We start from the raw sequence: 72089 nt of genomic DNA on the forward strand, positions 1-72089 counted from the left end.
ATAAAAACATTGATAGAAAAATTTATAGCTAATATCGATGACATGAAGCAAATTAAGCTACAGAGATTGCAAAACGAACTGGTGTTTTCAGGATTTGGGCTGCTGATTAACATGTTGCCATACACAGTCAGTTGCAATGGCCTAATCAAATGTGAGAATACATTATTTTTTAAAACAAAAAAAGTCAGAGAAAATCCAAACTTTGCTACCTATCCATAACAAAATAATGCATTAAACTTTGAGAATAATAGACCATTTTAATAGATGCATTTTCTTCCTGTATACCAGTTGAAATTAAAGAATGATATGTAAATTCAGTCTTGATGGTATTAGATAAAATACACCACATGCTAAAATACAAGCTGAAGCACATCTCCCAGCCTATTTCAACTACTAATGCTAAAGTTTGAATCGGAATCCCAAGACATCGATCACCTTTAAATGCTGATGGTGTTCTATAACCAATAAAGCATCTGTAGTACACTTAGCATTAGCAATGTCCAGGATGCTGATACTTCTCTTTTAAGACATTAAAATCAGAGAACTGAGGAAGACTGATCAGACAAAGAATAAGCAAGGCACCTTATTCAAGCTTACATTAGAGAGTTTGAATGGACTGAAAACAAACCAGGCTTCAGCTCAACCTGCATTAATTATAACTGTGAGGATGTGAAGATCAGTGCAGTAATCTCATATTATACATACCCTTCCCACACAGAGACAAAATCAACAGCAAACCCAGCAGTGACTAATGACTAACACCCACTTGCTTGGTCTAAATTACCTCGTAGCCACTTCAGTTTGGTGGATATGCTGCACTGATGCACCCTGATGTGCTATGCACTGAAAACATATGACACTGAAAAATATCTGTTAGGGCTCTCAGGCCAAATTTTATACAAATCAATTTAAAAAATTTATCAGGTAAATTTGAGGGAAATATCTATATTTGGTCAAACAGTAGTGGTAGCTTGCAGTTTTCTGATGTTTTTTTTGTTCATCATACCATTGATTTGGTTTGACAGATTTTTGTTGTTGTTCATAGCTACGTGCATGTTTTCCCCAAAACAGTCGCTGAGAGCCTTTTATGGTTCAGTGTCCAGTTCAAGGACGCTTCGCATTAAACTGGAGGGAGCCAATGATCTAACCACTAACCCTGCTGAAAAAAAGTATCCAACATGATCAACACCCTCTACACTATGCTACATTCACTTATTCCAGGGTTTTTCAACATCTGACAATGTGAGGCTCACTGAAAGACCATATAAAAACAGCAACTGTGTGCTATCCTGATGTTTACCCGTTATTATGTAAATTAGTCATTTTTTTCACACTTTCAAAACCTGCACTGAGCTTTACCACTAATATCTTCTTTTTCTATTTTCTATGTCCCTTTGCGTCCTCTGTGATGTTGATTCTTATAACTCTTACATGTGGATAATGAGTTACAGAGTAGTTCAGGAATGTCTTCATGGTAATGTAAACACATTCACAATTGCTTGCTTGGACTTAAATGTCTTTGTTTGATCGACAGTTTGATCCACAGATCTGTAATTTGGGTGGTGAAAGTAAAAAAATATATATTTTGCTATTTGCAATTAAACATTTAGAAACCTTGACTCTACAAGCCACAATTGTTTTTATATTTTACCCTGACCCTATTAATCATCATAAAGGAGCACTAGGGCAAAGCCCAGAACTGCTCCAGTGGAGCTTTTCAGTTGCCAGCAGATGTGTTTACTATGGGCATTATACAGGTGGATGTGAGTGTAATTGAGTGTGTCAAAGATGTAACTGCAAAAATAGCACCTGGCTTCTAGCTGGCTGCCCTTAATAAATAAGAGCTTAAACAGTTTGTTTTTTTTTAAAGTAAAATAACTATTCCAAAAATACTTTTATCGACCCAGAATTTAGTGCATGATTCCTCTCCTTTGACCGAGATCTGAAACTGACATCTCCCTACTCAAGACTCAAAAATGATCTATTTCCATTTCTCTGTTTGCCCCTTATCATTTAGTTAATTCAATGTTTTCTAAATGCAACACTGAAAATTGTACAGTAAACAAACATTAAAACCAACCTAAATAATGTTTCTTAATCATTACAAAAATCGACCTTTAAGTATTGTTATGAAATACAATATATTATGATTGGGTCAATAACTAACTCTTCAGAGCCTTAAACTGCCCATGAATGACCAGAAAAGCACACATGGGTGTCCATTCAGACTCATAGAGTAATTTAATTTGGGTATATCAGTTTTTTCAGCTTTTCATCAGCATTGAAATATTTTCTGTGCTTGACTTCTTTTTTTTCATAGATTCTTGTAAGGTACAATCTGTATTCTCTTTTAGTTACACATGCTTCTTTTAGAGAATGTGTTCTCCGACAGCCTGGCTGGTTAGTTTATCTGATAAAACGCCCTCGCACATGTGAACACAGAAGCATGTAGTATGAAATGCTTTCAAGAAAGCAATAATATTACACCACCTGGGATCAGGAAGGAGCCTTTAATTGGGTCTGAGTGTATTGACCATCCACTGCGTTATGGGCGGTCAATACAAGCGGGGGTAGCGGTCAAAGGCGAGAGAACTGAACCTCCTGCCTACATCCTTCTCTTCATGTTTCTACCCTGAGGTCGTGGGTGTGTCTGACTTTCATGAGCAAAATGTTCAGAAAAGAGTTCAATGAGTTTCCTTCCTTGTTGAGTAAACCCGCAAGTGACACCCTGCATGTTAAGTTCTGTAAGCTCAAGCAATTACCAACATTGCAACTTATAATGAGAATGAAAAACTATTCAGATATTCATGTTACTTCAAGTCCTGCTATAATGATAGATATATTCAACATAATAAATGTGGGAAACTAATTTATTCTTGCATCATGTTCTGTAAGATTTCATCATTGAGTTCATTGAGTGAAAACTGTAATTTGTCAAGAATATTTATGAGCAACTTATTCAAGGTTCAAGGTTCAAGGTAGGCTTTATTGTCAAATATGCTCCATGTTAAACATACAACATATTACATATTGTATTCCAGCTCTGGTTGAATTTTGTAAATATAACTTATTTGCATTTTTTTGTTTAAATTAAGTTCAAATGTGCACAAATCCTAACCAACAAGCTGTTGCATTGTTATGTCTGGATGTATTACAATAAATTAACATTGTATAAGGAAAAAAAATCATTCATTCATTATTTGTATAGTACCAATTCATAAAAGTGTTATTTCGAGAAGCTTTACAAAAGAGCATGGGATATATGCAGGCAGAATTTTTCTCCTTTGTATTCCTCACATTTCTGTTGTCCACACAAGCATAGCAACAAGAATGAGGAGTACTGTGAAACATAAAAAAGAAAATGGTACTGCAAAATAAACAATAGAAGCAGTAACTCAAGTCAAGCTGTAATGCAAAAAACCTACTTCAATTAAAATCAAAAAACTTTATTTGTCGCGGGGGGGCAATTCAAAGGCACAAGTCAGTGTCGTTATACTAAAAATTTAAGCAAAGATAAAGTGTCAACAAAAGTATAAAGTGTCAAAATGTAAGTACAAAGTTAAAATAGAAAATTACAAAGTGGCTCAGAAGACCTTTGAAGCAGGTTGGGAGTATAAGGGTGGGGGAGTTTGGCATTGTACTGGTATGTTAGACCATGTACAGTAGGGTTTTAAAAGTTAGCAAACGATTCTAAAATGGATGCAAAACTACCTCGCGTAATAGCACTGAATATTAATTCTCAAATGTGCAATCATGAATGACATTTCTAACAAGTTAAAAAGTACAGTACAAGTTTAAGAAACAGCAATTGCTAATCCTATAGTTATTACATGCTATTAATGAAAATATATGGGGTGTCAAATATTCTTTGACTCCCAATGTTACTGCTTCTGTGGCATACCTGTGAAAAATCTATGCATTTGTTAACATGCTTCTTCCTGTGATGCCATGGAAATGTTGTTTACTAGCCTTAGCAACTAGATGGAAATTCTCCTCCTTGTGTTCAAAGATGATGTGAGTCGCCATTTTGCATTGGATCAAACGTTGCTCAAATTATATCATGGTGAACCTTTAAAATGGGACAAGAACATGCTACTGAGTCACAGCTAAAGCATCACAGTATCATGTCAACTAACAGGCACATCTTACAGTACACTTCTTTGTTCTGCTCGTGTGAATCACGCCTGAAATAAGTTGTTTCATTATCACAGTGTAATTGCAGTCAACAACATTGCAAGATCAATCAAAGTGTTTTTCTTCCCCAAAGCGGCTGGAATTGCCTCTCTCTTACTTAAAGGAGCACATCCAATCATGACATCACAGGCACATCACAACAAATTAGACGGGGCCGTTTCCATCTAATGATGTTTATCACTTGATGTGTAGATCTAGGACCTTAATCACATTTCCTTCACTTGGTGTGAAAGTAAGTGTTTATCCTTGAGCTGGGCTAACACATTTGTGTCTGCTGATGCTGTAAGTGCATCATGACTGGAAAGTTATCTACAGAGGATGTTCAATTACGTCCTGACAAGTAGGCCGGTGTCAAACTCCACAAACAGGCCTTTTCTGCTGTAAGCCAATTAAGGGCTTTTGACAAAAAACACTTCTTTCATTATTCATCATAAAGCGTGTCAGCCTTGTCATGTAGGGATGCTCTCACCCTGATCTAAGTGCTGTTAAACACAACACCACCGTTAATATGTGTCAGAAACACAGACACTGGCTCTGGGTTTAGCCACCAGCCCAGCCAAGGATTTAGTCCTGTGAAGAAGGCCTGCTATGCTAACGGTAATTAAACTCCACATTTCCATTGATCCCCTTCATCTCTTCCTACTGTACATCCCTCCTGCCTCCCTCATTCCTATTCTCATACCAAGGATGGTTCCTGAATAAATAATGCAGGTTTCCAAATGTGGGTGTGTTAATTGGCCTGTCTTTATGAATCCAAAGGGTTCCTGCTGACCTTTTGCAGAGCGAATCCGTAGCCTGGGGCCAGGTGCCTGCAGAGACATAAAATGGGAGATGTTAGCCATGAGATTGTGTGAATGCAGCTTCCCAGAGTTTATCATGGCCGTTAAGCTCATCATGCCAGGTCTAATATCAATTTACCTGTGATCACACATTGTTCTTTGATCAGCTGGTGACTGATTGGTGGCCATTTATTAGAACCTTGATTTTTTAATTAATTTTAATTAAGCTTAAAAAGCAAGAAGCCTAAACAAATGACAGGACATTGCAAGCATGTAGATTCACAGCTTTCCACATAAGGCCTGTGGAAGCATCTCAGTAGGGGTTTTAATGTAGCACATAATAAACAAATTGCTAACTTGACATCACCTTTATTTTCCATGAACTAGTACAACCAACAGTGACAAGCTTTGCAATGAACCATTCAAGGTGCATCAACCTCTTTGCCTGTCACAAGACTAATTGATACCAAAAGTGACTATATGTGGACCAGTGTGGTGTGAAATGGTGGATATTTAGGTAAACGCTAGATGTCAGCTAATGCTGTCACAAATTTCATCTGTGATTTCCATAGAATAACATGGCTTAAAAAAAGGATGCAAGCTACCAATTAAATGCACAACCTAATTCTGAGATTCTCTAAAGTACAACTGTCAGATAACTGACATATGGTATGTTGTATGTTTCAAGTTGTGGCAGTAACATGTCAATCACAGGTATCCACTCCTAAAGCATACCATTCTGTATTGTCTTTAAAATTCTAAACGCAAAAATAATGAATTGAATGAACAGGTTAATTGTCTCACCTAATCTCATAAAATTGACTACTTTTTGCAATTACAGCACTGGTCCTCTGCTAACCATCACGGTGCACAGGTTAATTAAGGCACTTCCTGAGTGGGTAGAGTTGTCGTCTTTTAATCGGAAGGTCTAGGTTCAATCCCCAGCTCCTGCAAGCAACATGTTCAATGTGTCCTTGGGCAAGACACTTAACCGTTCCCCATTCAACCAGCTCAGTAGTGCCTGGTGGGGTCAGCTCCCTTATTCAGAGTGTAAACACCTAATTTGTCTTCGGGAATCAATAAAGTAAATCTTCTTCTTCTTTTAAAACCACGCTTAAAAATCTGCTCTGAATGGGAGGTATCCTTTGGTTAGGCTGCCTTGATTTGGATAGAATTATGCACTTGTACGAATTTTCCATTTTGTCAAAAGAACACGAGTCAAGATGCTACTCGAAATTCCCAACAGAGCCACAAATACAGCATGCTCACTCACAGTTCATCTTGCTGGGGTGTCGAGCTCAGCGGACTTCTGGCCCAAGAATCTGTGAGTGCAGGACAACTGACATGTGTCACAGGGTGACATGTGAGGCATCAATCTCTTGTGAATTTTTGGACGAGAAAAGGTGGTAATATAATTCTAGCTGACCCTTGAATTTGTTATCCATATGTCATTGTTCTCTCCACTGAAGTCGCACAGTCCATGCATCTGTCTATATAAGGTCCCCTGGAGCCTGTGGTGAGTAATGTAATAGAGTTAAACCCATTGTCCATAATTTTGTGAGCTAGGCGTATAAGTGCCTTTTGTTCAGATGACTGAATACCATGTTCTCCTTGAGAGATCATGCAGGCATGAATAGGGAGTCATTAGTTTACTTGAAGTGCATCTTTCATTTTTTATATGCAAATGTTGGCAGCCACTCGTGTCTTTGGATGGATGCCTATGCCCAATTGGAAAGAAGTTTGCTCTGCATGTTGTGAATTGCAAACTAGAGTCACTTAATGGTAACCTTTTGTCAACCAAAATGGATTTTGAATAGAAAAAAAAGACATTGGATGTTCTATAGCCTGGTTTCTTTTATATCTAAGAAAAGAATCCTCAGGCACAGACCACTTGTGGTTTTTGATCAATTTCATAGCCAAAGCAGGCAAATGCAGATGGGTCATGCAAGACTCAGGGCCACTCAGCTGCCTCTTCCAGCTCAGAGGTAGTCTGAAGATCCGTGTGCATGAGTGAGTTCCTGAAATCAAATGGTCTGGCTCGTTTGTATTTTGTTCAATACACAAAATAAACAAGAAGAATTTGCACTCTTTCTAGGAAGTGATGTATATTTCTATGTTCTGCTAAGAAGCTTTTGGTTTTTTGTCAAACAGGAAAGACTTAGGAAAAAAAAAAGAAATAAATACTTTGGCGTGAAAGACTACCAGATTACTGGTAATCTAAAAAATAAAGCAGTTTTAGAAAGGCTATGCAGGGGTCACTCTCTAAGTTAACACTGTCACACATTCTGTCTTGCCCATGTAGACTGTTAAAGCTTAAAGTAATAAAATAATCGTACTTTGTGTAAAATTGATTGTACATTTTCATAGAACTGGAAAATCTCACAGGAATAGCATTATTTGGATGGCTTTAATCGCAAAAAACATTCAAATTCAAACATGGACATGTCATCAGATTGTATCAATCTGGCTCTATCGCTTTGTAATACATGTGTGCCACACATTATTGATGCCTTGGTGTGATAGCATCTTTATATCAGGGCAGCAGGAAGATTCTATTATATGATTTCACATCACAAACTTCATATCTGTGGCCAGGGATTGCATTAACATTTCTATATTGGACTTTAGCATTGAAAGATCACCTTTCGATAAAGTTCTGCGACATAACTTTGTTGGGTGTCATGTTACATTAACTGAAAATGAAAAACTTTAGATAGTAATTGTCTTGAGAAAAACACTGAATCAGTTTGTGCCAAGAACAAAAAAAACTGAAGAACTGCACCATTGCACTCTTTGTGGCGCTTTCCCCGAGACTAACACAATGAAGGGACAAAAAAACATACACTAAGCTCATAATCCAATGTGATTCAGAACTACAATGAGCTCTGCCTTCACTCAGCGCATGAACAAAAGAAGACCTGAAATAGCTTGAAATCTAGTGGCAAATCCTGGACTTCCTCTCTAAGGTAATTTGGCAGAACTGAGGCAAATATTTAGTTTTTCCTTTTTTTTCTTTTAATGTGGTATATAGAAAGTGTGGCATGCAATGAGGAAGAAGAGACATTTCCCACTCCATCCACGAAGGTTATTAAATTGAAAGCAAGGAAAAAGATAAAGTCATGAGAGGTAACAGTTGCAGTGAGGTTGGCTGTTGAGATTACACTGAATGCAGTGAAGCAAATTACCTAATTCCGTTCAGAGACAGTGTGTAATCGGCTTTATCTACCATGGAGATGGTATAAGAGCCCTAAATAATCTGGAGTGGGAAGGACTAAGGTAACACAGGACTGAGACAGTATTGCCTCAACTATAGCTTGTCAGTTCACCTTATAGACCTTACACTCTGACCTGTATCGACCTGGAATCCAAGGGAGAGCAAAATTGGTTCCTTATTTCAAGACTCCATTGTTCTCACTTTTTTTCCTCGTTTGGGGCAAGTAAGGACAAATTGCACTGGTGTCTGGGTATTACAAAGTAAAACTTAGAAGACAAGTGTTTGAAACCAAGGGTGGCTTAGTTGCTTTTTTTGTGTGCTTTTTTTAAGAATACAACACTCGTAAAAAACAAACAAAAAAACAATAGAGCCTTGACCTATTTGAATAAATGATGTTGAAATGAAGAAACGTACAAATGACAACGTGCACAGAGAAAAGCATTTTGTGAATTGGAGAATTTCATATGAACAGATCCCATTCAAATGTTTGTTTTATTACTGCTATACTATTTGGAATGCCACTGTAAACTTATTTAAGGGGCAAACAACACATTGTATGAACTAAAAACTCTACTTTTTTTCTTTCAGTACAGTTCTCACCAAGGCCGACACTTTGTTGAATTTGTCCCCTAACCCCTGTCAGTTACTCATTTATTGATGAATTACATTGCGGGAGAATAGTGTCATTAAGCACACTTATTAACATGCAGGTTGTAACGTTTAAGTACACTTCATTTGGTCATCTGTCCAGTGTTGTACAGAAAAGATCTTCTGAGAATCAGTACCATTTTGTGATTGGCTGTTGTCATTGCACGAAACATATCTCATATACCATGCTGTGCTAAATGCACCCAAGGTAATAATCTGGGAGATGCTTTTCGGTCCTCGAACCTTTGCGAAAAAACCTAATATTTTTAGCCCTAAGGCAAGGCAAGAATAGAAAAAAATTATCAGTATGTTGTTCAACTGTCGAAGACATTCCCATAAACTGTAAAGAATATTTTAGCCTCTGGGAGCTGCTAGACTATAACCCCCTTTTTTTTATCTCATAAAACATGCCAACAGGTTTTTACAAGTTCCTTCAAACTTTGTGAAGTTGTTTGAAATTATTTTAATAACACAGATAATGGCTTACCAACTAAACCCAGACATTGCAGATAAATTCTAACTGTGACTTACTCTCAGACTTGCTGCTGGAGATTTGAAGTCCAAATAACTTGATATTAATTGAGCATAGTTTTTGGTTTGAGTAAATGGATTTAAGAGTTTGAGATTAGAGGTTAGTTTGAAATCTGTGGATGAAACAGACAGACAGACAGACAGACAGACATGCAGGTAGGCAGACAGACAGACAGACATGCAGGTAGGCAGACAACAACGCCACAAGAAATCCACTTGAGACAGATGCACAAAGCCTGTGTTCATCCAAGCATCACTCTTTCCTTTCTGTCTCTCTATCTGTCCTTCCTTTTTTCCTCTTCAGCTCTCCCTTGAAAATGAGGAGAAAATCAAGGTCAGGCCACTGAACATGTGAAGTTGCAGGAGAATAAATTTCCACATACTTGTCCTTTCCGACCCACTGACAGTCTCGAGGAATGTAGCCTTGTCAAGCCAGGTAATGTACGACTAGTGAAGATGTATGGCATGTTTACATGGAGCTCTCCGTTACTGTCCACCTTCCATTTCCTCTCATATTTCTCTTCTCATACGTTACTCACATCCATATAGGAAGTGATGGTTTCTTAATTCACAAGTCAAAAAGTCCACACTGTCAATGTTTGAACAGAGGGGAATCTAATTAAACTGGCAAATGGAAGGAGAAGAGAGAGAGTATGCGAGAGAGGGGGGAAGTGAGTGAATCAGCATAATTACAGTTTAATGCAAACAACTCCACATTGTCTTTATTCCAATGAGTTAATGAGGTTACAGAGTGGAAAAAAAAAACAATTCCATCACTGCTATTGTCTTCTACAGGCCACCAAGGAAAATGAGCTGTCACCCGATCTTAATGGCGACAGGGTTTTCACCCGGGTCGGAATTAATATCTGACTCCCCGGCCTAATGAGGAGGAGCTGGGAGAGCAGAGTGAACTCTTTGTCCTGCTACTTAGGAGAAGAAAAGACAGGAGAAGGAAAAAAAGGAAATTATTAAAAAATACGAAATGGATGGCACAGAGAGTAATAGAACGTGTGAGTGAATGTACTGCATTGATTGGATTCTGCTCCTCAAGGGCAACTTCAATGCAAAGACTGCATCAGTGTTATGATCAGAAATGTAACAATATAAATGTGTTTCACTCTATAATCCAAAACTACATACAAAAAAAATAATTACTAGTGGTAGTGAAGTTCAATCTAACTTCCCCATTGGTATCATGGACCTACTCGCTTAGTGTCATGTATTTCACTTGTAGGTTAAACCTGTATTTACAGGTAGCAAGGACCTCACGATATGATACATATCATGATACATGAGTATTGTTACAATACATATTGCGGCAGAAGAATACAGTGTGTTTCTATTTAATTCAAAATATAGTAGAGGCTCAAAAGTAGATCAAGTTAACAGACAACTGATGCAAAGTTAAGATGTCAATTTTAAGATAGTAACTATAAATGCAGGAGAGTAATGAAGCAACTGTCAAGCAGCCTGGAAATATAATGTGACATTGGATGATGTGAAAATGGTGTGACGAAGAAGACTGTTTTAAAATAAAAATCACACTGGTCCTCAAAGCAACTGCTTCCAAGAGATTGACAGGAGAGTATATTACTGACAAACAGAACAAAGGTGCGCTCAGACTTCAAGAGACTACTGTATACTGGCTTTTCAGCACCAGGTGGTTAACTTAAGAAAAGATAGGACATGCTGACCAAACTGTATTTTTGCATATGTCAAAATCTGTAACCTCAAACAAGAAAGGTTATGTAGTGTCCTTGAATTTTTTTTTTTTCAACACGCCTGCTTTACATCGTGATGTAATGAATTGGTTTGGAGGAGACCCCTGCTGTGTAACATTATTAAATACAGGGGATTTCATATTCACTACATCTATGATTGGTTTTGACAGTGTTTGTGCAGCTCCCCTTGTCACAATACTTAAGTATTTCCGGAACGTTGTTTTACAAAGCTGTCTAACAGAAAATAAAAATTCACTGGGGTCTCATATAACACTGGCATCCCTACGTTACAAATAAGGTTTATATATTTTATATGATCATGTTAATGCAATTGGATGTACATTATGTAACTGTAAGCTATTTCTTCCCCGGATGAAAAATGCTGTATGCCAGTAGCATAAAAGGCTACATCTGTCTTTTGTTATTGTCAGAAGGAAACAAAAACGTTTCAAGATTTCTACACGAGTTTGGTTTCAAAATTCAAATTGTGAGAATTAAAGTCACTTTACCTCAAGCACATGGAATTATTCACAGTACTAGTGTGCTTTATATCTGTACGTATGAGCCAACATGTCACTACTTGTGTCTTCATTTTGTTAACATATTCTTTAAATGTGGTTTGTTGCCCTTTATGGTCTGATGCATGTTGTACCGGGCAGTTGTAACCTATTTATTTGTTGCCACTTGAGACTAACCAACAATTTATTCATAATGTGTAGTTACAAGACCAACACAATAGAATCCTACCCAAAGATGATTTGCATTTGATCGTCCCCTCATTTTTTTAAATATTAACCAGTGACTTTTGATTTCTCTGCCTGTTACTGAATTCAAACTTGTTTGTTTTTTTTATTTGTGTCATCCATGCAAGTAGATTTGGGGTTGGAAGTTGTAAAAAAGAAGGGTGTTGCCTGGAGTGAAAAATGTACTATTGCTCAAATGTGACCCAGGAATGAAGCAGAGAAAGTGTTATGAAGTCAAATTCCTGCGTCTTGTGCACAAACCTGCAATATCTACTTATACTGCATTAGTCAAATATTGACGAATTTATAAAAAAAAAAATACTATTCAATGTTGACTTTAACCCTTAATGATCTTTGACATACACATGATATTCTGTCTTTTTAGTCTTTAATCTGCAACAACAACAAAAAAAGCTTTACATTGAGCTTTTATTTACAAACTGTAATTAAGACTTTTCCTTTACAATAGCTCATGTGGCAGTGAGACACCACTAACTTTCCCATCACCAAAGAAAGTCATTTATGCCCCCTTTCTTCTTTTGATTCGTCTGACTTGTGATGAAAAGAATAGTGGGCCTCGTCCAGGGGATGTGCTGCCTTTGAGACTCAACAGCTTGACTCATTTCATTACAGTCATGAATTAAAGATCCCCAATCTCCTTTTTTTTCCCATTGGCATGGCAATGATCCATCTTTAGTTAATTTACAGCTGCCCATTGTACAAGGCCTCCAGCCTCGAAGCTCCCGTGACAATTTACCTGTGTCCTTTTCACTTGCCGGTGCATATCATTGTGATATATTGTAATGGAATTGGCGAAGGACTCTGGAGTGAGTGGGCATGTTGTATAATGAGCAAAGGGAGGCCTAGTAATCAGTTATGTTGAACCTTGCATGTCCTGGCACAGGGAGACTTTTTGACCTCAGAGCCAAAAGACAGTTTTCTAGCTGTGACCAATTTAAGATCCTTTGCAGCCTATGTGATGTCAACCATCTGAAGGTCACTTTTTAATCAATCAATCTTTATTTGTTTAGCGACATTACATATAACAAGTGTTACCTCGAGACACTTTACATAAAGCAGGTAAAAGACCTTTCTCATTGTTATTTTATATTACAAAAGAGCAGGTAAACAAATTTACCCGATGTTATGTTACAACAAAACAGCATTAATTAATTACATGCAAGTCTGTGGAAAAATCGAATACGTACATAACAATATTAAAATAGTGATCAGTACCTTGCGCTGGGTGTGAGATGGTCACACTGCAAAGAATCAAAATAGTTCACATAGTTAATGTTCAGCTCCCAACATGCTTCAGATGCTGAACACTGCAGCTTAAATAGTCTGGTGCAGTACCCCTTAAAGTTTCTGATAACAGAAATCGTGACAGTGATAGATTGCTCAAAGTCATTGTCGTGAGTAAGACACCGCTGGTTATCGATCATTAAGAGCACTGAAAGATTGATAACCTCTGACAGCAGGATGGTTTCAAGCATATTTGTTTACAGTAAAACTTCATGAGGGTTTTGGGAACTCGCAAATAATAGAGCACCCTTTTTCCATGTGAAAAAAAAAGTTAAAGTGGCAAAAAAAAACTTGAAATCTTATCATGACAAACAACAAACATCTACTGAATCTGTGCTGGGCTTGAAAATGGAAAAGAGGAAGAGGGGATAAGATGATGACTTTTGCAATCTTCCATTTTTGTCTGGAGAAGAAAATGTATTTGTTAACATACCATTACACCAATGTCCTGCAAACAGGTTACTGCACTGGCAAGCATATGCGTTTGGGTCAATGTCATGAATGGGACTCTAATTTACTTAATGACTTGACAAAAAAAAAAAAACTTGGGATTGATACCATAACTTTAGTAGTAAAAATGTTGATCAGATAAGCTGGTTTAATAAGATTGCCAGTTTTTCCACCGGTGTAGTTGCCCTCTGCTGACCAAAAGAAGAATGAAGGTTTAAGGCACAACACACGGCTTCATTTTTTAAACTAAGAGGCTACATTAATTTCCTGAAGCCTATTATAGAAGCCCATTCATAGTCAATTGCTTGCTTTTGATTATTGCAACAAACGTTCTCCTCTTTCTTTTTAAGCAGTTGTGTGCTGTGAGCACAGAACATACAGCTCTGCAAGCAAGTGTGATTGCCTGGAATACTGCTTGATGTTCTATTTTGTAAAAAGAAGCTCTGTTTAGATGCTGCTAATGGTACAGGCTGTGTATAATACATGGACATAGTCTCAGTGATGTCACACTGTTTTTTAGAGGGGTGTTTTGGAGCCCTCCCATAGTGATTGTCAGAGCAGAAATTAACCTAACTTCTAATCAATCTAGAAACAAGTAAAGAAAGCCTTAAGCTTTACAGCAAAATCCGACAATATGTGCACCTATCAGGGAATTCAGCCATGCCCTTCATCATGCTAATATCTAAATAACTCCTGGGCTGTAAAGACCACTTCTATAAATACTATTATAGCACACCACTCATGACACTGCCTTTTCAGAACATTAGCTAATACAAAATCATAGCCTTTATGAAATGTATACTGGAGTATCAAAGTTTAGGAAAAGCAGCCTCTGTGGCATCCCTTTCTTATTAGAGTGGTGATAACAGTTCATTATTATTATTTTTCTCTTGTGGAAAGCCTTACACCCAGCACAAGAAATGCCTCTTCCTCTGTTACAGTACACTCCTGGGAGCACAGACACACAGCATACAAATGCAGGACAGGATTATGCACACACGCGTGTCTGCCCACACCCTTTGGTGCATTCAGAAAAAGCAGAAGATACACAGACGAGTGTGAAAGGTGACAGCATTTCCTGTTCTCTCGGGGTGACCTGGTTCTCAGCGGGTTGCTGTAGCGGCGGCTTTGGACCAACTCTCCATCAGCCATCTGGCCCTGCCGGTATCTGCTGTGAGCAAATACCAGGCGAGTGGCTCTCTGACATATTCTGGTGGTGTGATTCAATATTGGTGGTGGCTGTAAGCTTGGGATTAGCCTGCTGCACATACATCCATTTCACTCAGCTACACCGCCCACCTGGCTGCGGTCTCACCTGCTCCCCAAAGTAATCTCCTAGCCTTTTTTATCTGTCACTCTACATACTATAGTGTAATTATTGCAAGCATTTGATCATTAGCCAGTGTGCCTCAAAATACACCAGGCTAGTATTTTTTATAAGCTGCTTTTTTAATAAAAGATTGAATTTGCAATTTGGAGATGTTCCCATATTTCTTTATGAATGTAGAGCCAGCAGATGGAAATATTCCAGATTCCCTTATATTGAAAAAATATATGCCAAAGCTTACACACTTTTAAATACAGTCTGACTACTTTCAGTCTCTCAGGGAATCATCTTCCATAGTTTAAGCTTCTCTGTCTCTGTCCATGGTGAACATGTTTTAATGTTCGCCGGTAGGGGGCGTCTGCTACCTAAAGATTATATCGCCGCTGCTGTGCATCATTTCCCCCCTGGGTTTAAGCAAAGCAAGCAGAGCTGCATGCTGGTGTTCGGTCCCGTCACCATTGCTTAAGTGTGTGTATGCTGCTCAGTGCTCTAATCACTTTGTAAAAGCATCCATTATCATATAAAGTGCATGGCAACAGCATGTGAAATGCCTGATTCTCAGAAAGAACATGCAATGCTTGCAGGCACTCTGCAAGCATTTTAATATGGAGATAGAACAGAATAAATATTATGCGCCTTTTTTTTTTCCAATAATAATAATAATTTGCCAGGTTATAGTCTTGACTAATACTCATTCTAATACCTTTCCAAAGTATCACAGTAATAAAAACTGGACATATTTATGGTAAAGTCACAGCTCTCTGGAAAGTTGACGAATTTAAAACGTTTGTCTGTCCGGTTAAAAAAACACAACTGACATGTTTCCCCTCAGTTTGTTTTGAACACTCCGCCTCCGCCATCACATGCCTTACTGTCCTGTCCCCTCGGGGAGGTGGACCGGGTCCCACCACCAGTCCACAGCCTCTTCTGCTGTCTTTTGTGGGTGTTTCGTATGCATGTGCGTGCCTGGTCGTGTCCGATCCAAATAGATTCGCCTCACGTCACCTCGCTACCCACCCACTGGCACCCCACCACCCCCTGCACATAAAACATTCATTAGAGCGCAGTCCTGCGCTGCAAGAAATGTCCGTCTCAAGTCATTAAGCCTTAGACTGACTCTTAAAAAATACAGCAGTTATGTAAAATAACCTACTTTTTGTGTGCTATTCTGGATTCTATAAATATCTTTAGTGAAACCAGGTAGACATACAGGGAACCATATACATTTATTTTTATTTATTTTTTACTTTGCCTTGATTTAAGATAAGAATTCCAGTTTTAAAAGGACTATTTTTTTGCAGCGTGATATATTCCCATAAAAAATTAATCTCTAAAGGCTCTCTCTCCCTCTTCCTCTCTCTGCTCGGCCAAACGCACCTCGCTACCCCGCCCTCCCTCTCCACCTCCCCGCGGTAAACGCACACTGACGCTCACCAGTGTGGCCGCCTTCCGTGCGCATCTATCACACTTTTCTCCGTCTTCTTGGGAAATACATGCACAGCGGGACAGGTGATCGGACTGGATATCAGCTGCTATTCTATGACATGGATCAAATACTGATTTTTCGCATGTGTCGCTGATTCTTCTCCACTTGTGCGTTCACACTTTGGGCTCTCTTTTGGAGCTGATTTTGCGCGTCCTACATTTTTTCGGGAGGTGTCGACTGGTGCTGTCGAGTCTACTGATCTCAGTTTGGATGTTTACTGCTGACTATTTTTGAATCTCTCGTCCAAATGACTGAGATTGGGTGCAGCCGGAGACGTGGCTCCCCACTCGGGAAGACCTACGGCTAAAGTTTGCAGGGTGCTGGGCTTGCTTTAGGCTGTCCGTCTCCTGCTGTGCACTGGAATTGCAATTAGCCATAAATTACAATAAACGGCGGATATCCTATCTGTCTTCGCACACGCTGGGATTCATTCCACTTGGATTTTATACAGGCTCTGGATTTCACCCCGTCCAAATCATGAAGACCGTTATTATTGATGGTGAGTACGCATTAGACAATAGGACATGTTTACAAAGTTTTCACATAACGAAGCCAAGATGAACCTGCTTGGTTACTGCGCAGTGACAAAATCCACATCTGGCAGTGCATCTGCTCTGGAGAACAGACACGAACAAAGATAAATCACATGTCCTGATTGGAGTTTAGTCTGTTTCTTCCTCTGGGTTTTGGGTAAAGTGGTATATGAGTGCATTCTGCACAGAAACTATGCATGTATATCCATCGTGGATCTGACAAGCAGCATCGATGTCAGTGATGGATATTGCGACTATAGGCGACCTTGATTTAGTGTCTCTTAATTGAGTCGTAATTCAAAGCAGACTTTGCTTGTGCGCTTGAGGAGGGAGGAAATTCGGTGTCTGTGGTGGTCAATATGCTCCGCGTTGTGTCGCAACTTAGCCCGGGCATCCGATCAGCTCTGTCTGGACTTGGTGGGATGAGTTTTTGATGAAGTCTGCAGATGGTCCGCTTGGCTCACAAATAATCCCGCGTTTACTCTCCCAACTCCCTTGGCTTATAATTGGTATTTTTGTGGCAGCGTCCCAATCAGGGTGCCGCCAGAAAAGACAGGAAATTTGGCCTAAATGTTGCTTTCAGCGACTTGACTTGGGGCTTTTCTAATGAGGACAGGAATGTTCTTCCATTCCGGCCGGAATTAGGAAAGTATATTTTTGTCTTGGCAGAAGCAATAGGCTGCGTGTGTGCGCGTGTTTCTTTTTGTGTGCAAGTGTGTCCTGTTAGGTGGAAGGAGGAGGGCTGAGAGGATGAAGGAAGCAAGCACCTGGCATGTCAGCGCGTGTGTTCTTGCACGCCTGATTGCGCTCGTGCCTGTTATGTGTGAATATGTTTAATGCAGCGCAGACAGAATAGCACTGACATGGCGCGTGATGTTTGATAAGCAGCACCAGCACGAGATAAGCGTTTAGTATGCAACATCCAATTTGTTCCATGAAGAGCTCTTGGAAAACCCTCACCTCCACCCTGCCCCACCCCTACACACAGAAACACAAGCTCTCTCTTTGGCACACACACACACACACACACACACACACACACACACACACACACATACACACGCAAATACACATACACACGCACACACACAGTTGTTATGCAACATCCTGCACACTCTCCCTCTTCCTCACGTTGTTCATTACTTGGCTAAAACTGCAGGATTATAGGAAGAAAGCCGCAGATTATCATGGGCCTACAGAGTAAGTTTGCATCTCATGAGCGAAAAAATCAAAGAGGCTTGTCTACTCGTGCATTCTCTTTGATATGTCACAGAGTGATGCAAATTCAAGTGCACACCCCTTCATTTGCACAGAATGGCTCCAGGTCCCTCAGACGCTTCCGGCAGGTTTTCATCATCCAGCTGCAGGTGTGATTTAGCACCAGAATCCTGAAACACATAAAGACACACACAGACACACACACACACACACTCACACTCACACACACACACACACACACACACACACACACACACACACACACACACACACACACACACACCTGAGTCAGGCTGCAATTATAATTGGTATCCATCCTTCAGGCTCCTGATTTGGCAGAGAATATACGGCCTGTTGTGTCTCGTGTTTAAGGTGTCACCGTGAGGAGGGACTTTAATTTGCACTCTTTCTCTCCCAGTCAGCACATGATCAAGTGACTCTGTGGGGCTGCTGTTGCTTGGGGGGTGACGCTTTTCCCTGTCTACTGCAAAGCAAAGGCAATAAAGCCACAAATTATTGGATAAGACCATTACATTGGAACAGAAAGCTTTCTCTTCAAGAGCTTGAAACCATTACACAAAAACACATTTTTTTCATTTAGTTAACTTTGTTATTGTTTTGGTGCTGCCGTGCCAGAAAAAGACTCTGCCCTATTTTCAAAAAATAGGCCACAAGATGCTGCATCTGAGGTGGAGAGATAATTGTTTAGAATCTGTAAAGGAAAAGATTGCGCGCACGCACAAACACACACAAACACACGTACGGAATAATAGCTCATTTGCATAGATGCATTAGGTGGGATCAAGCATCGTGCCATAAACTGATAATGAGACACGGCATCTTGCGCATCCTGAAAGGGAATGTGAAATTGATCCATCTTTGTGTTTTGTATGGGTGTATATCTGAGCACAGAGGGGGGCTGGAAGGGATAATATGTGTGTTTGTGTGTGTGTGTGTGTGTGTGTTGGTGGGTGTACTGTTCAGGGAGTGTATGGGGAGGTCTTCGGAAAAGAACAAAAGACGGCAAGTAAGAGCAGGAGAAAGCATTTGAAACCGAAAAGTGTGAAGGTTATATTACTGTTCATGCCGTCCTCTTGTGTGACTTTTCCAATAAAGCGTCTTTCATCACATGTCAATGTGTCGGATGCATGCATGGATTCTGCAGCAACGAGAGAGGAAAACATAGTTTTTCTTCTATTGACTCCATCTTGTGAGTTCTCCTTGAGTTTGTTTTTCCTCTTAATTGGCACAAGGTCAGCAAAGCACAGGTCTTTTGTGCAGGTATTCAAGAGGAAACATCTCAGGTTTCCAAATCCACACAGCGCAAAATGACCTCAATATATCTGCAACTGGGAAGGCTGTTGATCAATACCCACGACTCATTGATTACTTTGCCAGGTGCTGAGATTTCTGGCTTTCATTTCTTGCTTTTTCAGTCTGACTTTCAAGACTCTCCTAGTCTCCTTGGTCCCATTTATTCACCTTTTTCGTTGACTTTAACAATTGAAGATGGTGCTGTGAGCAGGGCCTTTGGGCTATGAAGACTAATAAGCCTCATTACCTGTGCCAGAGGCCCCAGCAGCTCCGAGAAGAAGAGGAGTTAATAAATTCTGCTAAATGTTGTTGCAGTTCTTTCTGGTCACCAATAGAGGTTGATAGAGGTCTCAGATTAGTTGTTGCACCTCTGTGATGAAGTTCTAGGGGTCACAAGGACTCAACACAGCCATTATCAAGAAAAGTGTAATGTTGTTTGGCAGCAACCTTAAACCAACTGAAGATGGTTAACAGAGGCATGCACTCTGGATTTCTAACCTGGGACATAATATGATGATGGATGAAATATAATGAGCGCTTTTTTTGGTCCTAAAATGCGTGTTAAATTACTTCTAGAGACGCATCAATTGATTTATCTTAGGCAGTTTTTTTGTTTTTTTTATTGGTCTGACCTGCTAATGCCAATTTTTACCAGTTCCAGTTGTCAATCTTTATAGGAACTACAGATGACAGCAAACATATCTGTGCATTGCACTACTGAATGGTGTTATAACATGAATGATATTTAGTTTGCAATGAAGATGAAAACATAGAGTTTCATGTGATATTCTATTTTTCATGATAGAGGATAACTTTGCCTTACAGCGATTAGATCCGGTTTGACTCCCTCTCATACAGGGCCTCTTTGTGTGGAGTTTGCATGTTCTCCATGTACATGTGTGGGTTCTCTCTGGGCACTCCAGGCTTCCTCCCGCAGTCCAAAGACGTACTCATTAGGTTAATTGGTAGCTCTAAAATTGCCCGTAGGTGTGAGTATGGCTGTTTGACTGTCTCTATAAGTCAGCCCTGAGATTGACTCAGTGAACAGTCCAGGGTTTACCCCGCCTCTCACCCAATGACAGCTGGGATCATCTGAAGCATCCCCCCACAACCCCAAATGGGTAGAAGCAGTATAGATAATGAATGGATGGAAGGAGGATAGCTAATAAAGTCTTAGCCCTAATCAATATGAAATAAGGAAAAAAGTCATCTCAGTTATAAAAGCTTTGTTTACGATTACTAAAATCACAAAAACAAATTTAAATGGCACATACCTTACCAGGAAACATATTCATCATTGTCAGGTCGCAATATTGTTGTGTATTCTTTCATTCTTATTCTGCAATTGAAAGACATTTTTGTATTCCTTTTCACTCTTGCCATCTTTGGAGCCATTGTAATCATATTTCTGTCGATACTTTGACGTCTGGAAGGAGGAAGATGTCAATATTTTGTGCTTCAAAGTCCTGGCGGTGTTAACGCCTAAGCTACAGTGACAGACTGCAGCAGGCCATCTGAGGGTGGATCTGCTATGTTCACTGCATCCTGATGAGCACGCTCCTTCAGGGGCTTCTTTTAATTGGTAGCGCCCTTCAAGTAGCGCTGCATTTGTTTATATAGTACACACACACACACACACACACACACACACACACACACACACACATTCCCAGTAATACATATGTACCCACACACTCACAGGCACTCTGGCCTCAGATATCCTTGGAAATATCTGCTCTAGGTTGTCCCGTCTTACCAGCCCTTCACAGCTAATCAGCAAGACAGAAAAAACTAAGTGGATAAACGAGCAACGAGTTTATTTAATGGAAGCTAAGGGGCAAAGATTTGACAGAATGCAATAAATATGCAATACACCCTGAGATTACCAGTCCTTAATCATCTCTGTGGGTTATTATTCTCCTGTCAGAACTATTTAGAAGGACAGTGATTGGAAAACGCAGTGTAAATGCTAAACTCCTCTCCTAAAAAAATATTAATACAAAAGGAAAACAAGTATTGTCTGTTATCTCTGGGAGGGTGTGGGAGAATAAGGAGGACCTAATGAATTAGTGTTATGCAACAGTCGTGTGGTGAGGCGGGTGGAGTCTTTACAGGGGGATTTATTTAAGTCTGTTTTTTTTTTTTTTTTTTACAAAAATCCACTCTGACTCTGCATGATAATCCTTTAAAGGTGCCTACATGAAGCTCTGCATGACAGAGAATGATCAAAACCTACAATGTGCTAAAGCCCAGCCTTTGAATAAAGGACACTGGAAAATGTGTACATGACATGCGAAGGCATCAGAGAACGCTACAGACCAGAGAGTGGACCAGCTGAGCCAGAAAGCAAAACCAAAGGCCAAGCAAATATGTAACCGTAGAGTCCTTTATCACGGCAGTAACGTTAAACTGCAGAAGCTCAGAGCATGCACAAAGAGAACCGGCTAATTTATGGAGCACGTTGCCCATCTCACTCCTCCGCACAGAGTCATCTTTCAATCTGAGGTTTCACAGTCGTCCTTGGAACTGGCCCTGGCCACTTTTCTGTCCGTGTATCCATGGAAGTTGCATGCTTTTTGTAATCCTGTTGCAGATGTGAAAGTGTGCGCCGAGCTGGCTGAACGTCAGTGACGCTGATTATACCACAATAGGGAGGCTGACTGATGGCCTAGTAAATTGTTAATTAGACAGAGCAGAAGCTGCTCTTAAATTAGACGCATGAATGGAACCGTTGTCAGCCTTATAAGTCAACCCGGCACAGCTCCTCGTCTTGCAGGCTGCTGTGCCACTCAAATAGATAAAGCGGCTGGCTGATCCGAGACGTTTGCACAATGTCATTGATCACAATGTAAGGAGGAGCTTTAGTATAAGTGATCTACTGCTATTGAAAAGGCAGAATGATACAATGTATAGTTCAGTTATGCTATTCATTAGCTGTAATATATAACACAAAATCTGATATTGTTTTAGTAAAGGTGTTATTGGTTTAAATGGAGGTTCTATTTTTAAGTGTCAGCATTGATTCGGAGTATAAAAAAGGTAGCACTTCATGTATAGAGAAGGACAATGTTTCAGGAAATTCTGAGAAATAAAATGTGCTGCTGAAAATTATAGTGCCAATTTAACTAGACTTTGGAGAAGTTATTCTGTAGACTTATTTTAACATGCCCTGTTTGCCAAATTGAAGTCAATAAACAAAAATGTCCTATTCAAACAAATAGAACCTCACCTTATTGTAGCTGCCATACAGTGCTTCATTTGTCAGTTAATTCGTTAGCAAATAGATTAAATATATACTGCTCATCATTTTATTATTAGAATCCTCAGTCTTGGTCGTCTATTGAAAGCAAATGCATTTTCTTTTACAGTTTAGCCAGTCTGTAAAAGTAAATGGAATTCAGAAGAGTTCAACTATATCCAACTTTCTGTAAAACACAACATGCCTTTATTAAAGAACGATCTAGTTTCTTCGAGGAATAGAAAGGTTCATTCTCACTTAATTAATTCAATTCCTAAGTTTCTCGGTGTAACATATGAGATGTAAACGTCAAATTTCAATTTATCTAGCCCTTCTAAAGAGAAAAAAAGTAGTCCTGGTCTACTGCATGTTTGTAGTAGAAAGATTCGATGTACAGCAGAGAATTTGATGGCAGCAATGGCTTTAATGGTATGAAGGTGTGAGGAACATGGTGTCCACTGTTGTGTTTGTGTAGGTCATTCCAGATGTGTTTGTTCTCCACCTCAGCAACGAGGCAGGTCCATCAATACTTAGCTTATTGTAGCTTACGGTATAATTAACATCACATTTTGTTGACATATGGCCTCATCTGAAGTCTGCGCTTGATCAGTATTGGCTCTCATGATTCTCACAGTTGGAACCTTAGATATTAAAGCAAATACTTAGGGTGGAGTGTTTTAGTTTTCCATGGTTACATGCATGCTCCCAGCATTTGCAGCTGTGTTGATCTCATTAGTGTTAGTGATGTGAAATCTACTCCACAATCCTTCTGGTCTGAACAGTATATTGGTGTGATAACTTTGCAGATTGGACAGATGGAAGTTTGTGTTTTGATTCTCTCTTACTCTATCCCCAGCCCCATGTCAACAAGGTACTTTGGCCAACAGTGTCATTAACTTACCAAGGACTCTGTGATGTGCATACACATCTGAATGTATTTGTTTCTATTTTGTGAAGGACATACTCTATATATTCTTAAAACTTTCAAAGGGTTGTTCCACAGGGTGGAGTGAATGAAAAATGCACCTTGACATAACAGAGTCGTGAGCACACTTATTGACAGTGCTGGCTGAATGGATAGATGGATACAGAAGGCTGGGTGGATGGAGTAATTGGTCAGATGTATGGGCAGATGGTAAAATGATAGAGAAATGATGAACATTGAATTTTTCTGTCTTGTCTGGAAATTGGAGATGTACAGTCTGTTGCCTTTGTATCAGATCATTTTGTTTTATTTTGCCAGAGGGTAATGCAACCTAAAATAGCGATTAGTGTAATGCTGAAAATAACTGCTTCCTTTTCATATTAGATGAATAGACTTCTTAGTCAATGGTGAGGCTGTTATCAATGAGATAAATTTATGAAACAGTCTAATACAGATACAGTTGTGTAAACCACTTCTTTCTGGAATACAATTTTAAATACTGGACTTTGATATTTTTGCTTTGGCCATTTCGTTATTTTGGAGTTGCAATTCAGTTGCAAATTTTGCCCACCATAAAAAATAAATTACGTTATGATTCAATATTTATTTTTTTGCAATGGGACCAGTTTTTGGTGAGGATACAACATGAAAATCTTAATAACCAATAACACACTTTTTTTCTGGTAATTGAGACCATAAATGCATTACAAAAAAAAAAAGACACTTGGATCACTAAAGAAGTAGGGTTGCTTTGTCATAGAATCATACACACTTGGATTTATTTTTGCTTGAAGAGTAAAACGTGTCAGTCAGTGGTTTAAAAAAAATATATAGTATAACAAAAATAGGAAAGTTGTACTGTAAAACTTATGGAGGGACCTTTTAGAGTTGACATTGTCTCTCAACTGGAAGGTCGAGGGTTCTATCTACAGCTATTGCAGCCCCATGTCCATTGTGTCCTTGGGCAAGACACTTTACCCTGAATTGCTCCCGCTGTGTTGGCAGCGGCGTATGAATATAAATGAATGGAATTAGTAACTTCTGATGATCTCACTACACAGCAACCACTGCCATCAGTGTGAGGATGGGTGTGAATGGGCAAGTGTGACATTCGGTGGAAAAGCGCTATGTGTAGACAGAAGACTAGAAAAGCGTTATATAAGCTCATGTCCATTGGATGGAAAGACTGATAACTGCTGTAGATGGATCGAAGAATAGATCATGCCATATAGGATTGAAAAATTCATTCAGAACAAATCCTTTTCAGAGCCTCAGTGATAGAGTGTGCCTTCCTGCAGCCACATTGCAACACACTGACAACAGTAATGTGTCTCCCTGCGAGCTTGGTGGGTTGTTCACAGCTGAAATATGTATGGGGAGCCCTTCAAAGGAAATAGGTCGTCACTCCTCAGCTCATGGGTAATGGGTCTGACTTAGATATCAAAGCTTATTCTGTAGATGCTAAACATATATAATATATACCTGCTCAGATGGCTTTACACAAGGATCCCACAATTTTACGTGGCAGAACTTTCTTTCATACCCAAATCAATGTCCTCAATGGCAGGTTGAAGTAAAAGGATTTGTCAGGAACCAAATGTATAACCCGGCAACTGCTGCAGAAGCAAAGAAAGACTTTCTAAACATACTCGCAAGCATAAAAGTTGAATCAATGAAGATCCCACTCGTCTGCTGCAGTAAGGTTGCCTTTTAACCTTTTGCCTTGGAGGAAGAAAAATATTGTTTATCTGCTGGTAATTGGATAGGTCGCCCTCGCAAAGCAAAATACAGTACACGGAAAAGGTAACTCTTTCTAAGCCAAGATGCAATGTTGGCATTCAGAGAAGTTGATGGTAATCTCAGTCATCTCAGGGGCCTGAAGTAGGTCATTCCTATTAAAATGCAAATCTGACAAGCACATTTCATCGCTACTCTCCTTTTGTCCCAGTGGGTTGTGTGCAGAATACTTATTTCTTCTGAAAATGTATATACTGCTCTTCCTTCACTCTCACCTTCTTTTACTTCCCTCACATTGTGTTGGTCATTCTTCTTCTAATTTTATGACGGTCTCGCACTTGCCGTCGCTCATCTTTCCGTCGTCACTCTCAGGTGTAAATGCTGATTATCTAGTGTAGATATCAGGCCACGGCAAATTAAATGTGACCGCAGATAGTCTGCCAGGACGTCCATTATAATGATATCTGTAATCTGCTGGGCTCAGGGGAAGCAGAGGGGAGGGGTGGAAAGATAGAGGGATGATGATGGAGGGGGGATTCAGTAAGTATCCGGTAGCTGTAGCAGGAGAGTGTTGACATGGATTTTCCTCCAGTGATGAGGTTCGTGTGGACTAAAGGACCATATGTCAACCAGGGGTTTAAATCCAACAAACCGGAGAATGACCCAAGGCTGAAACATCAAAAGCTGAGGTCACGAAGGGTTGTATACAGTATGTCCACTTAAAGCTCAGCTGATTTTCCTTCTTACTTAAGCCTTTTTGGATCCCTTTTTTTCATTTTTGTGTGCAAAGTATACCTTGTTGCTGTGTTTCTGCACCAAAAACAGTACTTGTCTGTCATAATGCTAGTATTTAAAGTTGTAAAGTATCTTTAAATTATCATTCACAGGTTGGCTCAGTGTAACAATGAAAGTGATATTTAAATCTTTGTGTTACAATCAAGACCACCTAACACTGACCAAGACATGACCCTAGACCAGAGCTTATCGAGGCTAAGACAAGACAAAACCTAAATCAATAAGGATTACGACACCAGTATTTAAAACACCTAATTTTGCTTAGGTGAACAGAGCGCTTGACTTGGTGTGTGATATATATATATATATATATATATATATATATATATATATATATATATATATATATATAAACTAAGAATCCTCAAACCGGTCTTGAGTTCTACAACACTATGATAATTCCGCACTGTCTTTCATCTTGTTGCTACAATTTTACAATGCATTACTTTCTGTTCTCTAGATATTTCCTGAGTCAAACCTACACTCAGCTTTTCAATTCTTTTGTCTTCCTAATTTATTACCAGTCCACCAGAGAGAGCCTCAGAGCCTTCATTTCAATGTATTGTGGAGGATAATATCAGCAATTTCAGCGCTCACAACACCGTCTGAAGACAAAAAAGTTAGCGCTTACGGTAGACCTATGTAAACAATAAGAAGTCCTATGAAACCCTGTTGATATTCAGGATTGGAAAGGAGAAATGAGGAATTGATCTGATGAGGAAAAACATTGTACCAGGGACATGTCACTGCTGCGTCAGCCTGGCTCACTTTGCAAAACCTTTAATCAGAAATGTTGCTTGTTTTCACATGCTCGTCCGTGTTCTCAGCAAACCCTATCATCACAGCAATTATTCCAGTGAGGGAGATGAGCACTGCCAACACTCCATCTCTGAGCTGTAAACAAATTATGCTGAGGGGTCTTGATGATGTCTGTGTGAGAAAGGAAATAATCTGAAACCAATTCTGATGATCCCGCTGTGCCTCAGTCAGTCCTCAGCCAGCAGTGTCTCATGGGGGTGACGCTATGAGGACACTGGATGTTGCAGTGGTGTCTTCCAGATGTGAAGTGTTTTCTTGATGTATTTATTCTTTTTTTTCCCCAAGCTTTATTTACCCATTTTGTTTCTCTCATCAAAAGTGTAGTTTCTGCTCCACTTGTTCGGATAATGAGTTTTGAAATATCCAGCTTTTTCCCTGTTTGCATAAATCAAAGCTTGAAATCTCCACCTGTCATTTTGAGAAGTAAATGATGGGGATTCTACCAGATTCTGCCACATGCAGCCTTACATGTAATTTAACTTTATGTCATTCAGTCAGATGAGGTTGAGAAGTTTTTTAAAACAGATTTTGTAATTTGTCAAACAATCAGTAACTTGTGTTTTGATCTATTGCATGTTTCAGCTCTTTTGTCTTGCTGAAAATCCTGCCGGTTTTCACTCAATCTTTTAGTGTTTTTTTTTTTGCTGTGGGTAATTGACAGGTTATGTTTTCTCCCCCTCCATCGCTCCCTTGGAAGGCATTAGCATATTGAGTTTCGTGCCTGACTGTGAAGTGATTCCCACCATGCCTTTAAAAGGTAGCGCATGAATAGGCGGCGCATTATACCGCAGAGAAATATGAGACAGAAGAGAGAACTTCTTCTTCTTTTCCTCTCTGCTCATACGCACTTCAGTGGGATGAGCTTGACATGCGAGCGAGCACAAACGCACATACACGCAACGGCTGCTGGAGCCCCCCTGCTGCTCGCTGACACACACAAGATTTGGGAGGCGGACCATATTTTGAGAGAGGCTGAGTCCTACATTGAACGTTCCCATTTCCTACAGTTATCTCCGAAGGAACATTCATGAATCAAGTGCACCTTCACCTCTGAGTTACAGACACCTGAGCCTCCCTTGTTTTCTTTTGGATTCCTCTACCATGACTCTGAAATTAAAGTTGGATACCAATTCTGATAAGCAGATCAAATTCACACCCAGGAATTCAACTTCCTGATCACTGTGAACAGAAATCAAAGTGCTAAAGTTCTTTCCTACAAAATCAATACCAGAGTTTAGATTAACTGTCAACAACCCAATGTACTGTGAAATGTATTTCTCAGAGGGCTAAAAAGTTATTCAATGACATTTTTATTAACAGCATTGATTTTCAAGGCTTTCATCCATATCAGCAACGGAAAAGGGGAAGAGAGTTTTACTCCTACCGTGAAATAAATCTTTTGATTTGTTTTGGTTCCTGTATATTGTGATTTCTAACACGATTGAACATTATTGAGCAGTATTGCATAAGCTCCGGTGATAGTCTATAATGAGGGGTTGTTTCACATTACACAACAGAGCGTTAAACATAAATATATGTTAAAAGAATTTATTAAAAGGAAGAGAAAGAGCAGTGTCTTTTGTCCAAAGGTCTACATAAGTTGTTCAAGGCATCAGCAGACGACGTGAAACACAGGAAGCATACACCTGTCAATGTTTAATTGAAACATAGTAAGGTGGGGTGCAGGTATAGCAGTTAGTGCGCACGCCCCATGTCAAGAGGGAGCACCCTGGGTAAAATCTGACTTTTTGCTCCTTTCACACATATCATTCCCGCCTCTTTCTCCCCATATTCTGAATCTGATTTACTCTTCTGTCTCTGAAATAAAGGCATAACAACCCAAAAACAAATCTTAAAAAAAAGACAAAGTAAGGTGACAAAACTGACTGCATATCTTTAAATAGAACAAACATGAAATGTTATTCCTCTAAAGCTGCATATTCAAAATGATTTAGTCACGTGTAGCAAGACGTTCTGCCTCAAACCAAATTGAATGGAGGTAAAAATAATTCTGCTTTTGACAATCAAAAATGGTTTAGTACCCGATCTGACCTTTTTCAAACAATGTCCCTGGCACTTTGTTCATGACGAGCATCCAGAGAAACTCACCATCAACACATGTAAGCCAAAATAATTACCGTTTTCTGGAAAGAGACAATGCTGACAAGTATGCCAAAAATATATATTAATGGTTGCTTATTTCTTGCTTTTTCTTTCTTTTTTTGTATTTGACAGTTTTTGCAGGCTATTCCCATCCTTCTACATTATGTTAAGGTCTTATAGAAGTTATGTCTTTCAAGCTCTTCTTTCTGTTGGTAGGAAAACTTCACATCGAAGCACCTCATCTACTAAACAAGCTCAGCTAAATAGGTCAAAGCATGCCTTCAGAAAATCCAGGAGGTCACTTGTGGTATCACAGTGTTTCCCGTCAATGGAGCCCATCTACTCACAACAGCATAATAGAGACCTATCATTTCAAAAGCTTTAGCATCATCCATTAAAAACCATAAACAGCCATTAGCTTTCTGCCATGTGAGAGCACTGCGCCTCACCTCTGGCTGGCCAAGGCAAGGCCTACTCAACAAATGGAAGTGCTGGAGACTGGAAACTTTATTGCAGATGAGCGGATGAAAGGAGATATGGTTTACTGACATGGACTTTATAGGTCGCTCTTCCTCAAAGACGCATCATTTACTGAATCTGCCAGGTTTTTATGGGCTTAGTGTTTATTGGGGAAACAGTGTCCACCAAAGCCACAATAATAGTGATGGGTTTGTGTTGGCAACATCATTTCAGACATATTTCACTCTGGAAAGAGTACACATTCACGCTATTATTGCAGCTTTTGTTTTCTATTTCCAATTTTGCTGTGACCATTTTCTTAGTCTTTCCACTCATCCCAAGGATATGTTTACTTTATTATGACAGGGAGATGTCATAAAAAGTTCCTTCTGCCCGCTGACAATAGGCTCTCTTTGTCTGCTCCAGTGGAATCCTATTCTACATTATGTAAGCGACATTGAAACAGCTCCTCTTTGAGGATTCCTCTGTCAATACGGCAGCACTCTAATTACACCCTTTTCATATCAGAGCAGTGAGCAAGCACAGCCTGATATGGTTCTGCAGAATGTGATACCTTCTTTATTACTGAATGGGCTCATCCAGCCCGCCCTCTGCCATTCCAGTACAAACTATCCTCCTATGCACCACCTTCTCAATGAGATAGAGTCGGAGCAGAGCATATTGGGACTGTATTACAGTATCGACTCCTCATCCACTTAACAGGAGAATCAGCTTCATTTACGACTAATTAAAGCCATTAAAGGGGGCACCTGCTAATGCATTACTGCACAGATAACAGAAACATGGGTAGCAGTGCCGGGCTCATTTTACCGGCAGGTCAAGATGAGTGTAATTAACTGGATATTAAAGTCGCAGCATGAAGCGTTCATCAGCTAGCAGACAAGACATGAAGAAGGCTGGGGTGGAGAGTCCTAATATGGGTGTCAATGAAACTCTAGAGGATTACTTGTCACACTCCACTCTGTCTTGTTCAATAACTCTCCTTGGGGTTTCTCAGAAAATAAATAATTTCTATTATAAGACCAAGATGAGAAAACTGAATGTTGTTTGCCCCCTATTTGAAAATGTAATCAGCATAAGATATGTGCCACGATTCATGGCAGCAATTTTTCAATGACATCACACTTAATCTTATGGTGACATACTGCTGTGTTGTTTAAATTATGCCACATAAAACAATAGCTAAAGTTAACATTTAACCAGCTAACCTGGTCAGCATTACTACTACTACAATTACTACTGTTTGGCAGCTTTACATTATAAGAAATGCATGAAGTCATTGTTAATGTAGTGTTAGCTAGCAGCTGTGTTAGCTAGGAGTTGAATATTTGCTAATGTTAGCTTATTTAACACGGTGGCCATGTTACTCTAACATCAATTTCAGTTTCTCAAATTCTGTAAAAATGCTTCTGTTTTCTAGGTGAGAGACGGAAAATTACTGACAGCACCTAAACAATCTAAAGATCCAGATGGTGATTGGGGATAAAGATAGAACAACCTATTGGATAATCCAATGGGAACCCTAAACTATGCTTAATAGGGTCATGATTATTCTTGATTTTTACTTAAAGAATGAGGATTACTACAGTAGCCTACGGTATATGACATAAAAAAACAAACAAAAAAAACATGCCGCAGGTAAAGGTTGGGTTAAGAAGGGTTAAGAAGGTTAAGAAGAGGGTGCTTGAGAGAGATATGAAAAGGCTGCTCCAAAGGTATTACAGCCACACATGCTGCTTTCAGAGACACTCCTTTCTATTGCAGTATTTGCTAAAACTCTGCCTCACTTTGGAGCTATTCTCAAGAGTTACTCTTTGGGGAAAATAATAGGTTACATCATCAGAATTTACATAAAATTGTCTAGCGATTAGCTGAGTTTTGTACCATTATGTGCAAAGTTGTTTCTGCTTTATAACACATTTTCATTATGTGCAATTCTAATGGAGGATTATGCAGGTTTAATGCATGAAGGACTTGCATAATGGATGCGACTGTACACACAGTCGTTATTACCGTGCAGCCATTATTCCAAAACAGTGGTTGACAACAGCCTGCAGCCTTTGAGCGAAAAGTGTTTTCAAGCCTACTTGATAAACACACATTCCTATCATACAAACCACAGAGTAGGATCATCTACCTATTGGTGGGAAGTGATATTACACAAGTGCAAGACCGAAGTACCAATTTGATGTCCGTCATTTAAGTGTTCCTGTTTTTAGGGACTTCAAACATTTACATCCATTTATTTTAGAGGATCAAATATATACATATTTTTTTTTACAGTTCATTACATGTTTGGAAGCTGTGGGTGTTGAAAATTGTGCAAACTGTGCAACATTTAAACATAAAACAACTCAAGAATATCATTTTTATTGGTAGAGGATTTTGTCATTGTTAAAATTAGCTACTTTACCTGAGTTAATTTAAATACTCCTTTAACCACTGCTTGTTCCTTTGAATACCCAGCCAGACCTGTGTAGTCTGTGTTCGTCTGCAGGGTAGGATGTTGGAATTAGCAGAAATGACACAAATACATTTTTGGGGTCCAGATGTAGATTAAGAAGACAAAACAAAGCCTGGTGCTCTTCCACAAGGAGCAAGATGAAAGCACAAAGGCTTTAAGAGTTCCTCCACCTAAGGAAAGCAATTGCTAAGCTGAGTCTGCACTTATCTCTCATCCACTCTGCTGAATACAGGAAGAGGGGAAAGGGAAGGGAAAATAAGGGCTAGGCATTCTGTTGCCAGATTGACTCCATCTTCAAAGAGATATTAACATAGCACCAGTTTCCCTTTTATCTTCCTTTATTTTCAAGGATGCCAGCCCAAATTAAAATGCAATGTGACTACAATGTACTTAAAATATCAGCGACACAAAGGAAGGATAGAAGAAAGAGGAAAAAATATTTAAGACAAGCTTACTGGAAATATTCCTTTAAAAAGAAGAAAACATATCAGGTTACATTTTACCACAAAAGCATTTTGTTACCGTCCACACTCATCACACCAAATCATGTATGCTTATGTACAAGTCTAAATATTGAAAACCATCGGATTAAATCCAGGCTGACTCCTACAGAGGCGATGAGTCTTTGTGATTCAATCAACAAACAGCCAGGTTCATAAACATTCAGCAAGAATTAGATTAGAAGTGCATGGAATTTTGAACAATGCTAAATGGGACCCTCGGAGCTGTCTTGTTATTTCCAAACTCGTTAGAGAAATTACTATTTAAATGATGGTGATGCACCTACAGTATAAGCTCTCAAATGTCACGGCATTTCAGTGTTAACTAGGGTGGGCAGGCTTTTAGAATTTTATAGACTCCCAGGTGAACACATTTTTCGTTACACAAGATGTTCTGCAAAAACGCATCAAGTTTTTGTTTTGCCTCAACCTTAAACAAGTCCCTTTTTTTCGTAACATAAACAACTGACAATCAATTTGGAATAACAGCGATATATTATTGGTTCTTCCACATACAAAAGTCACTGGATTTAAAATATTCAGACATTGTATTTTGTAAAGATCCTCTTTGATAGTCATTCTTTACAGTTACCAATTTGACTTCTGTTGATGAGTTTTGGCTGACTATTTTTAGTAGTCAAATTGACTGCAGAGCCCTTCATATGACTTACTTGTGCAAAGAGTAGTAACTAGAACTTAATATTTTGAAGCTAAGGGCCACAGGCTAAAATGCTGTAAGTGAGAAGTTGGGAGAAATAAAGTTTTTAAAAGTGAGAAAAAACCAAAGCTCCATATATACAATATATTTCATCAACCTTTAGCTGCTTTGAAAGATTTTTATGGTGCGTATGTATCTCAAAACTTGTCGTAAATCTCTACCATGTCCCCTCAGCAGTGGTATACATCCTTCTTTCCTCTCTAAGGACCCAGCTGGCAGTGCAATGTTAGAGATCGAGTGTCACAACTGCTCCCTGAGCTTTTCAGAAAATTTCAGCTGCTCTTTCCCCCATGCGACAACTCTGTCACCTACATAGCATGTTTAAGATAAAACATGGAATAAGGGATCTTTGAGATCAGACTGCAGTAGAGAACTCTGGGAACTGAGCATAACGGAGAAGGAAAGGATAAGCACGCTTGCATACTAATGTCGCCCTCTGGATTCTTACTTGGCATAGGGTTCTTTACTTCAAACTTCTGCGTATGTAATGAACCCCCCACACAGTATTATTTTTTTTCCATACAAGTTCCCCACTTAAGCACTGTTTTCCATTCTGTGGCTTTAATTTATCATGCTTATTTTCCTCCATCTGCATTTACCTTGGTGTCAACCCTGATAGAGATGTTTGCAATGCATAGAAGTCATTTACCTATGCGATATTGTGGGTAATAACCAACAAAGCATATTGACTTGGCTAATTGACTCAGAAATGATGGGATAGTCAGAAGATAAATGGTGGAGTGTCTGTGGTGTATTTGTGTCATTAGCTGCATACTGTACCTCAGTGAATGAGGTGGCGCTTAAATGGGTTCTCCGTCTGAGAAGAAGTGATAAAAACAGATGAAATTGACTGATGTTGTATTCTCCTAGGATGGAGCCGCTGCAGCAGTATGAGGGCTGATTTTCAAAGTTCCATATGGCCATACTTATCCTTGGACAACATTTTCAGACTTCATGCAGTTCTTGCAATCAATCCACAAAGTCAGATAGGGAAAGACTCATTAGCTGCTTTTAAAAAGATCAGAGGGTTAACGAAACATATTAAGAAGACGACACGGGAGAACCATTGAGTGCTTAACTCATGTAACCGGGTTAAAGTAAGGTTTTAAAAAATATTCAGTTGTTTTTTTTTCATATAATAATTGCTGCCAGGAGTATTTGGGTAGAAACCAGGATATTCTGTTATGTAAAACACCCTTTGGCAGGTGTCTGCACATGCTAAACTGGTACAGAACATCCTGAACAAGATGACTATAAAAAAAAACAACCTCAAATACCCACATCTGTTTACTGTCACAAGGGGAATATGAAAGTCCTGGTTTCTCATGTTCTGTGTGAAAGAAAAAAAAAGATAGGATCAGTCTTACCAGTGAGATTTTGGTCACAAGCTATTAATATAAGAAAATTACATCATCAGAGTAATAAAAGTCCACTAGACCCTCGCCGAGGCTTTAAAAACTGTTTTGATAGACTGCACACCACTTTTAACTGCAGCTAAATTAAACTTGGGGGAATAAAATAAAAATAGCTCACCTTTCAGTTTCTGCGTAGGCTAAGATGTATTTGAAACTTTTTCTCTAACACTATCGGCCTTGTCAAAGTTCAATTTGTAAATATTGACTAAAATCATGATAATACTTCCTGGCTGGTTTGTAAAAAAACATTTTGGTAAGAACCAGTCTGTGTATTCCTATGTTGGGGGGATTTTAATCAACTAAAGCAATTCAGATCTATGTACAATTTTGATGGCAATGTATCACTTTTTTGTGTGTAGAAGTAGAAAAAGCAGCGGCTCCATAGAAAAAAAATGTTGAGAACCGAAGCTCAAAGGGACAGAGCTTGATTGCACCCCACATTGGGCAGGTTTCACAGAGCTTACTTATTGTGACAGTGACCAGTCAGACTTACATTAACACCAGATTAATCTTGAACTTGCTTGTCTTTGGACAGTGGGAACTTATCCTCACTCAGAATAAACATGAAACACGGAAAATCATGTTCATCCATGTTTCCTTCATACAATATTTATTCCCTTCACCTTGTCACTTCTTAATACATTTCAGATTTTTTTTTACTTTTTGCATATTGGAAAGAAAACCAAATGCAACTATTTTTAAGTACACTGGCACTATGAGAAAAATTGGCTTGTGTGAAATTGCATGTTTCTTTTACTGTAGTGTTTCAGTGTTGAACAGAAAATGTCAAAACATGGCTCTAAAAGAGAAAGTAGGCCAGAAGTCGGCACGGGACCTATGTCTAAACCCATCCACACTATCAACACTTTGCCTCAACTGAAGTTCCAGGATTCCCCAGCAAAATGAAAGCAGAGTAGTTCTCAGTAGCTCAAAGACACATGTTCAGATTTATGGTGACATCCGTAGTCAACAGGTGTCAGAAGAGAACATCTGCCGCTGCTCTGACTTGCCTGCTCTGAAGTCACCCTGGGGAGCCTGATGCCAGTGCTGTTTTTTTGGTTCATCAAGCATCCTGTTTTCATTTCTGCAAAGTTTGTTATGGCAGATATGAGATGTGAATATTAAGACAGTCACAGAAGTTATGTTAGTGAGGAGGATGAACTGGAATTTTTTTTTCCATTTATTTAGGAATGTTTAGAGTATTTGATTGGAAGGGACAACCAGGTATCTGCTTCTAAATAAACAAAGCTATGAAAACCTGAAAGTACTGGAAGGTATAATGACCCCTTGACCTTGCTTAAAAGAGAGATGGAGAAAGTCTCAACTTGGCTCCATTGGTGCCTATTTAAGGAGCCGCCAGTCTGTGCTCTCCATTTTATTCGAACCACAGAGCAGCTATTGGAGTCCAAATGATTGATGTGCTCTCATCTCTCAGGCTGTCACGCTTTCCTGATAAACAGATACTTTATCGACTCTGTTTTGGGGAGTGTGTCTAGTCCCGCCACTCACAGGGGAGTATAAGTTGTTTTGGGGAATAGACTGCAAATGGTGACCTTATAGCCATGATCTTCAATGTGATGATTTAAGTGTAAAGTCCCATCAGATAAGTTTTCCTGGAAGGATATTAGTCTTGAGGAGAGGGCAGAAACCAACAGGCTATAAGTGCTTGGTGCCAAATCCTATTGACAGAACAGGAAATACTAGGGTTTGAATAATGGCATTAGCTAAGGTGACAATAGTCCATTGATGTTCTTTCTGATCTGGAATCTTCTTTCACCCCAAACTATTGGCTCCATTCTTCTGCCAATAACGTCTCGCTGATTGGCTTTCCTTGAAATCCTTCAAGTCTCCCAGATAAAGGAATTTCTATGTGTTTGAACACGTATGGAAATTTCATACAAGGAACTACTACAAACACAATCAGGCTTGGTAGCACATTTAAAATACAAGCAGATTTTCTCCTGTTGTTTGCTTATCCCTGCTTTGTGCTGTGATTTTCCGTTTAAGGCGGAAAAAGAGATATTAAAAACTGTAATCCACAAAGGCTCACTTTCCTTGCAATAAGATGATGGCTTTGCATTTTCACTCTTAAGCCCTGCCCGGCAGTATCAGAGGGCAGCCTTCACAGAGGAGATTGTACAACCCTGTGTAATAGGCTACTTTTTCAGATATAAAGGGCAGCTGCTTATCTTGTCCATATAGAATCCCTTTTGTGGTACTCATCCGGAGTAAGGACATTAGATCTTAACCTTCATGTCCAGGTCTGTGTCGACACAACACCTCTGGCAGGGGCACAAGCTCTCAAGTGGAAAAACCTGAGGATATACTGAGAAAAATCTATCGAATTAGATGCTTTCTTTTGTAAGGAACATGTTCTTTTCTTCCCATGGCCCTATCCCCTTTGGTATCATGCACTGTGTTAGGGGTTGAGGCTAAGACATTTAATTTGTTCCACTAAGGGAGGCAGGAATGCCTAGATAAAAGGTCTAAGTATCAAGGCTGTTTAATCATATTGAGACAAGTCTCACAGACTGAAAGTTAAAAAAGAGGAGGAAATCAGGAAGCAACATCTGATTAGAATTTACTTAGTCATTCCCTTTCATTAATATCACAGCTGTTTAATGCTGTTTCATTGGTCATGTATAACCTATTTACTGACTATTTGACGCTGCTTTTTTAACTGACTGGTATTTATTTGGATTCGAGTTGTAAAGATAATTGTACTAAATAAGTAGTAGGATTTTAATTGTAAAAAGCACACCATCTAAATAAGAAGCTTGTTTTCACACAGTCAGTTGTCGCATGTAGGCGTTTCCTGCCCTAACCAAGAATTGGCCCTTAACAAGCAACTGTTTTGACTAGAAGCCAGCATCGTAGACAGTCTGGGTTTCCAGCCTTAACACTTCCAGTATGCAAAGCCTATAAAAGCACAACACATTAACACAGTGATGTCACTATTTCAATTAGGCCCAAATGCATATGTTTGAGATACTGTAGAGAAACAGAAAATTCGATTCTGAATTAACAAGTGAATCTATATGTCTGCACTGGTCCAGTGCTGTGGCCATAATTGCAGTAAGTAATTATTTTATTGAGGAAAATTCATTTAAATGCCAAACATTGTCTGGTTCCACTTTCTCGAGCAATAATTGATTTCCCCCTCTCATTTTCTCACATGAATTAGAGTGGGCTGTCAGGTAATCACAAGGTTTGTGGTCCAATCCCAGACTCCTCTGGTCCACATGTGGAAGTGTGAAAGTCACTGAACCCCATTTGCTCCAGATGGTTAGGCCAGTGCTTTGCAAGGTAGCACACTCAATTGGTGTGTGAGAGCAAATGGGTGAATGAGCAACAATTTGTAAAGCACTTTGGATAGAAGAGCTACATGCATGAAGTGTTTTATTGTTATTGATCTTCAGGGTTTAAACTATTGGTCGAAAGACACGTTTCATCAGCTGACGTTAGGTCTTAGGGCTTAACAACTTATTTCAATGTAAGGGCTGAACTCAACACTTGCAATTGTTAAATCCAAAGAACTTCCCTCACGTCTAAAGTTTTGAGGGCTATCCCCAACCCAAGTCAGTTAGGATTGGTTTAATAACAACTTTAATACAAAGATTTGAGATTAGCTTGAGTTATATGAGACTTTACTGCATTGATAAATCCCATTTTTCAGTGCGATATTCCTTCGCATTTTTGTGCGTCCTTTTTCATTTCATTGGTTGCCCCAATTGTTATAATTAAGGTTCTTTAACCAGATATATAAGCAATATTTCAGGACTACTTTAACAACCATGTACTTTCATGGGAATCCTGACATGTTCATACATAAAATCCCTTCCAAGTCCTTGGTTGGCTTTTGCTGTTCAAGCAACTGTTTTTATGTACAAATGGGCCATTGATTGAGGTTCTGTTCTCTTATCTGCTTATTTAATTGCCTAACTGGAGGATAAATCCTTTCTTGACAAGGGGTTGATGATAGGAATTTACCTTGATCATAGCTATTGACGCTTTGCACTGGGATTTTTTTTAAAACACCATGATAACCATGTTGAGTTGATGACAGTTACGCTGCTGCTGTCACTTTGCTGTGATATGCCTTTCATTTCTCTGGCTACAGGGATTAGAACTGTCAAACTGCAGTGCTTAGCTCAAAACAAAGAGATACAAAAGACAAAAGCATTTGAGAACATCTCTCTGGTGTACAGCATGGATACGAGGGCAACATTTCTCATGAATATGCCCATTCACATACTCAGACAGATGACGCCAGGGCAGCTGGAAAAGGCGAACAAAAAAAGAAAAGAACTGCAAAAGGAAAGAGAGCAATGTAGACATTAATCTCCACGAGAGATTATTACATTGAACAATGATTTATATGTTGTATGAAGCCAGTGTTTGCCCACTTAAGCGTACAAACCATTCTTTTAGTGTGTAATTATTTCTTCTATAATTTATGATTATGATATTTGAGGCATTTTATATTCAAATGAATTTATTCTTTCTTTTTTTTATTGAATAACTATACGTTTTTTCCCCTCTTTCAGCAAGTTGTATGTAAATCACATTAATTATTATTATTATTATTATTATTTTTAATGGCTTTCCTTGTGCTGGCTTATCGGGGTTGAATCATTGCTCATTATTAAGTCCAATCAGCTGCTGGCAATACAAAGTTGAGAATATTCAGCTTCGTACAGAAGAAGGTCTAGTGAATGGTTCACATAATTTGATGTTGATCCACAGGCTTATACACCATTAGCAACAGTATAAAGCAGTCCTCTTCTCTTTGTATTCTCTCAGTTATTTCTACTGCAGGGCATGCCTTTTTTATGGCCTTTGATGCACAACTTCATTATTCATCAACATACTGTATGTGTACATCCGGTTTAAGGAAATGTGCTTCATTCTCCTTTTCACATCTTACTGTCTAACTGTATTTCCTGAGCATGTAATGCTCCCCTGCCAATTATGGTAATTATTGATATAGGATGAATGCTACATTAATACTTAAAGACTTAGAAACGTGCAATACACTCAAACATTTTAAAATACACAGTCTTTAAGAGGATCTTTAACCATTAACAGAAATTGAACCATACAAAAAAGATTAATGATTAAAGGACAGATAATTTAACCTCGTTTTTCCCACTACAGCTTCCCTTCATTAAGAAAATATGTGGAAATCAACATTACTTTCTTTGAAGAAGACTGAAGGCAAAACATTTGCTAGAAACACGAAATGGGCTCATAGTTCAAGAAAAGCCTTTAATGATATGTGTGAAGCAGCTCAGATGCTTATACCGTCCTTGTTACTTTTTGCTGCTGACGGACACAGGAAGTTATAATGGAGATTTGTTTGCACTGTGTTCTTCTGCTGCCAACAGGGACAGGGATGAACACTAGGGGGCAAGCTTAAACCTTTCTCCCCTATCCATAACATTTTTTAGGCAATTACATCTGCTCCCTTCTCTTCCATTCTTAAACACTTTAGATTGAATGTGTGTTTGCATTACATTGGAGTGTGACAGACTAAACTCACACATTTGTACACGTTTGTTTGGGTGTGGGCTTGCATTTAGTGAGCCGCCTACATCAATCTTAATTCAAATATAATACTCATTGGACTATTTACCATTCTGATTGAGGGAGGTTGTTTGGATTTCTGACATTTTAGATTAAAAATGGATTGCATACCCTGAATCGTCCCCTCTCTTTATTTCGATCCCTCTTTCTTTTTCTTTTTTTTCTTTCTTTCTTTCTTTCTTTCTTTCTTTCTTTCTTTCTTTCTTTCTTTCTTTCTTTCTTTCTTTCTTTCTCTCTCTCTCTCTCTTTCTTTCTCTCTCTCTCTCTCTCTCTCTCTCTTTCTGCACCCCTGACACACGCTCTCAACTCTGTTGTGTCAGGTTGCCCTTCTTGCCTTCTTTTATTCTATCTCCAATCTCTACCGTTTTTATGCTGTTAGTATAAAAATGGATTCTAATTACAGTATACTAGGGCTAAAATCTCTTTCTCTTTCTAGTTTCACTTGCCCAAAACACATTGTGTCCCTTTCTCCTTCGCTCCTCCGCTATCTCAAGTCTCTCTCGTTGCACCGCAGCTCCTTTCCAGTGTCGACCTCAATTTTCATCATTCGTCGCTGTGCGGTGTCAGCCTGGGCCTTATGATCAAATCCTAGCAGCTGATGACTGCTTTTATCCCACATTTAGCTGCCTTGTGTCTGTGTAACTGCCTCCCCTGTTTCCCACAATTCATTGCTGGTGCAAGGAGTGGTGCCCGCCTGTGTCTGCTGGTCTGTCTGCTGCGTTGGTCTGTCTCTTGTTTGTTGCTGGGGATCAGTGAACAGATGGTGCGCTACGTTTTCCCCTGCAGAGAGCGAGTGCTACAAAGCGCAGTATCATGCAAGATGGGTTCCACTGCAGAAACGGCTTCCACTGTCGATCTTTTACACTCTGAGTATTCTGGTTGTGGAGATAAATAAAACTAGTATTTTTAAAGCATACTGTTCCCAGTGCATTTTGTTGTGACATGGCATAATGCAGCCTTCCCCATTGTTCTTGGATATGTTTATCCTCATATTACTTTTTTTGTGTGCTAAATATTTAATCAAGGACCCTCATAATGCCCCACTAAAAGTTTTCATACCAAATTAAAGCTTCGGCATTCAAAGGATTGTCCTTGACTGTTTTCAGTGCATGGTGAATTATTAAGCCCTTCGTTAGGGGAACTCTTTGTGCTATAGCTCTCTGAGATCTGCAGTCGTTTGACAGTTCCTGAGTTCCGCAGAGAATTTTGGTTTCAGCAAAACTCCCCACAGGCAATGATGCTGTAGTTACAGAAATATATTTGCAGGAAAACTAGCATCAGTTGGCACACGTAGACAGGACTTCCCCCCCCCCCCCAGGAGGGTGAGTGGGTAAGTACGGATGGTAACTCTCTGGAGACTGCTTGCTAAAATATTAACTAGGTGAATAAATTCATTTCCCTTTAAAGAATGAAATGGATGTCTTTGCTGTTGATATTTCCAAAGCAGGTCTTTGTTAGATATTGCTGGAATTGGGGAAATAAACAGCCATTCACCACCATCATGCTGTGCCCAAATTGTGCTACTCATAGCAAAAGTGCATTTTTAACTGCTAATGAATTAGTTTTGTTTGGACCAAAGCCAGGCACTCAGAAGCTAAGATTAAAACTCTGCTCTTGCTAATCATAACAAAAGCCATGGGATTAGTCATTGGAGATCGAGTCAAGGTCCTTGCCCACACAGCTAATTGAGCTCTTATCTTGGCCCTGCCGGTAATGCCATTAATCATAAATGGCATGTCATGTTCAGGAGAAAGTGTGGAAGCTCTATAAGCTCCCAATGAGTGCACAAAGCTTTGTTTTCAAAGCCCATGCAGAACCTTGTGGGTATCATAGGAAGATTAGTCCATCAAGGTGTTCTGTCAGTTAGCTTGGACTCTAAAAAAAAAAAAAAAAAAAAAGGTAATATAAAGGCCCTGTGATTAGTAGCTTTTCTTTCTGATCATTTTTGTGTTGGGCTTCATTGCAGCACAAGCCTCTTGTCGTGCTCTTTGCTGGGTGGTGAGACTAATGATAATCTGCGGGAGCATGATTTGTTGCTGAGAGCAGGCACAGAGCCTCTTTTTTCTTGTTGACTCTTCTATTCCTGAGGTGGTTTACCATTGATATAGCCAGCGAAACTGGAAGAGCAAACATTATCTATTGTTAACTACTTCAGATGCTGCTTAGCTATTCCTAGATGCCCTGTAGAAAACCACTGGAAAACCTGTGAAACGACATGTACTTAAGCTTTCACCTCATACTTTCTGTAATATCTATCCCACAGCTATTTTCCTCTCTAGAAAATATGTGTACAAGCACACACTGCTGTCTTATGACCTTTGATTGAGCAGATTTTCCCCAGGAGAGATCAAAATGACGGCCTTTTGTGCTCCTGTTCCAAATCACGCATAGCTTTAATTGCCGCCTCATGATAGGGTCTATGATGCTCTAAAATTTGAGCTCTCACAACAGTGTGTGCTGGTAAATTAGCATGACAGTGGCGGGTGACTGTGATTGGAGTAAGTGGGAGGCAGTGGTGGGGGCAGTGGTGGAGACAAGGTTACGAGCTCAGCAGAATGATTGAAATCCCTGCTGTCGGATGATGGCTGCTCAGGTGATATAGCACAGAACTAGTGAGCCTTTAAGCAGAATGCAGAGGGAGAGAAAAGACTATAGCATAGAGAGTTTTGTCCTGTGCTGTCTGTTTCTTTCTTGGTTCCTGTCAGGGCTGTATGTCACAAGCAGCCTGCGACACAAATATGCATAACATGAGGAGGCACATGCACAAATGAACTAGCTAATTCAATGGTATCTCACTGACAGAAGAGTAAATGGCATGCCATATACGTTAACAAAACCAATGAATCAAAGGACTGAAGTGAGAGCAGTGGACACACGCCTGAGACTTGATTAGTTTGTACATCAAGTTGATTGCTAAGTGAGCAGTCGTATATTAGCAGTTTTGGCATTGACCAGGATAAATTGACATTTAGAAACATGTACTGCAGGCTTACTCAACTGACAGCCCAAGAGCCAATCCCAGCCTGCGGATGACATCAGACTGGCCCACGGATTAATTCTATTTACAATTTAAAAATGACTAATAAACTTGTCATTGTTGCCACAGTAAAGTGCACAGTGCTCCTGTTTAATAGAACATCTTTGGTTTCTGCGCTGAGCAGCCTATCACAAGCTTGTGTTGTTGATGGGAAAGGCAGCTTTCGTGCAGTGTACTGATGTGGTGGGCTTTCTTGTCTGGCCCCTGGCTCCTTAACTTTCTGAAAATTTGGCCCCCTGAACAATATAGTTGAATAGCCCTGATACACTGTATAGTTGGGTTTGTCGTGTATTATTATCTGGGGCCAGAATCTCCTCAGCTTTCTGTCCATTATGTTTGCCCACAGCGAAATCCCAATCTTTACTCGTGTGCTTTTCCTGTACCGACTGACATCTAAAATTGAACATGTTTTACTTTTTAGCAGTATTAACACATGTTCCCATATTTTTCAGCATGCACATCTCTAAAGGGTGATAACCTGGAAAATACCTTTACCATCAATTTAATGGTTAATTATTGAGCATACACATAGGGTACATGGAGTTATGTTGCATTTTGTGGCACATTAAGTCGTAATTGGCAGCATATGGAGGACCAAAAGTGCCATTAAAAGAACCATAATGTGTTTGTATTATTCAGACGTATCAAGCCCATTAGCACAGGCACTAGGAATGGCATTCATATTACAAGCCACCAGGAGCTTACAAGCTGGAGCTCCAGGGAGAAAGGAACAGCTGAAGGATGCAGTTTAAAAATACCAGATTGTTTTTCTCCAGGGCTGGAATGACTCATTACCCAGGCAGCAAGGCAGGAAGTCTTGTCAGTTGAGTCGTCCTACAGTACAGAGACGCACGCAAATTGCGCCAGCACATCACTTACAGTGCTATAGTTGTGTAGGGGCTGTGAGAACAACAGCAGTACACATACAATTGTGCAAAACTTCCCACGAAGACACGCCTGTGTTGAATCCAGGGGAGTGATTTTTGCAGATAGCGGAAGACTTGCATTTTCCCAGAGGTAGGTTAAAGTCTCAGTTGGCTGCCATATGCTGACGTGTTTATCCCTTCTTCTCATCTCGTGACTCACTTGTTCAGAAGTGAGGGGTGTTCAGAGATAGCCTGACCAACCCATCGCTCAAATCCTGCTGCACCACCGTGACGACTCGCGACTATTGGATCTTTCCTGGGGTCTTATCTGATGGCTGCGCTGCCGTGAGCTGTTGTGAAACGGATGCTCACACGTCACCGGCTCCGCTTCTATCTCTCTGGAAGCAGCCCAAGGCAGAGTGAGGGAGATGTTGAAGAGGTTAGAGGGCATATTGAGGGCACATGGCCATGGCACTCAGCCTCGGATCATCCCTCACCTGGGAGATAAAGAGCAGGAGTGATGATTTCCCAGCTTGAGCTGAGCTCTGGGCCAGCGCTCGACCTTTCCAGTAAGAAAGGTGACTGATCCGTGGAGGACTCTGATGTAAAGAAGTGCCCTTATCAGGCCAACAGGGAGGAAGAGGAGGAGATAGCAGGCAGACATGTGATGAAATTTAACTGATTCAGGACTTGGCTGGGTGGGCAGCTTCCCTCATTTTGCTCTGTCTTCATCCCCACATTTTCCCCTCTCTATCCTTTCCGCCCTCCATCCCTCTTATCTGGGCTTCTTTGCAGAGAAATCCATTTTCCTGCAGCAGGCCCCTTTGTCTGCTCAGGGTGCGTTGGTTCTGAGGCGGCTGGTAAATAATGCACAAGTCTTTCACAATTCTTCCGAAGGAGGGGAGCGCACGCTATAAGACCCTCTCTGATGTGGGCTTATTAAACGAACCAGGCAGCACCGGTTTTGAATACTTCTTTTAGGGGGCAAGGTGAGGTAAAAGTGAGAGTGTCCCAAAGGAAAATATCAGCTATGAAGGCCCATTTTGCCATTCCTTTACCCAGTGAAGCTAAAAGAGGAAACCTAATGGGAGATACAGAGAGCTCCTAAAGTCACTTGGTGTGCCTTTGCTGTGGTGCACTGCAGAGCTCTTGCAGCCGGTCTGGGCTAGATTCCTCGCCAAATGACCATGTTGCTGATCTGCCAGTGGACTGGTTTGGCATGGCGTGGAGGGAGAAACGAAATAACACATTTGACACCAACACACTCTCACCTTCTATCTCAGCAGTTTACATTTAAGGGATTGTTGTGTGGCGTAGCGTTGTGTTTGGTGTGTGTTTGTTTCTCTCTCCCTCCCTCTCGTGTTGCTCTGCAGGTTGGTGCTCTCCCTACAGCTGGGGATCGAGTTCACCTGATGCCACTTAGAAATCAAGGGACTCAGGATAAAAGCAGGAGAGAGGAGAAAGGACTGGTCAGTGGACCATTTGGCTGTGTGCTAAGCTGCAGACCCTGTCATACCCTTCACCTTCTTCTGTCTTGTGCTGCTGCAATGCCAGAATTTGCTTGCTGGGGATCAATAAAGTATGATCCTATCCTATAATTGTAGTCCCTGTGTGGAAGGAGGGATTTTTTTTTAAATTGGGATAGACTTTATGCAGGCTATCTGTGGTAGTGTGTTTTGGTTAGTCTTTTTTAAAGATTGTTAGGCTTCTCTTGAGTTGTGTTTTTTAAACGTTTGTTCTTGGTTGTTTAGTTTTTTTGATTTTGTAAACATGTTCTTTTTAAATTTGCTTTCACGTAATTCTTCCTTCTTTTCCTGGGATTATATTGTTACTGCCCTCCTCCCATAGCCGTTCATGGTCCATGGTTGTTTGTTTTTGCATTCAATCCTCTGCAATAGAATTATTATTTCAGTTAAGGGATTTTCACTCGTAAGTCAATCCAGACAAGTGAAACTAATGAAGTGACATAACCACATTAAAAAATGCACACACAGCCAAATGAGCTGTTTAGTCAAGAGTGAAACCTCAGACAGAGAGAACGGATGTGTATCACACTATATGAAGAGGAATATTTCTCTGTGGTTCATGGTCAGGGATTGGTCACTTTGGTCACAGCAAGGGCTACGTTTAATTCTCACTTCCAGTGGGCAAAATTGTGGGAAATAAAAATGTTTACAGTCAATTATGTGTCAAATCTAAATATTTTGGACATATTTCTGGTTTTCATGATTTCATAGCAGATTTTGTCATGTCAGGGTTGATGGGGGCTGCATGTGGCCCCTCTGACAAACGTTTCCTGTTCATGGTGGTAGAATTACATCATTGTTGACCTTACTGAGTGGAGCTGGCAATGCTAAACTTCCCATTTGTTTATTATTCCAGTGATTTCTGTTATTAAAAGTCTGGTGTTTTATTTTAAAGACAATATTGTCTGATTTTTTAATTTTTTTATTTTGTCGCTCACTTGAGATAACAATATCTGTGAAAGCAAGCAGACTTAAGTTCTGATCATGGTAAAATGAGCATTGTTATTTCGAGATAGAAACAGGAATAAGTCAAACTTGTAAAAAAAAACAACAAATTGCTCACTAACACAGCGAAATCAGAGTGAAATAAAATGTATAGCTTCTTAGGGCTTCCTGAAAAACCTTCTTTCTTTCTAACTGGAGTTACTCTTTATTTCTACTTCATTCATAATTTTATCAATCTCAAATTGTGGCAGAGAACTTCAGGCTACAGTTTAAGGCATATTGAACTTTACTTGTTAAGCTCAAAGGGATAAACCAGAGCATCAACATAAGATCATTTTCCTCTGATCTGGCCTTGTTTGTTTTTTGTTTTTTAACTTTAAAAAATGAAATGTATTTTTCTTTTACTCCTTTTTTTACCCTGTTCTCTGTAACCCTACTTCCCTGGTGTTTCATTTTTAGCCCACATCCTGCAGTGGATGTCATTTATTTTTAAAGCATAACAGAAAATAGAGCCCTTACAGTGCGCTTGAAGGTCTTTACTCTCCACACTGCTCCAATATATACAGTAAACAGTGTTTGAGTCAACAGAGGGGGAAGGATTTTCTTTCAAAGCTGCAGTTTTCGCATGCTTTGGGTTTAAGTGGAAAGTCTAGGTTAGAGAATGAATCAGATACATGCGGAGGCAGGAGAAGAGATCCTATAGCTCACTAATGTCAAAAGTCCACCTACATAAGCTCACACGCAGTATTGCAGCCTCCACAAATATTTACCGGATCCTCACTAGTTTTGTTGCGCAACAAACCCCATCATATTGCTTTGACAGCACTATTTTGGAAAGAATGGCCTGCAGAAAAACCCCAGTGTGATGGGAAGAAAACACTGCTGAGAACAGTGCTCCTGTTACAGGGCAGAACAGCAGAAGTAGGCCTCTTTTTATTGCCTCTAATACGTTTGCTTGCAGGAACTGACTCCAAAGATGAAAGGAAGGGAGAGGTTTGTCTTTTCCAGGTCAACATGCCTCCAGGGCTGCCTACACATCCAAAATAGATGGATCTACAAGAAAGTTAGCCAGAATTAGTTAGCACTTGCATGATGATCTACCCAATTTTCTTCAATTTATTTGTGTCTCTTTATGTTCTGCTATTCTCAGGACATCTCTCCTCCTCAGGCGCTTTCTTACAGATACTTGTGGGCACATTGTGTCTCCGTATTCAGTCCACTGCGTTTGTGATGACTCATTCACAGGCTGAAAAAAGAAATTAGACTCATTGTTTGAGGTAATGGATATGTAAAGGCTACCTTATGAGAGGATGTGTCATGTCGTATGAGATTAAACATTCTGGCATGACGAACACCAAGCCCACATCAACAAACCGGTTGGCAACCATAAAACTGCAAACCTGGCTCCACCTGCCCACCCTTATTCCAGTAAGCTGCCTCGTTCATCTTCATCCTCCCGAGATCTCATCGACCTGCCTTTCTAAGACGACAGTCCAGACGCTCTCTGTCAATCACGTGTCATTAAAAGCGCCCTGTTCTTCACACTGGACTTGGCTATATATCCCACATGATTCCCCTGGCATGTCTTTTAAATGAAGACTCTTCCATATAAGTCAGGGTGTGTACCTGAGCTGCTTTGTGGCTACAGTCACTAATAACAGCCTGATGGACACTGAGCTGCATGACCTGACATCATGGTGATCTATCATTTTGTCTGTCTACATTTTTGTGGTAGAAAGGGCTGCACTTCAACCAGCCTGTTTGGGCATGGGGTGTTTTTAAAGACCATTTACTCAGTTTAACCTATATCGTTATACTGATATGAGACAGAATACAAAGTTTAGGGGCTGTAAAACATGCTTACATTCTCCTTAGATCTTATTTTAATTGCTGGGTTAAATTATTTTACTGGTTTAGTTTCTTTAATGGTAAGTATGAACATATGGTTACATGTCCTTCACACAGGCAGAATGCAAAGAAAATACTGGAGCACACACACTTCTTTAGGTAATCTATTATGGTGCAAAGGATGTTTGACACATACTGCGTCTTCCTCTGAGTCAAACCTACGTATGTTGTTCTAAATTCCTGGTCGTATCAGCAGCTACCCCCTTACTTTCTCTGATATCAGATACTGTGAAAAACAAAACAAACAAAAAAAAAACGTTCATGTTATTTATACTTTAATGTGTCAATATTTGGGTTACACATGAGATTGCATGTTCATATATTTTGTACCATCTGTGTATGTGTTTGTGGGTTCGACTGAAGATCCATCTGGATATACTGTGCATCATATCCCTCCCCTTCAGAGAAGACGAGTTCAGTGATGTTTGCAGCTTTTTGTTGCCTCACTTGCTGGTAAAGCACGTCTTTCTGGGGTTGCCAAGCCTCAGTCAGTCTGAGGTGATTGCAGATGACACATTTGCAGTGAGTCTGCATAGTCAGCTGGCCAATTCAGCAGAGTGCAATATAGCGAAACTGGAGAAGAGCTGGGGAAGGTTAGATGACACATTATGGCAGTAAAAAGGGTGTCAATAATGGTTTGTCTTGTGAAGCAATCTAGGTCTCATTTCAACACTTTTCGCCTCAGGCAGTCGATCTACCTGTTTCAATCAGTGCGTTTTCACATGAATTAGAAATCTGACTACTCAGAGAACTCTGTGCTCTGCAGTACATTCACCTTGAAACGCCTACTATATATGCTTACAATTGTTTTAATCCTGGGCACAAGGGCTTCGCAAGGTTAAGGAGAGAGTCCATGTCAAGAACAAATCTGAAAATGTTCTGGCAATTGAGAAATCCCTCATATAGTTTCCCCTGCAGCTACGCTTTCCTCCGTAGCCATCCTCCAAACCAGCTTAATAGATTACTCCCAGAATGACTTTGTTTTAGTCTAGACCGGTCAAAGATTAAGTGCTCGGTTGATGTATTTTTCCTCTCGATTGTAACTCACACAAACACAGCACTTCATCCAGAGCTAGTTTCTCTTTCGACAAGCGCAACAAGTGCCAGTCTAAGAGGGCCACTGCCAAACAACAGGAATTGGGTTGTCATGAAGCTGTCGGGATGTTTGCACCCGCTCCATTTTCAGGCCTCGAAAACAGAGTTGAGCATTCTTTGAGAGCTCAACTGTGCCTCCAGTAAATATGAGCTACAATGACATCAAACTGTATCACCACTCATTACAACATGTTTTCTGCTCCGACCACCTCAATGTGTTGTCAAATCTTCTCTTGTCCAAACACACACGGGTGCCAGTGGGTGCTCTTTTTTTTCTGCAGTTGACACTCCATGCACATTTTCATCTATTATTTACTGGGGTTGTTATTCTTTTTAGATTAAAACACCAGTGATTCATTAGCCTCCGATTGCTGCCATGCAAGTGCAGCGCTTTAACTGTGAGGGCTCGTGATCCTCAATGATTTCAAATTGTTGACACGATAGCCCCCAAACTGCATGAGGCACCAGTTTCTGGAGCGGTGAATCATGTCTGTGAATAATAACACTTCAAATGTGAGGACCCCTTTTAAAATGCGATACACCCCTTCTTCACAGAGTCATAACTTAGTCAGATGGTAACGCAAGACTGCTTTAGAAATGACTGAATACATGAACTGCAGCAATGTCAGCTCAAAATAGGAGCAATAGGCACAATTACAAAAATCTCTGTATTGATTAAGAGGGCCTTATGTGCAGCATACACACCTCCAACTCCAAGACACATAGCAGGTAGGAGCCACTTGGTTAGCATCCTTAAAGATATTCAGGTCTCAACTGATATCATGCTGTTTCTTTATCTTTTTTCAGGTTAGAATGTAAAATATATCCTCTTTGTACTAGAGGCTGCTGACACACAACTACAACTTGAAACAAAAAACAGTATGCTTTCTAAAATGTTCTTAACACCTGTGCTAAAGTCTGCCTAAGAGCTAAGCAACACCGAGACACATGGGGCATGTTCTCAGCTCCCCTCATTTATTTTCTCTCCAGCCATGTGTAGATAAGATAAAGCCTTACACACTCTGTTAAGCAAAAATGCTTGGCTGCACTGCTTGCAGCCTGCACAGCACACAAAAAAATAACCCAAAGTAGGGCATTCTGATTTATTTTTTTTTTATTCCTCTGTGGCTCGAAGAGTGCATCTGGACACCCCGCATACTCACGCTCTGTGGACGCCTGCATTATTTTCAGCTTACACCACTTGAATTATGCATTTTACATGGTTTCACATGTGGAAATTGCCCATGTCTGTGACATGTGGAGGAGGGCACAAAGCTGGATTTGAGCCATTCTGCAAAACCTCATGGGTGGACTTGAGTCCTAACACCTTCTGTGGAGCATTTCACAGTGAAAAGCAGGAGCACTGAGGGCCTTTTGGTTTGCTGCCAACTATACAATAGAGTTGTGAGGAATGAGCCATTTCTGCCCCTTTACGGCAGCACTACGATGCCATACTACAATTAATCCACTGTAGTGGCATTTAAGCATAGCTAACACCATTCCAGCTGTCTTTAAATGCAACTTAGAGGAAAAAGCACGGCCATTTTAGTAACTAGGCTGATTGATAGTTACAGGAATGAAGCCCATGTATACAACAAATGGGGGAATTGTATTGATGTTTTGCTTAAAGGGACACTTTGCCAATTGTAAATGACAGAATTTTACAGTCACAATGACTGCTGAATAGCTTGAGAAAAAAAACAAAACCTTTTTGACTGTTGTGTTGTAGGGCTCTGGAGATGATTTGTAAAACATAAATAGTAACAATTCTGTAGGTTTTAAACCCTGGCTTGAAGACTCAAATTTGTCATGGAAGTAGCATTGAATGAAAACTGTGTTTTGAAAGAGTTCGGCATTAACCAGGCAGGAAGGGCAAAGAAGAGATGGTTATTGTTCTGCAGATGATGATGTGGGATAAATCCCTTCTGAAGCTTGATCTAGGGACTAAAAGTATTCCATCCTCATGCAGCATTGATTTTACTGTAAGCATGCTTTTAAAATGTCTTTCCTTTCCCCATAGCATATTCAATAGCAATGCAATATCATTATCGGTATTGGTGGACTTAGGAGTCCATTAGAAAATAGATAAAGACAAACAAACAGACAAAACGCCACCAGTGTCTTCAGATGGAGGACTTGTGTCAATCACAGAACTGTGATTTTGATTTGTCAGCAGCTTAACAATAGAGTTCTGAGAATCCTTCAATCGGAAGATACATTTGTAAATCAGGTTTCTCATCAGAGCAACCGTCTTTTTCTAGGTAACTTTGGCAAAAAAAAGAGTTAGATCTTAGTAAAATAGTAAAATCTTATTACAAAAGTAATAACAGCACAATATTCCAACAGATTGCATTTGAGTGGTTGTATTGTATTTGCAATGTGCAAGCAACATTTTACTGATGCCCCAAATCAATGTGTTTCTAATTTAACTGCTAAAGAAAAGTCTCAATTATCAATCTGGATATGATATGATGTAAAGAAGACCTCTAAGAACCCTAGATGTCTATATATCCCAGTTTGAAAAGGAATCAGGTTTATCACTTTGGCAAATGTACTTTCTCAGGTTTCTTCTAACCACTGTATATAGCTGCGGCAGCTTGTAAATGTTGAGCATATCACAGTCCTGAGTGATCTCCTGCTGAGTGGGGATCTGAGTTGCTGGGAGGTCAGTGCATCATTCAGGGTCAATGGTAATTTAATGGCAGTTATTGAAAGGGAGATCTCTTCACTTCCACTTTATCTTCCAATAGCTCACTCATCGAGCAGGGATTCGATCCGACAGCCCTCTGATTGCAAGCTCATTCTCTCACTATCAGCCCCTCTGCCTATTGTTACTGCTGTCACTTCCCCCCTAGTTCGATGTGACAAGCCATCTGCCTACAGCTGTAATGTCCAACAAGATGCATTTATTTTCTGTGTATTGTTATTGATTCTATCTTTCTCAGTCTCATGTACGCTCACATATGTTCACATGCATGCATGAAGATCCCTACAGACCCTCTTTCCCCCACACACACTGTTGTCTGGCGTTTCTTCCTACCTCTGCTTACCTCTGTTATTCATGAACCATCTGCTTGGGCGAGTGCTGTGTCAGATGTGTGTCAAACAGGACTTCATCCGTCCCCTTGGTTCATCTTCTAAATGTGTCCTAGTATGCAGACTGTAGTCGCCACTACTGACGCCCTGACAACGCTCCACTGTAATCCAAGGGAATCCAGCTCAGCTCTCCATCATGTCCTAAATAACCTGCTTAATATTATGTGTGCTTCTTTATTTGAGAAGAGAGCATCTGGTTCATCAACGTTGTAAGGGCAAGCATAGATCAGGCTTTGTGTACTTGCGGTGGTTTGTGTTTGGTGTAAAATGTTGACTTGAGATTCAGATATCTGGTGGATTTTTAAAAAAGATACAATAATATATAGCTTTTCACTCTTCCTGCAACCAAAATAACATCAAAGCAAGACGCCAATGAGAATCAAAATTAGACTGCATCAAGGTCGGAGAAGTTCTGGGATGTACTAGAAATGAAATATAACTTGACCTAGAAGTTGGAATAACTGTGTTGAAAACGAAGTAAAAGAAGAAAAGCAGCTCTTTTGAACACTTTTCTTTCAGTGACAAGGTAAATGTGGTGTCCATAAAAAGGCGAATGTGGCCTTCTGATCACAACCCGTTCCATATGAATGTGCCTTAAACCAGCCAATCCCTCTGCAATTCAGCGATGCTCTTGAAAGTGAAGAGCATTTCTTTTCTATAATAAGACCGTTTCACAGGCTTATGACGGGAAAGAGGTTCAAAGCAAATTTAAATGGAATATTCTCCTGGTCTGCCATGACAGTGTTACTGTAGGCTACTCTGTAATTCTGGCCTCTCTGAATAGTAGCACTTTATCAGGAACTCGACTGAAGTTCAAACGGGAATGCTGATTGTGGGCCAAAAATTCCACACTTACATGACAAGAAGTAAGACAGACTGAAATACATATGGACAGATAAACTACAGCCTCAATAAAAAGGTATAGGGCAGTCAATGTAACTTAACAATGACATAGACTTATACATGAAAAAAAAAAAAAAATTTAAAAAAAAATTAAACACCAGAATTAAAGGTACATACCATAAAAAAGTAAACCTTTGCAATTATACTTTTTTCATGATTTAACGTTGATTGTGCAGTGCTACACAGCCGGTATGAACACATGACATATTTGGTTTTGCTTGAAAAATAAGAACGAGTACCAGAAGGGAGAGCAGAAGGATGCAGACCTGTCAGCCATTGATGATGGGCTGGAGAGAGAAAACAGAAATAAACATTGTTACAATTATTAACACAACAGAAACAGCGTCTGAGTCCCAGCAACCTGTTCATCTAAACCTGGAAAATAAATACACCAAAGACTAAAACAGAGTTATAGAAAGCCCTTCTGCAGCAGGAACTTGGCACTAAAGTAGAAAGTCAGTGTATTTCCAATAAAAGGGTCTTGGATCTATGGACTAAACATTTGTGATTGGTCAAGTCTCCAACTGTTCAGGAGACTCTTTAATATCTCAGTTGATTATTTTTTCTTGAATTCCACAGGTCCTTAGGCTTGTGGAAAGGCTTGAAGAACCTTTCAATTACTTGAAAAGTAGCTCATGGGACTAAAATGCAGTAACTAATTATGTTCAAGGGTCAGAAATCCAAGAAGGAGCAAATATTATAATCTTTGTTTTTGTGTTCAGATGAACTCCTCCAAAGAACTATGAGTGAACTTTGTAAGTCATTGCTGCACCAAGTGATTCTCTTTTAGTACCCTCAGCTCATGAAGTCATTTATAGCTGCTGCGGCTGTGCTAAAATTAGGCCACATACAACTGTCATATCCAATACACTTTCTCTAAGTTATTCCTTTCAAAGGGCTATAAAAACAATTTACGTATGCATGGTTGGATTCACACAAGATACATGACCTTTGAGAGGGGGATCATGACTGTATTAAATGCAGGCCTGCCTCTGAGCATCACAATAATGTATGATTTTAGAAAGGAGGCCAGGAGGTCCCTCTGGAGAGCGACTGTGATTCATCTCTGACAGAGACATCACTTCCTCTCCAGGCCGAGGGGATAACGCTGTCATGTAAGTTGCCCTGCCCAATCCCCGGCCCTTCAAAGTAAAGCCACCGTGATGAATCTGAGGCCCTTGAACACACCATCCTGACATGCCCTTTGTGTTCATTGTGATTTCTGAGTGCAAGGAGTGGCTTCAATTCATGTTGTATTTGCACAATAAGAAAAATAGAAGAGCTGGGAGTTTGGTTTTTTTCAGCTCCCAACATGCCAGGGACACATGCAAATGAGCAAGGAGTCTGGCTAAGTGATGCACTCATAGAATAAGTAAACAAAGCTGTCTGTGCCCACTCATACTGCTCCTGTGGGCATCTCTCTGTTTTGCTACTAAATGTTGTGTCCTGTAGCAGCAACCAGAGATCTGATAGCACTATTTTTGGCTGAATTTACAGTGTGATGATATCATTTATCTCCATCACTGGCTACTTTCATTTCCCAAGCTTGTTCTTCTCGTGAGTATTTAATTGTTCCTTTTCACCACAGGACAAAACTCTCCTGGAATCCATACTAATGGAATTCTTCAGTTGTTAAGAAAGGACATAGCAGGTTTCATTGCAGGACTGTCTTATTGCCATCCCTGAAGCTTGTGTAGTAAAATCACATCTTCACCTCAGGATACAAGTAAGGGACACTTAGAGGCCAATATCCAATTTTTGGCACAAACCAATATCAGTCTGATGTAATGTCCTCACAATGGTGTCCTCAGAATCAATGATTTTAGAGAAAAGGTTTTGACAGAAAATTTAAACGGTTGAGCACAGAAGCTGTATCACAGATAAAAAGTGAAATTCTTGAACTTGCCATACACTCTCGTGTTCCTGTTGAACGTAGAAGTATATGTCTTGATGCAAAAAGAAAGGGCATACTCAACTTAAAGCTGAAGGGGCTACAGTGTTAGTCAGGTGGAAACAAAGAGGCTTGTCTGGTCCTAAATAGAGTGATAACAGCTACTGCGTAACATAGATATTAGAGAAGAGGCCACTGGCAGGATCTGAAACAGGAAGGCAGTGCCCTTAGTCTTGTTTTGACACAGCAGATATAGAAAAGATTAAGTGTTAAAACCAAAGCTGCCAGAGGGCGATAAGGAATGGATTTTTCTCTCAACCACAACCTTGATCTTCTGAGATATTAAAGTTTGTGTTGAGAACTAGGAGCAACATATTGATACCCTTGTGTATAATCTTTGCTATGATAAAAACAGGGGGAGAAAGACATGCTACTGTATGTTGTTCAATCGATAGCGTGAAGATGACACACAAGTCTCTTGAGGGGAAGGAGGGAAGTCTGAGAAGTCACACAGAGGTTATTCAAAAGTGTGATAATGACGGAGTGTATAATACAACGATGTCAAGAAGGCATGACTTCTAGATTTATGTTTTGCATCATATGGTAATGCAATCAGTGTGGAGTAGATTTAAAGATACTGTGAGTGAACAAAAAATAATTGGGACGAAGTTTATGACATTGCGGGGCTTTCGGTGTCATTCAACAGATGCTAACAAAGATGAGACGTATTATGCCGAGAGCCTGGGAAACCAGGCTTTGACATGGAACGCGTGGGTGGAAATAGCCTCTTAATGAATAGACAGCAGTAGGGGGAAAAAATTTAAGACGGGCGGAAGAGATACACGAAGCGTGCGGCGTTATAAAATATTGCTATTGTTAGGCACTACTGAGGGGAAAAAGTGCTGCGATGCAGAAAGAGTGGGAAGTCTTGACAGCTTTCCGGTGGCAGTCTGACGGCTGAGCCAGGAGATTGGAAGGAAAGTGCAACAGAGGGCTGCTGTCAGGCCACACCAGAGCTCCGTTTAACAAGGTCCAGAGATGAGCTGCACCACAACACATTGCAAGGGAATGAGATGAGGGAGAGTGGGGATGGAGGGAGGGCTGAGTAAGGCTCATGCATTTTTCCAAAGCCTTGCTACCTGTCATGCTTTCAAGCCACAGCGTCCTCACATGTGCATAGAAGCAGAGATTGAAAATCCTCAGTAAGGACAGAAGAAGGATTCTGAGATTTGGGGAGCACCTGCTGCTATCGGATTCTGATACCAGACATCCTTTGACACTATTATTTCTACATGGAGGAATGACTGAGCCCCAATAGATGCACTCCATTTCTACCTCAGCTGTACCTGCATCCGTGTAATGTCAGAAGTAATCATTCACATGTGGTTATCCAGCCCATTTCACTCACCATGGTGAAGTGCAGCAATCTGATCCGAACCACTGAAGAGGACAGGCAGAAATAATTAATGAAAGCAAATGCGGAATACGCCTCATTTTAAACATGGTTGCGCTTCAGGGCAAACACATACAAGTTTCTTTACAAGCCTCCCTCTGAGAACTACCACACCTCCTGTATATCTCATCTTCATGCTGCACTCGGGAAAAAATGCTTCAGTCAAGCCTGTGGAGTGGAAACTCTAGCGGGGCCTCTATAGCCCTCTTTCCATCTTGGCTCCAGGCATCAATCTTCCAGCCTGGCATGAAAGCTTATCTCCCAGCGTCAGGCTAAATGTCAACCTCAGGAACGCTACAACACCATTAGTTATGTCCGCCCTATTAGAGGCAAGCTAATTCCACATAAAAGCCACCCACCCAATTTTAAATGAGGCTGCCTGCACAGGACTCTCCACAGCTGTTTAGGGCTTCCTGTCATTAGAGACAGCAGGGAGAGGATGTGTCCCAAGAACATCACTGCTGTAAAAAAAACATGCTGAGTCACTTATAAAGAGGATTCCCTGTTCTTCAGTTTTATGCTTGATGTTACACTTTAAGCAAGAACATCTGGGGGATTTTCGGGGTACATCATTCAATGACGTGTGCATCACCTTTGGCTCAAAATAATCAAATCAAACATGGCTGCTACACTAGTTTTCACATGAGTAAGCATGGCAATATTTAAAAAAATCATGGAAAAATCAAGTTCATCTTTCATTTTTCAGAGTTGTCATCGTCCGCTATATCCAACTAAATTTGAAATTTTGCCTGGGTCTGGATCACATTTTCCTGGATTACATTTTCACATGTTTAGACTACTTTTGCTCTACTGACTGTGACTTTTAATATTTACAGATTGTATTAACTTATCCACAATTTCTTTTGTTTCGTGTGTCCATAGGAGGGAGACTCCTGTTTCTGATGATGTGGCTGAACCTCGTGCCTCAAACTGACAGCTGCCCTGCCAAGTGTGTGTGCTACAGTGAGCCCAGACCCACTGTGGCCTGCCAACAACAAGGACTGTTTTCAGTTCCTACCGAGATCCCCGTGCGGAGCCAGAGGATATTCCTGCAGAGCAACAAGCTAACAGTGGTGAGATCTACCAGCTTCAGCTCTTGCCACAATCTCACTGTTCTCTGGCTCTACTCCAACAACATTAGCTACATTGAAGCTGGAGCCTTCTATGGCTTAGAAAAACTAGAGGAACTGGACATTGGCGACAACAGTAATCTGCGTACCATTAGCCCTACAGCCTTTCGGGGCCTAACTAAGCTGCATACCCTCCACTTGCACAGGTGTGGCCTGTCAGAGCTCCCTGTTGGAGTTTTCCGAGGAATGTTCTCCCTACAGTACCTTTACCTGCAGGACAATAACATTCTCACCCTGCATGATGACACTTTTCTGGACCTTGCCAACCTCACCTATCTCTACCTGCACAATAACAAGATCAAGATAGTAACCGATAACATGTTTCGAGGCTTAATTAATCTGGACCGTCTGCTTCTACACCAGAACCGTGTTATATTTGTCCAACCAAGGGCTTTTAGTGATCTTGGAAAGCTCAAATCCCTGTTCTTGTTCTTCAACAACCTTACTGTGTTAACTGGCGAGACCATGGACCCACTGGTGACTCTGCAGTACTTGCGATTAAACGGAAACCAGTGGATCTGTGACTGTCGGGCGAGGACCTTGTGGGATTGGTTCAAACGATTCAAGGGTTCTAGCTCTGAGTTGGAGTGCAATGTCCCTGAGTTCTTGGCTGGAAAGGACCTGAAACGACTCAAGAGTGAAGACCTAGAGGGGTGTGTGGAAACACCTCAAATCCAGACCAATCTCTTCAGCAAGGCACAGTCTGGGAAGTTCCCTTCAACTGAAAATCCTCTTGGGGACACTATTCCTAGGTGTTGCCTCGGAGAGAATGACAAATCCTCCATACTATCTGGCAAGAGCCGCCAAATCACTAACAACCCCCTTAAGGAAAAGGAAAACATGTCCAAGACGAAATATAAGGAGCCAGAACGAACGAAAAATGAGACCGCAAACAAGCAGAATGATGGACCGTTGGGAACCTTGTCCAACACGCTGGAAAAGTCATTGGAAAATCTTAACCCTGATCTTATAGACAATGTCGAATCATCTACAGCCTCAAACAAAAAGAAAAAGAAGTGTTCCAAAAAGCCCAAATCAGATGCACACTGCATCAAAGGCCGGGGTTCTACCTTGCAAGTGCTGCACTCTCTTGTCATTCCCATGATCTGGATATCTCTAGCCATGTCTTAGGACTCCTGATCTAACTCTGAACACAGAACTCAAGATTGTTGATGCTCATGACAATGAAACAGAAGATGCAGCGACATCTTCAACAGACAGTGACTGAAAAGCAAGGAGTCATGTTGACCCTACATGGGCGAGAACAGGCAATGATGAAGACGTTAGAGTACATTTAACAAAATGGATGCCTTTACAGAACACTACAGATCTCATGTATATAATGAATTGGTGCCCAAAATTGTTTGTTCTCTATGTACTTAACTGTACCATGTCTAAGCTACACTTCGGAGACTCCCTTTTTCCCTCTCAAAAGCTTTTACTGCTAAGACAGATGACTGGAAGAATAATAATTAAAAAAAAAAAAAAAAAAAACAGACAAAAGAACAAAAACAGGAATCAGAGACAGAGCGCACACAAAGAATGTTGGGTCCGATCTCCCCCCCATTATTTATTCAAAGTGATGCATTTGTTGGTAATGTTATGTTTTTTATGTTTATAAAAACAGGTGTTTTACTTTCCCCAATTTTAGTTATATTTTCATGACAGAGAAGGTATATGGGTACCATTTACCAAAAAGAATGCTGTTGATTTGTTCATGGAGATTGCAATGGAACCATAGATATGCATTTTATTTTACTTGTGTACAAGTATGAATATATTATGAATAAAAGTTCTTATTTCGTAGCTGTTTGATATTGTGTGGTACTTTCTAGGATACAAGAATAGACTCAAATCTTTTAGGATTTTAGAGTTTGTCTTTAGAGCCATTGACATTACAGTAATTTTGAATTTCATGTTTGAGGTTTTTACTGATAAATGGGCAAAACCAAACAAATTCAGTGACTTTGGTTCCTGAAGGGCGTTGCTGGCTTCAACAGATTTATTTATTTTTATTTATTTTTTGACAATTTCATTGACTAAACCAATGATCTAGAATAATCTTGTTGTTTTTTTCTTTAGAAAAATTGTAAAGATAACTACTGGGCATCCACTTGCTGCTCATGAGGATCTTTTGCTCCATTGCTAGTGTACTGTTTAATGAAGGAAAGAAAAGCTACATAAAAAATACATTTCTAAATAAATAATAAATACAGAAAAGTGCTAAATGATGCCAACATGAATTTGAATTTACAAAAACCATTTGCATTCAGTGATTGCAGGAGCTCTTATGTCTCACTAACCATACTGAGAGCCAATCCACATTCTTCCTCCCAAACAGATGGTGGGCCCACTGTGGAGCATTCATTGTTTTCAGGATTGTTGGGAAAGAGATGGCCGACTGTGTCTTCAAATTTGGCTTAATCCCAAACCTCAGGCGTCCTCATTTTTGTTTGTTTTTTCTTCATCCTCTTCAGGACATTGGCTTCACGGTGGTTGACACTCCATTCAAGAACTGTGTGACTTTTTTGCAGTAAAATGAAGAGCAGCAATAAAAGAAAAACATAAACATTCAACTTTTTATTTCTGTACATTTTGAAGTTTTCCCTTTTCAACTCACATAGCCACCACATTTTAACTCCGATCATACATTGGAACTAAGAATAACTCGTACTAAAGTTAAATAATGAAGTCTCTGTTTGATCTTGATTAGTTGCAACTTGTTTGCTGTGTACAGTCTCTTGGGGCATTCTGAAAGATTAAACAAATCAATGATTAAAATATGCATTTTAAAGCAAGGTCAACATCTAGCATCATCAGTCATCCATGATGGAGTAGCCTATATTTGCATGTCTTAAGTGACTTCTGCACATGTATTATTATGATACTGAAAGAAATGCCTCAGGCAGTTTAAGAAAATTCAGCATACCATTAGAAATAGTTATGTATATGACAAACACTGCCACATTTCTTATAATTTTGAGTGAATTATTTAACAGGGTATGGAAATGCTGTGGGAATATTCAAAAAGTGACTGCTCACATTTCAACTTTGAGAGAAGAAAGACCTTTAAGGCACCTTATTAAGTACTGCTTTTCTTTGTTGATATGAAAAATAGAGTAACACAACATTTCAATACAAAATCAGTTCAAATGTCAGTTTGTCATACACAACAGCAGGGGCAAGTTGCCTGTGCTGTGGGTCCATGCTGGCAAGTCCACAGGTCATGATAATGTTGGAACTTATATTCTGTACCAAATTTAGACATATCTTGTCAACAATCCGTCCTTTCACACAAAGTAAAGCGATTAGGAAGCAGAGTCTCTTCAAATCCCCTGTGCGTTTCATTTCTGCCTATTAACCCTGAAAAGTACGAGGACTGAAGGAGACCAAAGATGATATTGATCTTGAGTAGGAATCAACTGCAAAAATCAACAAGGCCTCTCCAACAGAGGTCTACAATCTTTGCTGCTGATAGCTGTAGGCTGAGAGCATGCCAGAATGGTGAGTTATTCAGTTCTATCCTCTCTGTACACCTGCTCAGGCAATGATCAAAAAAAGCACTCTATTGCTGAATCCCATTTACATGGTGTGCATCAGGGTCTCCCACTCCTCTGCTCAATGACTACACATGTACTTAGTTGTGTTAAAAAAAAAATCAACAAGACTGGTAAAACAAGTATCAATTAAAACAAATTTGTTGTTACTTGTTAGCCAACATCATAATTAATTCATTTCACAATCTTTTCTTTTCCAGTGTACCTTCTTTGCATGCCATCAGTAAAATAGAGCAATTATGTTGTTATAGCTTTTGTTTTCCTAACAATCATTGACTGTTTCCCAAATACAAACACCTACTCTCTCAGGTTGCAGATGTTCATGGTGAGGTTTAAAGATTCAGAAAAGGTCTGAGGCCGAGTTAAGTTTGGGATTATCAGATTATCATGGCATTTGCAGGATTCCTGAAATATCCCAAATATCTCTGACAATATTGAATGCAGCGTAATTTTAAAAGAATAATTATTGTTGTTTTTTTTCAATTGTTATCATTCAGCAAGCTAGCTCAAAATGTTGTGGACAAGGGCTGATTAAAACGTGTGACTCAATGGTCTGTGTCCACAAGTAATAACCTTTTAATTTGGTCACAAGATCCAGGAACATTTTCAGTATTTTGTCATTCATTACTTTAATTGAAACATTAAAGCAGGTTTCCATATGTCTGCCATGTTAATATTTTAATGGAGGGATTAGGATCCTTTGATCTGGGTAATTATATTAATATTCAAGAATTTAGGGTCCCAGTTGAAGATGTCCAAAAAGAGAATGATTTGGGCGTGTGTGATCAATATATCAGCTACAGTTTTCATCGATTCATTTACCAACACAGAATTCTGCCATTGCTGAGATTTTTTTTTTTCTCCGGCTCACAAGCAGATGCTAAAGAAGATTTTGAAAATGTCCCTTTTGTGAGGGGTTAAACTTCTTATACCAGATGTAAGCATTTTTTTTTTTCAATTTGAGTTATTATCTAATAAAAAACGTGAATACATGTTTTTCATTTCGAACTGCTGATACTTTTACAAACGTGCACCAGGATCGATCACCACTGTGTGACTCCTGGTACTTGATTATGACTTGTAAAGAAAACCTCCTTATATACAAAGTATTTTTACTTCAAGAGCTCACTTTGAGCCTGATCATCAGAAGCACATTTATGTTGGCAAACCAAGAGCCTGTGGATTTGAGACTTTGAGAGAGAGACTCACGCTGAGAGGAAGCTAGAGATCCCGCTAGCATGAATAACACTCAGAACATTGGCGAGATTCGAGGATCCGCCCTCACCAGTACATCACGTCTCATTCACACCTCATGGTCTATTTTTTCCTCTTTGCATTCACACTTACTTCATAATTAGATTTCCACGGGTCCTCGAAACCAATCTCTTTTTACCTGTCTTGCAGAGAAACAGTTTACATGCAGATCTCTGGAGATTGTTCCTCTATAATTCTTTTATTGTGTCCATTTTTACATACATCAGTGAAAGGTTCGAATTTAGGAAAATGTGACTATTTATTCAAGGTTCAAGTTGCATTAAATGTCTAAATGCAGGGTTAGAAAAGGTCCACATGTCATGATGAGATTTAATTATTGGTACAGTTATACCTTTACAAATCTGTAAAACATTATTTTAAGCATTGAATTTGAATGTAATACATCTTTATAGTTAAGGATAAAACTCAAACTGGACTTTATAGATTTATTTTCACCTTCTCCCCTGCCTGTAACAACCACCCAAGCTAACACAAATTCTTCTCAATACACTTCTATTTATGCTCTTAAAAAGTGTTCTGCACATGCTATTCTCCCCTCAGAATTGTATCCCCTCAGGCTTTCTGACCAACCATGTGTAGAGACTATACAATGTAGACACACAATTCCTCACTGGCTTCCCACCATTAAACAGTACCAGGTGTGTAAGTAGGGGTTTCAACCCAAGCCTAAAGGAGGTGTATAAGCACACATGCATTTTTTCATTTCTGGATTTCAAAGTTCATAAGTGTTTTTTTTTGCAGATACTCAAACACACACACACGCACAAACACACACACACTCTTTCTCTTACACACACACTATGGGATTCTTCCAATTTTCTTCCAGCTGGCCGCCCAAGGAGACTAAAAACCCATCAGCCCTGGCCTCTTTACAAGCCCCCGAAGTTGTGGGCAGAGGCTGTGAGGTCTGACAGCAGTGGCATGCTGGGGCCACAGCTCCATTTAACTTAGCCTGGAACACGATGACCTGAGCCTGCAGGCTCCTGCTGGACGTCAGGAACTTTCTCATCAAACTGAAACTCTACCCTCACTCCGAGGGTATCTTTGTCTCAGTAAAAGATTTACCCTCATTTTCCACTGTTGAAGGAAATTAAAGCAAATGTCACATGGATCAACTTCTCAACAGGGAATCTATTCAACTAAAGAGTATGGTAGCAATCCTGGTAAAGCAAAAAATAAAATAAAATCTCTGCATTGCAAAAAAACTTTCTTATGAATTTGATATTTGAGTAAATCCCTCAAAAACACAATTTTTTAAATCTATAGTTATTGGTTTGAATGACCTGTTGTGGAAAGGGAGCATTGTTACTTATCACTACCAATTGGAAAGCAGAAAAAGCAATCATTTATTTCTTGCCAAAATGTAATTATTATTGTTGTAGACGTGATGAACCACATGTTTTAAAATGGTCTCCTTTATACTTGAACAAGATCCAAAAGAACATTAATTTGAAGCTTTCTATAGCAGGGGTGAGGAACGTGTTATACCTCTCAAAAAGCACGCCCAGTGAAACTTTGTTATTGTGAACTACTGATTGTGAACCAAACATTTAAGTTGAGGTAAACCAGCTGCAGCAATTCTTCGACTCTAGCGGTTGTCAAAAACCATGTAGTAATGGTCCTTTTTTAAATAACTGGTCTGTTGAAACTCCAGTAAAGCAAATATTAAATGCATAAATATAACATTATGAAATAATCACATTAATATAGAAATACACTTGAACCAATACATTAGGAATTCAATAAATAATTGATGCTTCGTTGGAATGGTATTTCTGTAATATCCTCACAGTAAAAAGCAGGAAATAGTTATGAGTCTTTCTGTTTGGTCACAAGCTATCTGACTGCTGCATTAAGGCTGGTGTCATGTGGTTGGCTCAAGAGGTGAGTGACATTTATTATGATAAACTTAATTCGTGTGACATGGTTCTGGCCAAAGTTTCCATGGGAGATACTCATATATCATTTGATATCATCTCTTACTCAGAGTGTTGGTGCTCCTACAGTCTATGCTCCTAACCTGTAGGTGCAGCTGGAGTAAGAAGAGCCTGAGCATCAGATACATTTGACTGAGAGGACAGCTGCCTCCAACAACAGCTATTCACATTTAAAATACATCTTTATTGCCTCAGAACCACACATTTTCCAATTAGAAGACTGTTATCACTTCATAAAAAGATGAATTTGGTCCATATGCCAATTTTATAGAAGTTAGGCAGCTCTAGACATTAATCACGCTTCTTCTGCCGTTCTTCAAATGTTAGGTAATGTTTTTACATTTGGACAGTTTTTTTCTACGGAGCATTCGGAGAATAACGGGACATTTTTTATCTTCATATGTTTTACAACTTAGGGATGTGATGAACCAGTGTGTTTCATAAGTAATGCTACATGTTGAACACTTAAATCTTATTTTCAAAACCTTATAGCTTCACAAAGTGTTTCACTCATTGTCCTGTAAAGGTGCAGGTCAGAGAATGTCTTGCCGGCTTCTGCCAGTATATGGCACAACCAATAGGCAAGGGAAATGTGTTGATAAAGATGGGTCTAGATTGTTGACCAGCTGGACAAACTCACTTTAACAACCACCAAATCTCCAGTTGTTCCACGGTCTTATTTCATTGCCTTCGACTAACCTATTTCACTATTTTTACTTTCATTAATATTTTATCTGATTTCTTTTTTCCTGCCTTTCTCACATGTTTCTGTTCCTGTATTTTACCTCTGCTCTGATGCACAAAAATGCATACACACACACAACCCACTTAATAACTCGCAAACCAACAGAGAAACAAAAAGTCAACAGAATACTTCAATTCCAATCCAATACAACTCGCTCACAGCCAGACAGCTTCGAGTGAAAATCGTCTTCTTGGTCTAAATTGCTCTTTTGATGACAACAAATAATAAATTATATCACAATCTTTTGTTCGCTAATTCTTAAAAATATCACCATTAAACCAATTATCACCAACAAATCAATTGAACAACAGAAATTTTCCTCTGCAGCTTACAGAGTCCTGAGAGGCGAAAGAGATACAGCTTTTCATCTTAATGATCCTATATAGATTCCATGTTTTTCTATCTATCCATGTAAACTTTCTTCAAAGGAAGTAGGCCTGAAAGCAGGAAAAAAACAACAGCGAATCCCCGCCTGTTTCTGGATGTCTCTCTATTCACTGAAAATGATCCGCCTTCAACTTTTAATGCAAATTCCAGCAGACGCTCCATGTCTCTTTCAGAAAACACCAACCTTTGATCATAAGTAATAAGGCATTTTTTTCCTTAGCTTCAGTAAATGTGACTGAAATATCTGAGTTCATGGCTGGAGGCGAAGGCTTATATGAGAAAGTTTAGACTGCTCGCTGCAGAGGAGTCCCAGACTTCGACATAGGAGCTCAAAATGTTTGCCTTCTGTTCTGCATACTAAACGCTCTGACGCTATCATGCTCTCTTACTATCAAACCACTCACTTCAATTTCCTTTTCTATCTCCATCTATTCTGTCACTCAACACCTCTCCTCCTTCTTCTCACCTTTATCCAGCAGCAGACAAAAAATTCATGCTTGGAATATCTCTTTGAGTAAAATATACAACAACGATCCACTCAGACAAGTGTTTGATGTGCTGTGCGGCTGTTTAGCATTTTGCAGCTTTTGTAAACACGGCATGAAAATGATCCAAGAGGTTAAAAAGGTTGAAAAAGTAATGTTATAATGCACAAATAATGTGTTTTCAGGCTAACTTAGTCCTTCATTCAAACTTGCAAATGTCAAATGATTGAATTAGTTGGTAAAGGTGTGCTGTGGTTTGATGGTGTCAAAACGAACAAAGTTCCAACGTACATTATGTGTTTGCCTCTTCATCATCTTCTGTATAACCTTTTAAACTGCATCTTTAACCATCTGTTTACAGACATTAATTCCAAGAAAAGGGAAATTCAATACATTTCACACCAAATGAGCACATTTGCACCTTTTATTTTATACTCAGTTTAGCAGCTCCCTCAAAGAGTTAATGTTTCAAAATGGATCATTACAAAGTTGAAGATACTGTTTTAACAACATTGTAAACTTTGTTACTGTCTTGAGTGATTCTCACTGGCAAAGCATTGCCTACATGACCATGGCTCTGTACAGGACAGTTCTCTGTATTATACCCATGTTCACTTTTGGAAGTGAAAACTTTGTTTCTGTTGCACATCTCGTTTGACAACTATGTTGAGCAAACTGAGAGGATAATCTGTTATATAACACATTTGATAATATGGCCACAATTATATTTCTCAGAAAGTTTAACGAACTATGTAGGTAGATCTCTGTGTAACACTTAACCAGCCAAGACGGTCGTACATGTTGCTGAAACACTAGACCAGATTGCAAAACAATCACCAAACTGCAACAGAATCAAAGTGTTTAAAACGTATATCTACTGACATCTGGAGGCAAAAATCTAACAACTCTCTTTGACATTGACCCACACTTTGATCTTTGTGTGAAAGAGTAAAATAGACTTTCATTCGATCCAGGATTTTCATACATCATTGCACCTTCCCAGTGGAACAGATGATCTCATACATCATGTGAATGGATCACTCACGTCATGACCATAGATGCTTTAATCTCCTAATTCCCCTCACTTGCATCCAATGGTCTCGGGAGCCAACGTCAGAATTGTGTCTTTATTGGCATCAGCCCCCCACAGAGCCCACTCAAAGGTTGTATCAGCACGACCTTCATCCTGATCCCCTTTTAAACGATGATGATCATGATTATTTTTCTGCCCCTGGGGCTATCACAACACATAATGCATAACATCAACGATGCTAAAGGATTATCTTCGAGAGTTGGGATGTGAGTGGACCGAGATGCAGGAAAAGATCCTAAGTCCACAGGGTTATTATAATATTTCTACAACTTCAAAGGGGCTGACGGTTGGAAAATAACCCTCAAATAATAAAAGATTAATTTTAGAGCAGAGGAATTATTAACTCTGACACTGAGAACCTTCATCTGTACTGTTTGACTTGGACCATGGCTATATCTGGCCTTGTACTGTTCATGATTAGTCTACATTTCGAAACGATTTGACTTCCTGGAATGGAAAGAGGTGAGCAGAGTAATTCAGAGCCGGATAATCTTATGAACCATTTATTTGGGCTGAGCTGCTCATTATTTTTCAATCAGGCCTAGATTTTGGAATGTAGAGTGCCAATTTGTTCTCAATCCTAATTCAGACAAATTAATGCAGCACGCATGTCCATATCCGAGCCTGCACCAAGGGACACAGAGTCCCCACCAAAGCTTCCACTGGAAGCCGCAGGGCTTTTGCAGTAGATTAGGCCAATATCCAATAGGATTTGGTCACACACACCTCATGAAAGCACTGTGTAAATGGGTCCATCTAATGATCCAACTTAATATGATTAAAAGAATAAAGCGGCCCATACACATGCTCTCTCGCTCTTTTTTTCTGTTGGTCACACTCTCTCTCTCACGCACACACACACACTCAGTTCCATGCCAGTGTGTGTAGCTGATTTGCGCTTATGTGGGGTTATCCTCGCAATGCCAACTGCACATGCAGCGTCCCATAATCTGCTCCTTACCAAATGTCCACAATCGGAGGACTCACACGATACCCTCTGAAAAACACCCACCAACACTGTGGGACGCTGATCCGATGTGACGTAACAAAATCACACACCAACAGGGACGAATGTGATGTGATAATCTGTTATTCATCTTGGCTATTTATTTATGAATTCATAATTTATTTCTATCGTCTTCAATTTATTTCACTTTATCTTTGGTGAAGTGTGGTTTCTCTCGCAGGGTTTTTATTTTCAAAAAAAGTGGGGTTTTTTTGGAAAGTGGTGAGGCAGATCTGTGAGGGTTTTTTCCTCGTATTTATTTATGATGCAGAATCTGTTCCTTGAATTGGTGTTGTTTTTCTCCAGGGTTCTGCATTTAAAGGGGAAGTCCTAATGTACATTTTCTGAAGCTGCTTGCAATATTTAAGGTCTGTGCTGCCTTCATTTTTTTGTTGCAGTCAAAGTGAATCCATGAAGGGTAGATGGACAGAAGCAGACAGAAAATGGAGCAACAGGGACAAAAACATCTTGATGAAGGAAAGCTCTATAGTCAAATAAAACATGTCTATATCGAGGTATTCGGCTTGGAGAATTTAGAGGTGACAGATACAAAAAAAAAACAGTCATTGAAATAAAGTGTAATTGATTGGCAGTAACAGACTAACAGCCTCTTGTGTTTTCTCTGTGCATGATAAATATGTTAATTCCCCAAACTTTAGATTGGACTGTCACGACTGTTAAACCCAAGATCTCTAAAACAAAATGAAAACAAGACATACTAATTTAGAAGGAAAATATCCATGAAGCCTATTTGTATTGTTGCTCATGAACACTTTTCCTCTGAGCTGGGTTTATTTGGTGCAGTACACTTTCCTCCATGCATATTTTTCATGGTCTACTTAGAGAAGATCTCCATTCCCCCAATGTGGAACGATTAAGAAATAAATGTGCCTCATTGTCCGGGGAAACACCTATAATATAATTCTTCTACTGAGTATTGGTGTTGTTTTTGAGAAGAGAAAACATGTAACGGTTCTACTCTGACAAGTTCAGTTGACTTACTTTACAATGGAAGATCCAAATAAAGTTGTAGGAATCTTATAGGAAGTTGTATCTTATTTTCAAGCTAAATGAATGATGTGGGCTAGGAAAGCAAATTCTGCAATAAGACTTAAAGAGAAAATCACACGTCCATTGCGAGTACTCTGGCAGACCTAGGTGGGCCTCTGATGGACGCAACTCAAAGACGGTCTGAAATGAACTCTTGAGGTCTTTACACTCCTCTATACAGAGTATGCTGGTTGGTTAGCCGAGCTCTGCAAGGGTGAATTAACACAAAACGTATAACATATGCTGAACATTCAACACTTTGACAAACATACTAACTGAAATTTATTTACAAATGATGAGGAAATAACATTTTAAAGCACGGTTTTATTTACACACTGTTAGCAGTCAAATTGTCTCCTCCTAAATAACATATCAGGGTGTTAAAAAGGTACAGCTTTCCCCCACTGGAGCATACAGTATTTTATCAGTCTGCAGTAGCAGAGTACTGTATAGAGAAGCGATAAGCTATGACATTTTCATATAAATAAATCATCTCTTTAAACAGGACCGTAAGATTGGTAAGTGTGAGCCATTTCATCAAGGCCATCCACCATCCAAAGCCATATGTTACAGGATGAAATATATAACACCGGACAGAACAGGCAGAGAGTCACATGATGCATTAATGTACTCTCTGATGCTGAGCCATCTTTGCGGCGGAACATGTTCTTAACTGGGAGAGCTCAGCAAGCCAATGTTTCTTGATGTACCTCAGGGGCTTAGGGGGACTGATGTCCAATTCTTTACACTTCCACAGCTCCAATTTTCACTCTCTAATGGAGTGAAACATGTTTCAGGACGAAGGAGTTTGTAAAGAAAAAAAAAAAAAGAGGACCATCTGTTCCCTGCAGCAGTGCAGGTCTCAGGTCAAAAAACAGTAAACAACAACAACAACAATAACAACAAATGAGTCGATTTGTTTCTTCTCAGGTAAATTAATAAAGGTCAAAATTGATCCAATTTTCACTGTTGATTTAATATGAATCAGAATTGTGCTTAATTGACAAATAGTTTTCAAAATGTTTTTGAGGTGGTTTTGGTGCATAAAAGTAACCATGGAAACGTAATAAAAAAGAGGAACCAAAGTAATAGCAGGAATTTAAAATGGAATAAAGCAAGCATGTAAATAAATAATGTACTATATTGTCATTTGGTGTCTAAAAAGAGATACATCGCAAAAAAAATCACATTCAAGTTTCTACCCGTTAATAAAATAAGATGCATTGCCACAGTTGCCAAGGGATTGCTCATGGTAAATCAATGTTGTGTCTTTCTTAATGGCATAACAATGGGGCAGATCTTCTAATTTTGCAATATGTAGAATCTTGTGATTTGGGGCTATACAAATTGATTGATCTAAACATGATCATTCGTCTTGCATCACAGCTGCTCTGTTTGCATTCCAATATTAAAGACAAAGATACAAACGTGACACACCACGTCCTAAAACCGGCAAATCAAATCAGTCACATGCATTCATGTACGACAATTTGTAAACAAACAAAGACCCCTTTCTGTCCAAATCTGTCCCAACATGTTTGTAATTGTTTACCTACATCTCCAAAGGACTGCCTCTCGATTTCTGTTCCTCCTCTGCCAACAAACCTATGTGCCTCGCCACGGGCTGAATCCATCCTGTCGTTCGCTCCTGTAAATATGACTGATTCCTTTTAATCTGCGCCATTGTACTCTCACTCGTCGCTCAGGTTAGCCTAAATCTCTCCTTTCTTGGGTTTTGACAGTGAAGAAAGCAGAGGGAGAAAGATAAATTAAAAAGGAATGAAGGAGGGAGGGAACGACTCATGCTGCTGTTTGTTGCTGGAGTAACCCCAGCCTAACCTATCTCATTAGTCTGTTCGTGATTAAAAACTACTCTCAAGTTGATATCATTAACCTGCCCACACAACCATACCCTCTCAATGGAGCTTTACAAACTAGCAAGAAGAAATGAGCCTGTGCCTTGAGCTCTAAATGCACTCTTTTTTTTTACAACTGCATACATACACACACATTCAAGTGGTATGTGTGGTTTTTTTTTAGATGCACTGGAAAATAAGCAGGCAGATAAATCAGATATTGGGTAAGTGTGTACACTGAGTGGCCTGTCACGGGGTTGAAAGAGGACATTCGGCATCTATCAGCGATTACGGTGATATCTATAGCCTTTTCACCACTGTCACCATTTATAATCCCTTCCAATGTTCCCTTATCTGATTGCGACCTCAGTCACAAGCTTCTCGGTGTGAGATTACAAACATCTGGCGGGTCGTCGACTCTCAAGCTGTTATGATAAACTCTGCAGCAGCAGCGGCAGAGAGGGCTTCTGGACAGCCGTGGGGGGATATTTAGTGATAGAGTATCTCACGCAACACAAGTCCTAATGTAACGCTTCGTCATTGCAATGGGATCCACCGCCTAATGTCTCTGCTGGTGCAGATATGTGATTAAAAAGCGTAATCGG

The 72089-nt window shown here is 39.7% G+C and overlaps 1 protein-coding gene across 1 annotated transcript; it reads left to right on the forward strand.

Annotated features, from left to right (window-relative positions):
• The first annotated feature begins 16092 nt into the window (after positions 1 to 16092).
• rtn4r (reticulon 4 receptor) lies at positions 16093 to 59899 on the forward strand. The gene is made up of 2 exons (XM_079344462.1): positions 16093 to 16897; positions 57846 to 59899. Exons 1-2 carry the CDS (start codon positions 16876 to 16878, stop codon positions 59222 to 59224), a joined length of 1401 nt encoding a protein of 466 aa, XP_079200588.1. The 5' UTR covers positions 16093 to 16875; the 3' UTR covers positions 59225 to 59899.
• The last annotated feature ends 12190 nt before the right edge of the window (positions 59900 to 72089 follow it).

This window comes from Symphodus melops (genome assembly GCF_947650265.1).
Source record: "Symphodus melops genome assembly, chromosome: 1".
Taxonomy (NCBI): Eukaryota; Metazoa; Chordata; class Actinopteri; order Labriformes; family Labridae; genus Symphodus; species Symphodus melops.

Excerpts from the sequence above, each read along its gene's own strand:
- rtn4r (XM_079344462.1), top strand. The coding sequence starts at position 16,876 with ATGAAGACCGTTATTATTGATG. Across the intron at positions 16,898-57,845 it reads GAAGACCGTTATTATTGATG|GAGGGAGACTCCTGTTTCTG; the intron begins GTGAGTACGCAT and ends GTGTGTCCATAG.